This window comes from Meleagris gallopavo, chromosome 8, assembly GCF_905368555.1.
Source record: "Meleagris gallopavo chromosome 8, MGAL_WU_HG_1.1, whole genome shotgun sequence".
Taxonomy (NCBI): Eukaryota; Metazoa; Chordata; class Aves; order Galliformes; family Phasianidae; genus Meleagris; species Meleagris gallopavo.
This window is the reverse complement of record NC_139411.1, coordinates 21,277,724-21,340,642: the sequence shown is the minus strand read 5'-3', so window position 1 is coordinate 21,340,642 and position 62,919 is coordinate 21,277,724. Positions and strand designations below refer to the sequence as shown.

General features: G+C 38.9%; 1 protein-coding gene across 1 annotated transcript; it reads left to right on the top strand.

Annotated features, from left to right (window-relative positions):
• Positions 1-24,916: 24,916 nt before the first annotated feature.
• LOC100544139 (gamma-aminobutyric acid receptor subunit pi-like) lies at positions 24,917-62,692 on the top strand. Its single transcript, XM_010714585.4, has 9 exons — positions 24,917-25,001; positions 31,565-31,668; positions 41,294-41,361; positions 43,161-43,378; positions 43,736-43,818; positions 47,443-47,580; positions 55,313-55,465; positions 56,551-56,744; positions 62,053-62,692. Exons 1-9 carry the CDS (start codon positions 24,946-24,948, stop codon positions 62,362-62,364), a joined length of 1,326 nt encoding a protein of 441 aa, XP_010712887.1. The 5' UTR covers positions 24,917-24,945; the 3' UTR covers positions 62,365-62,692.
• Positions 62,693-62,919: the final 227 nt, after the last annotated feature.

Genomic DNA, 62,919 nt, shown 5'->3' with positions numbered 1-62,919 from the left:
TAATAAAGGAAGTGATGTTCATTGAAACTGGTGTTTAAAAAAAAAAAAAAAAGAATTCCCACATTTATATGTAGAGCTCAGTCACTTTACTAATTAATTTGTTCATTATGTTTCTCTAAACAGCAAAGCTGTTTAATGCAAATTGTATTTACACCAAACAAACAAAACAAGTTATCATCCTTATAGTTAAAAATCCATGAAGCTTCAGTGAAACATACAAAGAAATTTTTGCATGCAGCCTCTGAATAACAGAAGCGATATGATTGATGAGCACTGAAATATTTTGAAGGCGCAGTACCAAAGGTCTGCTCTCTAACTGCCAACCTGGTTTACACATTCATTAGCAAATGATCTAACTCCATGACAGGCCTGCAATACTATACACTATAGGCTCATCATACTTTCAGTGCTGTTATATCATATGATTAAAAATCCAATTGCCACCTTCATTTCACTTTACAAATCTACATAAACATAGTAAAAGTAAAAATAATTCACTTCCATAAATTCTACAGCCTAATTAAAAAAAAAAAAAAAAAGTGTTTGAAAACGTTAACATGACACAGGATTCATTAAAACCCTGTTAATGAACAGGGTCATTAGATAACAAAACAGTTGCTCTTTCTGCTCAGGTTATTTAATATACCTGATTTTACCCATGTCAGCTGTAAATGTTCTGAACTGAACTACAGAGCAATTTGCTTTCAATTTAATAAAAACTATCACAGTCCCAAACAACACTGGCAGCATCCTGGCCTATAAGTCTGCTTCTCAAACCATTAACCATCATATTAATATAAGGTATCAGAATTCCCCTATTGGCAACTGAGCTATTGCTTTCTCTTTCAGGTAATGAAGCATGAAGTAATATCACTGATTTTGAGCAAATATGCTAGTGTTGGGGCATACCTGAATAGTTAGATCTTTTATTCTCATCATTTGCATCTTTTACTATCTTCCTATTGATTTATCTGGCAGAAGTAGCGGACAATCTGATAAAATGAAGGCAAAAACCTTCTAATGTTCCCACAGGAGGGAGCTCTCCTTGGCCACGTGTGACACTGCTCTCAGGAACCATCACCAACTACCTTAATTTCCTAAGTCTCTCTTTTGATAGCATTAGGCCAGTAACACCTTGAAGAAAGGATGTATGTGAAGCAAAATCAGTAAAACTTAAATGGAGTAAGAAATTAACAACAACAACAAAAATTCTCAAAGGCCCAAGAAAAAAAAAAAGAGAAGAAAAATATCAGGAGTCAGTAGTAAATACATCATGAGTAGATATAGGAAGACAGTGAACATTAGTTGCCCTGTTTAGCACGGAGAATTTCACAATACCTCCAAAACATCAATTGCAGAGTGAAACTAAGGAAAATAAACTAGCAGTGGCATTCATGTGTTGAATAATTACTATCTTAAGATAGAAGAAAAGATAGTCTTGTTATCTGCTCCTTTGTGCAGTTTCATGACCAAACTTCAATTAAGATTTAATAAAACAAAAATTATCACTCTACACATTGGTAGCTAAGACAAAGATTAATATTAAAGTAACCCAAAGCAACTATTTTCAAAAAAGAACCATGTGTATTTAGATCAGATTAAGTCACTCAATGCCGGTATTTTTTTTCCAGATAAAAGTACGCAGAATGCAGAAAACGTGCATAAAATGAAAAAGGAATAACTTTAAGTTATTTTTTTTTAATGTCTGAATTCAGCCTGACTACCCACTCACCCTCTGTTAAGTGATTTGTTTTTTATTAAGTGAGCATCTGCAGTGGAAGACCAGTTGTAGCACAGACACATTGTCCATCAGATGTCACCCAGTCAAGAGCCAAAGCAAAGTTGACTGCATGCATCCAGAAGGATTATCTGAAGTGTCAAAAAGGGAGATATCATAAAAATCCTGACCATCTTTAATTTGCATATGTTCGTTAGCCATAAATATAACCATGATATATCAGCCCACCTGCTTTGCTATGTTCTAGAGGCAGAAAATATTCTTTCCAGCAGAGCTACAGAAAGTAGGCTTTGCAATGTGAAATCAGTAGGCATCAGTTTATGTTGGATCATTTACTACCTTTTTCCAAAAGGGAATCCACTAGATCTTTACAACTGTAAAACCTGCTGCCTTCTGTACACCTCACCTGATGGCAGTACATCTGTTCTGAGTTACTGCATGATAGAACCACAGAGAAACTGTCTCTAGAAATGCGAGTTCTCAGATATTTTTAGTCTTGCTTTCAGATTTGCACTGCACTTTTTCTCCGTGTGAATTTATATGTGCCTTGGATACAAACGTTTCAGTGTGGTCACCTTACTTAGTCTCTGGGAGGTTTCATGTCCTGTTTTCTTTAGTTTTGCACTTCAGCAGAACAATAAAAATAGGAAGGAAACAGACAGACTGAATTTTAGAAAATGCTACATCTTCTTTCACTGATGATGGGCATTTATTACCTCTACAGGTACAAGTACTTCTTGTTTACATAATTTCTTCATCCCATTTCAATCCTTTTTGAATTTGCAGAAAGAATTAATTAGCTATTATGTTTAAAACAAACAACTTTCTATGTACTTGCCTTTATTTACAACTTCGGCAGAAAAAGGTTAAGGCTAGATGATTTCCAGCTGAAGCCTCAGCTTTAATCCTAAATTTGCAGCCTAATTTGTAATTTTATGAACTACAGAATTTGAGCATATATACAAAGCAGAATTAGTTCAGGGTCCAAAGACGAATGATATAAATACATAAATAGCTTTCTAGCCTTTCTATTACTTGTATTGGTTGACTTCCTTTTTATTCCCTATCACCATCTCCAAGTGATATCTGTTCCGTATCTAATTTATACCCACAATGAATGACCAGACCTGCCTCCTTACTAAATACACCTGTGTCATTTCAAATCACACTCACCTTTCTCTCCTTAAGCTGTCCTATACACCTAAGCACAGCTTTTCTCATCCAGCATGCAGGATGCGTCACTCATCTCGTTTCTTCTATTAATACGCCCCCCGCTGGGTATCCAGTTCAAATGGCCACGTGTATTGTCAGTGCTTTCCTGTACAAGCACAACCCTGCCTGTCACCTTTCAAAACCTCCTGCACAACTCGCTTTTAGGTGCAGGGATTTTGCCTCACAAGTTTGGTACATTAACATGATCAGTTAGAAATTACATTATATGTAAGCACGACCTTATTTATACAGTGCTGTTCTTTCCCACGTGTGCTTTCTATGCTTGGTTGAAGAAACTAACCACCTGTGCAAATTCTGCTGGTGGTATTTCCAGCCAGTATTCCATCCTAAAACAGCAATTGCATTCAGCAAGTAAAAAGTTCATGCTGTCGGGGTGACAGGACAGGTAGGTGGGTGGTGGCATTGCTGGAGCGGGGTCAGGGCAGCACTGGTCAGGAAGGGATGTGGCACCACAGGCAAGGCAGCAGCTGCCACCTCCTGGCTCAGCTCTTGGTAGTGCTGCTGGATGCAGCAGCTGGGCGGCTGCTAGCATTCAAAAGCAGTCACTTGCAAGCAAACAGGAATTTATGGGGTTTAGTCCATTTCTTAAGAGACTTATTAGTGAGAAAAACAATGTAAAAACAAAAAATAGTCCTAGCTTCAAGCCCATTAGGGAATGTCAAATTTCACAACCTGAAATCTAGGTTTAAGTTTTAAGCTTCCTTCACTAACTAAATGGATAACTGGTCTTTAAAGACCATTAGGTCATCATGCAAAATTTCTCTCCCACAGCTTTCAACATGGAGAGAGTGTTGTTCTGGGAGTCCAGAACAACTGCCTACTGAAGTTAGTGGACTTCTTCCCTCCTCTTCTCTCTTACTTAGCACAGACTTCCCTGAACTCAGCTACGTCTGCTAGAATAACATTGCACCACACACAAAAATCAAGCATGCTAAAAATACATCCTGTAGGTATAATCCTAATTATGCTTAGGTTAGAAAGATTTAGTAACCTTGGAGATAGAAAACAGAGTAGAAATGATATTTTTAGCATCAAGGAACTTCTCCAAGCAACAATACCACACAGTACAAAAATATACCAGGTCAGTATGCTTCAGAGATTTCAGATGTTTCATCCTCTTATGGGCTAAACCATAGTACTCTTCAACTATATTACTCTGAAATGTTTTGTTTTCTTCTTTTCAGACTTATGTTCCTCATGAACAAATAAGCTACATAGATGTGCAAGGATGTAAAAGAATTTAAGCATTTCATCATTACAAACTGAACCTAACTCCACAAAAACTGAGTTCTCCACTTCACTTCCACTGTTTTCATACTGAATTTGCAATTTGAGAGTTGAAAAGTGCCAGTCTGAGTCTGGGTGAAGAGCAGAAATTTCTCAGGGGTTCCACATTTGTTGGTGTATACCTTATAACCGAAAGCTGTCAGGCTTCAGTCACAGGCAGCAGCAGTCTCAGTTAAAGAGTGCTGCTAGAAGAAAACCCCACGTTAATTCTCCCCTCAGAATCATATTTGTGTGCTGACAGTACTCCCCATGCTCTCCTTGGTTTCTTCTATTATGAATGTGCCAAACTGGCCTGCTGGAGCAAGCACAGCAGCATGCCAGCCCTTCCCATCTCCTCACTGGATAATGAGTGCAAGTGTGTCCGTGTGTTTACATGGGACTGTAGAAAGAAATGACTAAAAACACTGTGTGAATACTTATCTGTTAATAACAGCTTTATTATATTAATAGCAGTTTAATTTCTGCTAAAGAAAGTAGAACTCTCCTCGTATTGCTTGAGATCTTTGCCCCTCCCTGATTTGATGTCATGCTGGGGAAATAGGCAAGCGTCATGATGCAGAGTAACTTCTCTACATGTGCTTAGCAAATGAAATTGAGCTCGAACACTTAGTGACAAAGGCTATATATGAAAGCAGGTGCACTGAAGATCCATTAATAAGATTTACCAGACCAGCTTTATTTGTTATTGATATCCAATGCATATCCCTGAAGCTGTGCCACTGTACACCGCCCCAGTAACTGGCACATGCTTTACCATAGGAAGGAAACAGAGTTTTAGACAGCCTGATTTAAATGCAGGCAAATTTAAGTATTTAACATAGGAACAATAGGGTTCTTTGTGGCAGGGAAAAATGTTTTTTCCTCCAAGTGCTGGCAGATCAACCACAGCCTATTTGGCTTCACTGTTGCTCTCAGTGCTTTTCATTTTTTTATACTCTGTTTCAAAGAACAGTATGGAATTCAGGGAAAAGTATTACCTACCACTGTGACAGAGGCTTGCCTAGCATTATGAAATTGGAAAATGCATTTTCCCAAAGACAACTTCCATTTAAACTTACAAAGCTCTTACAAAGCTCCCAGAATACCTGACGAAGGCTACAATGGAGCATACAAACACATGTACTGCCAGCCTCAATGCGTTGGTCTTTTCTCACATAGCTTTCCTTCACCACGCTCCCTTAGCATTCACTTCTCCTTCCTATTTTTTAAATTTTCCTTTGCTCCTGTTCCTTTCCTGTTTCTTGTTCTTTCTCCTATAACTACTCACTTCCTATTATACCTCATTTTCTTTAGTAAAAATATTTGTTCTTACTTTTACATTAGGCTTTTTCATCCACATTTTTCAGATCTCTTTTATCTCTGGAGAGGAATTAGGGCAGCTGTCACGGTACAACTGGTATGTTTTTATCTTTCAAAAATTCTAAATAATATTCTGCTAAACTATGTTTAAGTATGAAGGCTGGCTTTCAGAATGGCGGTAATAACAACAACATTGTGTGAAATTGTTCCCAGATGTAGCCTATAAGACTAAGTTAAAGATGACAGAATTTACAGTACTCTAATCAAAGCACTGCATGATTTATGTAGTAGCCTATCATCACTGCTCTAAATGACTGCCTATAACTGAGATTTGGCAATCATTTTACATATATTAAACATACTTATCTTTTAAAACATAGTAATGATAGCAGTAAAGGACAGCAGTGACAAGCTGAAGATCTACTGCAGAATGTACTCATTTGTAAGGACTGTTGTTGCTGTTTCTCATGCAGCAACATTTACATATAAAAATACATTTAAAAGCTACTTGGATGAAAAGATGGTCACCAGCAGAAAGCTAACATTTAGAGTCTTTATTTAGTTTTTAGAGTATTTGCCTGTGTTCTAATAACTGAACTTGTTCAAACTACAGAATATACTCTTCTGATCCTCATTAGTAAGTAATTCTTTTGTTGAAAGAGACAGAATTGCAGCTGCTGATTTATTTTCATTTTTTTTCCCTCCTCCTTTTTCACTCCAAGGCATGACTCCTAAAATTCTGCAGATTTACCCTATTCCCAGCTGACTGCTCTGGGCTTAGGAAAGGCAAAATGCAGGAATGTGGTATTTATTCTAAAGATCTATTTTTTCCTTTTATGTATTTTTAAACACGCATCTGTACCAGTCTCCTGATAAAAAATTTTTGCTGGAATTCTTCCAGGGAATTTTCATCACTTCTTTCTAATGGAAGTTGGATATTTGTGATCCACTCCTCAACATCAATCTAATAAGGAGAGCTGACCACTACTATTAATTTACAGGAGGGAAGGAAAAGTCCCTTCGCTAGTAGTATCTCCTCTCCAGACTCACCCTGTTTTGTTCACCAATCTTTTACTTACCTTCTTACTCCCATTTCATTATTTCTTTCCACGTGGTCTTCTGTTTTTTTCTCATCCTCACAAACTTAGAAACCAAGCTATTCTTGATGAAACTTTCTTCCTTGAACCCTTCTTTCAGTCGCCCTTTTAATAATGAAATCTACAAAACTACTTTACACTCCAGTGAGCTGTTAACATGGTTTTTTAAAAAAACAAAATGAAACAAAACAAAACAGAAGACAATCAATGAAATAAACTGTCCAATACAAAATCTCAATGTCAGCAGCCTCAGGCACTACACTGAATCCTGGTCTTACTCCCTCAACTGCAATTCAAAAGTCTGAGTTCAAGAGCAATTTGGGACTCTAGCCAGAATCCAACAAAAGAGTGAAAGAAGATCCAGTCACTCAGGCTAGAGCTGGAAACTTGAAACAAACAGCAGCCAAATCACCTCCAACTTATAGGACACCAACTGTGCTAATGTGCTTCTGTATGGCCACTGGAGAGCAAGCAGACTGAATGCAGGTAAGTATTCAAACATTTAGAAGCTGTAAGGTTCATTACAGTTCAGATACAGACTATATAAAAATATTCCTGCTATAACATTTGAGATTCTTGGCAAAAACTAAAAGTCTGAGCTCAAACTATGTTTTGATCGCCTGCTTTGTTAATCTCTTAGTTCAGGCCATTTATTGACTTCAATTTCTCAACACGTTGAAATGATGCAGTGGAATACTGGGATCTGCTGCTACAAGACGAAGATCTCTACTCACAGCTTTCTTAGAATGAGGAAGAGATGAGATTATATTCAGTGACTGTGCACCCAGTGCACTGCTTTCCATGCTTGCCTGTACCTCCCTTGATTGTCTACAGCTATTTCATGCCTCAGCACCACCAAAACACTCTGCTTTTATCAGAGCTGGATTTATCCCGCTTCTTCGGCACAAATATCCCTTCAGGACCTAAATCATTCCCCAGGGAAACACAAATAGGGACTTGCTCAAGGCAGAGCATGTAAGCACTGAAGAGTTAGCAGGCAGACACAAGTCATGGTTCCTACTCTGTGGGGCTAATCCCAGGTTCGGCACAGCACAAAGCAGCCCAGGAGCAGTTTTGTCAGCATCTTGGGGCAGCTCCATGCTAAAAAAAAAAGCTCCTGGCCTGAGGGCTGCCCCAAGGGCTCTTGGTTGGCCAAGAAGTCAGTGCACGGATCAGAAAGACAGGGAATGATTAATCCAGACATATTTCCTGAGTTTGTGCCTGCTTCCAAAAGATGTCCTGTGTGAATAATGTTCTCTGCACGTTTTGATGCACAAATACTGTCTGATATGTTCCTGCTGTAAACGCCATGCAAGTCCCGCGAGCAAGCAGCAAGAGCTTCTTCCATGCTCGTCACCAGCCAGCACCAACAGAAGCATCGAGTAGTACACAGCACTCTTCTCCATTTACACAGTTTTGAGTTATATTTGGCCCTATGGGGTGGGCCAATGTCTCAAAAAACCAGACAGCTTCAGTGGTGAGATTGGGCTGGGGGTTTTTCTGAGGAAGTTAAGGAGCAACCAAAACCATGGAAGCAGTAGTAGATGCTTCCCTCACCCCCTAGCAAATGAATGGAAAGTAATTTAAGAAGCATCTTCAAGAGTTTTACTGCAAATACGACTATTATTTCTTTAAGGAGTTGATGTAAAAATAAAATAAAACAGCTGCCACAGTTGAAATAACTTCCTATCCTGTCCAAATTTAAGCTGGCATTAGCAGAAAACTTCCAAATAAAGCATTTATAAGAAGGGTAAAATGCAGTATTTTCAGATATTAAAAAAAAAATACGATGGTAATTGAATGCTAACTTAACCACTGAGTGTGCTGCAAGATTTGCTTATTGTATGGTAACCATTGAGTCATGGCCTGAACCACTGATTGAGCACCTGGGGAAAGGACCCAGTCAGCCCTGGGAACACAGGTGAGGGCAATTCTACTGGAAGGGGTGGATCTTGACTACACCTCTCTTACACCTCGTTGAATGGCTGACCCCCACTGGGGAAGGATTTCTGGTTGGAGATACCTTTCCTGTGGAGTCTTTCCTATGAGTCTGCATTTTTGGAGATAGGTGAGCGTGTTTTTTTTTTTTGTAACACCATTCTATCTGTGCTGTTATGCTCCTGTATTGCCCTTCCACTGTGTTAATCTTTCCAATTGTAATACTTACATATTAATCTATTCAAAGCTACTTTGAATACAACAAATATTCTTTTGTCTTGATAAAGCAGTAAAATGGAATTATGATGCATTTACCCGGTGTTCACACTGCAGAAACAGAAACCTCAGAGTTCATTATGAGGGTCACTTAACCAATTCAGGCACCTTTAATAGCGTGATTTTTTTTTTTTTTTTCCCTATTATGAAGGCTAGAATAAGAATACTACAGATCAAATACAATGAAACAGTTTTATCTCCAGAGATGTTCATATGGGCTTATTACAAAGATGCTCATTTAAAATGTTAAGGTGATTTTAGGCACATCAACTAAAATCAAAACCACTCTAAACACTAAATTTTTGGATTAAAATATTAAATTATTTCACTAACATATTAGTTAAAATGACATAAGGTGTTATCAAAGCATTTTCTCCAGCAGAACTTAAGCCCCAACAAATGAAGTTGATCTTGCTCTGAGGCATCTGCGATCCTCCAGCAGAGACCTCTCCCAGTGCAGTGACACCAGGTACAGTGCTGTCAGCACCACAGAGCAAAGGAGTTGGGGTCTTTACTGAGAGAGGGGTGAGGCCCTGGCATTGCTGCCGAGAGCAGTGGGTGCCCCATCCCTGCAGGTGCCCAAGGCTGGGTTGGATGGCCCCTGGTCTGGTGGGGAGCACCCAGCCCATGGCAGAGAATTGGAACTAGATACCTTTAAAGTCCCTTCCAGCCTACCCCTTCTGTGATTCTATAGCGTGTAAATGTAATAGTATTGCTAAGGGCATTGTTTAATGCTAAACAAATATTGACTATGCACGAATACTTTTGACAGCTACCTGAACACTGATCAATATTTGAACACAGCAGAACTGTTCAAGTAATACAGAGAGCTGATTAGCTAAGGAGATAGGTAAATAACTACCAGGAAGTCCTTAATTATATAAATCTGCTGGCTGAAATAAGTTATTGACATGGAAATAAAATATTAACAATAAACATAACTTAGTCAATACTGTAGATGCGTTACTCCACATATTTTCACTATCAGCTCAGAGTTAAATGGTCATCGCCACCCTGTCACTGCATGTAGTTGTGCCATTTTCAACAGGGGTGTGCAGTGTTGTCTGTAATCACTGTGAGCCAGCACCCCAGGCCAGCATGAACTCACACCTTCACCCCACAGCAAGGAGAGCTGCTGAAGCAGAGCAGTTTCTCTGTTTCTGAGGATGATACCACACTGCCACCCTCAGCAGGAATAGCAAATCAACATTAATATGAGCATTTTCCTCTGTTCAAAAAAGAAAGGCTAAAATGATCTTCATTTTTGTTACAAGTGAGCATTAAACACACTTCCCATCCCTATGTACTTCTGGCATGAGCAGCATTTCGTTGTCATGAAATAAAAAGATTAAGCACCTGCACCATTGAAGTTTGCCATGTTCTGCTAAGGCTCCTTGAATATAGGAATAGCAGGGAAAGACAGGCTGAAGAGCAATGGTACAATGGTAATTATTCTTATTTACTTATTAAACTGGTTTGACGTGTCTTTTTCATAGGTATACAGTGGTTGAAAGAAAGTCAGAAGCAAGTAACTTGTCTTCTGTTCCCCCTATAAGCATACAGAAGTTTACATCTACAAGAACCAATATCATCTAGCACATATGATTTAAAACATAACACTGAATGTTCTGTTGGCATACTTAATGTATGCTTTAGCTATCATGCCCTCTGTACTTATATATAACCTTACTTTTAAGGTAAGTCTTGTATCAGTTCAGCAGAATACATTCACCTTGGAATCTCTTGTGATTTCTTATTTGCTCAAGTCTGTACCAACAGATGAAGAGCTACAAAACAGCAATTTCAGAAATATTAAGGAGTAGCCTTTGCTTATTTCAATCCCAGATCCTTTTCTCTATATAGCCTGTGTTCTCTAATGCATTACTTTCAGGGCCAAAACCGTATTTGTACAGATTCCACTCCTCTCCATGCTTATGCCTGCTTTTGTTCTGTTATGAATATCATAATTCATCATAAGACAGTCAGACACGTAGCAAAGAGGTAATACAGGGAAAAAAAGGCAACAACTTTTTTATCTGAACCCACGTTTTATCTTCTTTTCATATTTATCAAACTGATCAGAAAAGTGTGCCAGAGTGTGCATCCTTGGGCAAACACAGGAGCTGGACTTCCATAATCTTGCTCCTCATAATTTAGGTACAGACAGCTCCTATCTTCTAGCTGTTTGCTGTCAGCCCAAACCTAACGGTAGAACACTTGGCCAAAAGATATTGGTTTTCCAGGTTCCTCCATTGATGGAGTACTGTAGTCTTATTCTTATGGTCTGGAAACTCAGTTGTAAAATCAGCATTGTTACGTTATAGTGTGATGTGAATTCAGACAGAAGATTAATGCCTCAATTTGAACAACTACTAACAGGCAATTTCAATCTAAATTGCAAGCCTGTAATAGAATACATGTGAAAAACAGAAGGAAATTTAAGGACAGAAAAAGAACCATAGAATAATAATAAGAAAACCCCAGGAGCCGTTAGGCTAAAAAATGGCATTTAGAATAAGCAGTCTTATGTTAAAATACACATTAAAAAAAAGTGCTATTTTGAGGCTCTGACAACTGCAGTTCAATTTTTTAGTTGGTATTTTTTATTCTTTGCTGGTTTTAAGAGTACATATGCAGCTAAAGCTGTACTTTTCAACAGCATGAGTGATGAGGAGGAGCATAACAATTCTTGCAATGTGCAGTGCTTAACTTAGTAGACTTGAGCTAAATTATTTCCTTAGTAATTCAAAAGAGACCCTGAAGATAATTCTCTCCAATTTCATCAATTACTGTGTGATTTTGAATCAATATGTCATCCAGGACCACTGTAGATGTTGACTCACGTTAACTTCCACAGGGAGATCCTTATGTCATGTATATCTATAACTCCTTTTGAACTGCCTTTGGCATTTTCTGTTCTCAGAATTACTTTATTCATGTTTGATAGATCAGGCAGATCTGTATGTTGCTCTGAAAGTAATTCCCTGTATTTCCATGAAAACTACAGCAGATGCAAAGAGCACAATAACACTATTCTCAGCTACAAAACACTGTTTTTTTCAACATAGTCACCACCATCAGTTATGCATTTTCACCAGTGATGAAATCTTGCTATAATCTGACAGCTTTACAAAGAGATATTCCCAAACAAATAATGATGTAGCTGTCATCTACTTGAAATGAGCTTGTAGAAAATTTAACCTCAGCAGTTATTGGCCTAAACATCGTTTGTATTTCTACATAACGGGGGCTTATACACACTGTATTTATAACACTGTAAAAAGGAAACCTTACATTTTGATAAATGTAAGGTTAGTAACTTAAGTAATACTTAGGATACTATTGTCTTGCTATTTTTCTCCTTGCATAAGCTTATATTAAGCAAAAGTCCTGCAAGCAGTTGTTACAATCTGCATGTTCATGGGTAAACATTAAAGTAAATATCACTTAATTCTTCTTCTGTTTATACATAGATATTAGTCCTTAATAGCATATTAATGTCTACATTGAAGGAGATAAATAGGAGGAAGATTATAGAGTAGTGCACAACCAACTTTAGTTTGGTCAGTTTCTCCAGCATGCTTTTCCATGCTTTTCAAACTTAAGAGATTAACAATAAGAACTTGTAAAAAATACACTTTTAATAACAATGGAAGCAAAACTAAATTCCACTTCTTTGTAAAAGAAAGCAACTTCTATATGGTCTCCCTAAAACTTCAGGTTTCTAATGTTGTCACATGCATTGATACAGAGTACAGCAGCATAAATTAAACTGCAAACAGGTAAGGCACATGGTCACATCACAGTGCAACCCTATTTGGGCTGGAAACAATTCTTTTCTCTGAAAGCAGCATTTCAATTCTATATCATCAACTCTTGCTCAGATCACATAGCAGGTGGGGCTTAGGAAATGAATCTTTGATATATTAGTTCTTGTGGTTTTTTTTTTTTGCATATCTTATGCATACTGATGATAAAAAAATTATGACATTGACATTCATGAATACTGGTGGCTGCTTTAGGTAGACTGAGCATGGACCAGGTGAGAGCAGAAAGTGGCACTTTTTAGCCAACTACTTTCATGAAGAGAAGGAAAGGGTCAGCCGTCACTCCAGCTTCCCTTTGGGGAAGACAAGTCAATAATTTTACAGTGATTTGGCATTAGCACTAGGGCTGCACAGCAGCAATGCGGCGAGCTTCTCTGGCTGGACACTCACTGCATGCCTGGTGCCTCTTAGCCCTTCCTATTCCTGCTTACAACTGCAGCTTCCTAACCAAGCCAAGTGAATTTATCATGGCCCATGTAACAGCGATGCTAGAAAGGTCATGATGCATGGCATCGTTAATAAGCTATACAGCTCCCTGAAGTAATGGAGAAGGTGAAAATGGCACCTTGATGCACTTGCTTGAGGCTTTTTATTGATAGCTGAACAGGTACCTTCTGCTCACGATGAAAAGTGAGCATTTCAGGCTAGTGAGACAACCCATCAAGCCATGTCTTCTAAAACAGCAAGATACATCACAGCTGGAGGCTTACAAATTTCCGCTGTCCTACCAATAAAGTGGGAAATTGTACGTGATGCAAGGCTAGCACAAGCCTGCCTGTTCTTGGCAGAATCAGTTAATCTACCTAGCCTTTCAAGCACTGACAGCATTATACAAAGAAAATCAATCACCTGAGATAACCAAATCCACTGTCTTCATCTTAGCTTTTTCACTCATTTCATATAATTCTGGAGTATTAACATTACTATGGGCATAATGGAAACATAAATACTTCATTAAAGCCAGCACCTGGACATATTTAATGGCGTAGCAAGAGCTAACAAAGACAAATGCATCCTTACTGCTATGAATCAACTGACAAGTGATACAAACAAAAATATGTGCTTTTCAAAACAGCCTTTAAGGAAACAATGGCTACAGGTGGAGGTGCCTTCCCCTTCTAGAGTGGCTTCACCCTGGAGTGCTTTGACACTATGTGGGAAGACCTGAGCTTAACATCACACCAGAAAGCATGACCTGATCTGAAGGTGTTCACATGCAGCATGCATCCCGACTGCACACAGCAGCATTTGCGCTGTTCCAGATGAAAGGCAGGGTAGCAGAGCCCCAGCATCAACACGCTTTCATTTCAGCTTATGAGTAATCCTGCAAGAGGTCAGACCAACATTAAAGCAAGCCATTAAGCCTCACTGACTTCAGTGAAAGAGAGAGGTGAGAAGCTTGCTTGACAAGTCTTGACAAGCAAGAACTTATCAAGAGGAGAGAAATTTAAATCCTACATGGGTCTAAAAATGAGGAAAACATCCAATACTTAACAAAAAACTATTTATTTTGTGACTCTTGCTACAGGCAAGCAAGAACTTATTTTATGTGACTGGGCTGCAAGATTCAAAAGGTGACATGCATTCCTAAGTTTGATCTACTTGTGTTTTACTACCCGTATTTTCACTGCAATAATCTGGGACAGTTGCAGAATATATTGCCCTGAGGTCAGTAATCATAATCATTTCAGCACAACTATTCACAGTCTGTATTAAGTATAAGAATTTGTATTTCCATAGGCAAACATTCCCATTTGAGTGCAGATTGTATCAAGTATTAGAACACTGACTCATCCTCTACTACCCATAAAATATATAATAATCGGAAGGCTTTTTTTTTTCCTGCAGAATTCTGAAGCTGGAGAATGTTTTATGGTATTATTTGCATGTCTTCCATACATTAGCTGGGACACTGTACAGTGAAATATAGTTACTCATAGTAGTTTCAAATAGATACTTCCCCAAAAAAGCAGATTTTGGGAATCCTCAACATCGGCATTACCTATTTCAATTTTTAATCAAGCAGTATTTAAATTCTATATGCCAGCAGGTATTTTTCTGACTTTTTGCTCTGCATTTAGCTTAGGTGCAAGATTGAATTATTTGATCTCACTTTCAGGTCCTCACCAAAACTGCTTTTATTCAGGACTGGCTTAGTAAGAATTCCAAGCATGTTGCATTAACATCTCCAGAATACTACCCACAAAATGTTACTGTAATAAGTAAAAACGGGAATATATTTTTCTTTATATTTTGTTGATATATTTATTGATATTTTATTCATCAATATGATACTTAAATAGAAATTATATAGGCTTATTTATAAAGTTATATGTTACTGGGAAAGCATTTCAAACAATTAAAATTTGATAGCTGATCAGAATTAATACATCTCAGGAATCCCAGGGATACAAGGGTTCACTGGATTTTCCATTATTCTTACGGTGCCAGCCGTTGGAAGTCATTACAGATTACAGTGCTTTTTTAATCAGCGCTGCCGATTACAAGAGCTCTCCAAGACAGCAGTTTGAAAATCTCCCAAAAAACAACTTACCCAATGTAGATGCGGAGGGCTAAATGCATGGAATTTAAAATGATTTCTCACTGGGGACGTCCAAATTTTGTGTGTTCTGTGAGTCTTTTCTGCAAGTCGTTCTCTGAAACCATTTCATTACTCTTTACCAGCCTGAGGATGGAGTCAGCTGATTTTTCCCAGCTGATGAATGGCTCTATTCAAGGACTTGAGCTTGGGGTTAATAATTGAGCCGTCCCGCTCCAGGGCCAGCCCCAAGGGCAGGTGACAGATTCCATGCCTCAGAGGTCCCATTGCTGCAAAGAGAAGGGACAGAAAACGGGAGCCAGAGGCACTCGGTAGAACCCTCATAATCCAGAGCTAGATTAAGCAACATAAGCTTTAGTTTTACATTTAGACTTTCCTGACAAACTAATATCTCAAGCCAGGGGAACCAAATTCATTTTTAGCACTGTCATTTAGCTGCTTCTCTGCAACAGAGAGTACCACAATTGCTCATGGCCCAGCTGCTGTCCCAGGTGACCTGAAGTCCCAGTGACAGCCACCTATGTTCTTCTGTGGAGAGAAGAATGCACCCTGCACAGGGCTTTTTAATGCTTCTCAACTACCTTAATGGCAATCCAGGTGCTCTTTTCTGGCTTTCTTAAAAGTGGATTACTTTTCAGATTTTTCCATTTGAGGACTGTGAATGGTAATAGGCAACACCACACTGCTGCTTTGAGTTTTCAGATAGATTATTTCCCATCCATTTTAAATTATGACCTGCAGTTAGTGGGAACTTGAAATAGATGTTAAGAAATAAGTAGGAAAATTCAAAGAATTTTCAGAATCTGATACTTTCCCTTAGATATAATCTGTGCTCAGGGTACTAATGGGAATAATAAACAAACATCAGCATTGTTTCTATGCCAGTTGGTAATAGAACCGTCTTTAAAGCTGTTTTCTCAGTTCTAATGGTATGAAATGCCACATGGGACCAAACCTGCTGATTCTACTTGCAGCTGTTCCGCAAAAGAAGAAATCAGGGATTTTTTTCCACTGGGTTTCAAGCTTTATGCCTGACTGATCAATCAAGGATAAGTGCTATACGTGTTACAGTTCGACTGTGTTCAAACAAGAGATGTGAGGGGAAGCACCCCAGAGCGAGGACACTCAGCACGTATTCCTGACTTATTATCAGATCAGCATTTAGCATTTGGAGGGAATGTGGGATTTCACGTTTCTAATTTCTCCTGCCCACAGATGCAGTAATAAATAAAGGCTTTAGGCAATAACAGCAACAGAAAGGCGCAAGACAGCAAGGAAATATGCTCCACTTTTTCAGAGATGTGCTTTTCTTTCTGGACCTCAGCCCTTTCTATAGCTTGGGGCGAGATTCCAGTGCTGCAGCAGTAGTGTGTCAGAGCAGCCTCCTATAAGAAGACATAGGTAGTCATTTTATAGATAGAGACAAAACAAAGGACACATGCCTACTTCTGCCATAAGGCTAGCACGTGCTGGAAGAAGGAAACAAAACCTTGGATCCTTACTGCTAGAAACTGCTGGACTGGACCTCTCAGAATTTGCCTTTCTCAACTGTCAACATCAAAAAGAAAAGCAGTGCCAGTGGTTGAAACCAAACTTCATAGAATTTGAGTTGGAAGGGATCCTTATAGGCCATCTAGCCCAACTCCCCTGCAATAAACAGGGATATCTACAGCTCCATCATGGTACTCAGAGCATGCTCCAGTCTGATCTTGAATATCTCCAGGGGAAGGAGCATTCCTCTTGTCATCTCTCTCCTCCACAGCTTGGACCAGCAGTTCCGTATCTTGATATCGGTAATACTGACCCTGTCAGGAAGGATTTCTTTTGTTTTTCCTTGTATCCTAACTGCAGGGAGTGCCTTCTGACAGTAGATATTAACCTGTCAGACTTTACTTCCCCCAACACAGCCTGGTGTAGGAATTGCATTTCCCCAGATGGTTTCTTTCATCTTGTGTTGTATGGAACAGCATTACTGCAAAGAAAGTGATACTTTTGCACACCTCCAATACAGAGACAGTTCTTGAGGAAAAAGGTCAGAAAGAAAAATAGTGCTAAAGCTAACATTTTCCTTCCAATCTCTGCAGAGCAACTGTTACCCAGGAACATCCAGAGCACCTGGATAGCATGGGAGTTTCTGGCCAAGGTGGCTGGGATGCAACTATTGCAAGCAGGAAGACAAGGCAATCAGTTTTATGAGAGCTTTGCTTCAGGGACATGACAAAAGAAGTGCAGTGGGAAGTGCCACCACTGATTTTTTTTCGGCAGACATCCTTCACCGCTTCTCTCTACCGCACAGTCAACTCAAAGCCCATTGAAAAAAAAAAATCATAGCTTACCCAAAGAAACTAAAAAAGGCAAGAATAAGCAAAGAAATGACAGCAGCTGCTCAGTAGCACCCACGGGGCTTAGCCATCACGAGCAGGGGGGCCCCTCACTGCCCACCCACACCCCCCCCCCCCCCGGTCGGGGGCGGGCTCGAACCCGCGGTCCCGCACTCGCCGGCCGGCTGCCAGGCTGCACGGAGGGAGGCGGCCCCGCGCTCTGACCCCCGCCGCGGCTGCAGGTAGGTACGGCACCGCGCCTCGGGACATTGCCCAGAGCCGCTCCTTTCCTGGCGTGCTGTCCTTCCCCCGTCGTTCCTCCCCTCTCTGCTCCGTTGCTTTTTTTTTTTTTTTTTTTTTTAAAATAAAAATTACAGTTCTCCCGTTTGAGGTATTAAGATGCATTCCCTTAGGATTAAAATATCAACAGCCAGAATAACTCAAATGACCATTAGCAAAATAAAGGTAAGATCTGAGGAGTGATTTCTATTTCTCCCCACCTCCCCCTGTCCAAAAAAACAAACAAACAAAAAAAAAAACACCCCAAACCAAAAAGCCTGCAAAAACTTATTTTTATATATGCTGGTTGGCATATGGTGAAGCTTCTATAGGAAGGATAGTTAAGAACCGGCTTCCGTATTTTCCCTCAGTGCACTGCCAGATCTGTGCTTCAGCTCAACATGAAGGTCAACACTGCCTGTGCTTTAAGAGAAGCGTGCAGTACTTGAAGAAGAAATGCATTGGTTAAGCCTGTTATTGAGTATTGGGTCATAATGAAGGGAAATATTTGAATTAAATGAAAGCATTTTGTTTTTCTAGCATGCTATTTTCAAAATAAAAAAACACCCAGCTAGCAACAATTTCAATGTCTATTCAAACGTTATAAATAGGATACTTAAAGGCTACTTTACAACATGATACAACTCCAGGTGATTCTAATGACTGTCACAGAATAATGCTAAAGCAATATGTACTCACAGAATGGGAAAAATCCTGAAGCAGTCACACACTTATCCCTGTGGGAAGATTAGTTAAATCGGCATTAGTGAAGAAAAAAAACCAAAAATACATGTTTTAACGAAAAAAATACCATACACTTTCAAAGCCCTTTTTGTGATTTCCCCTTGAAGCTCTTGCTGACTTTGAGCTCAGTTCCACATCTGATAGAGAAGCACCCTTCTTCTGATTTGCACTTCGATGAGTATGAGCACACAGCTGAGCCCAGGACACTGAACTTATTTGAGACTATTCACGTTTTTGTGTGGTTGGGTGGTAAGAAGCATTTCATCTGTGAACATCATTTGCTAATAAGTTTGTCTCTACTGAGTAATTTTAATTAATTTGGGCCAGCTTGTCTCAAATGCAACAGCTTCCTTGACTGAAAAAGACAGAGATGCTTTAAAATGTGATTATCTCCTTTCTTGTCTGTCATCCTTTTGCACTGCTTGAAATGTTCGGTTTGGGAACCTTCCACCTACTGGACACTTAGTTCAGCAAAGAATTAAAACTTGAGACCCGAGCTGATGGGAGGTGCTTGGAGGCTGTGTCCTCAGAAAAGTAATACCTTCTGCGCAGGTTTTGACTGTTCTTATGCCAGTCTGTCAACAGGAAAAGTCTATTATGCAGATTCATAGTTTGCATGGACAACAAGGCATCATTAGAGTATATTCCCCAAGCAAAAAGCCTTGCAGTTGTAAACAAAATCAACAGCAAACTGAGGGTCTGATGCTGTTGTGAATCTTAGGGGCATACTGAGAAATACTCAGCCAGAAGGAGAGAAGATGGGGATGGCTTTAAGCCTGATCTGCTACTGCAGGGCTCGAGCCTCAAGCATGTGTTCAGTGACATGCATAGAAGTCTCTAATTCTCCTATCCCAGAGGCTGCATGGAAGCAACCTGAGGGGAGATGAGCTCAGTTCTGGGCAGTTTCCACCTCACAAGAATGCTATATTAAGGCTCAGTCATCAGGATGTGTGTGGGGAGACTCCTCCAGTTTATAAGCCAGAAGATTCTAATTCTTAACTTTCATAAGGAATGATAATTGAAGCTGGCATCAGAAAGACATAGTTTCACTTGTCTTTTCAAATCAAGTTATTATTTTCAGAATCTGAAGCAGCGTATTCTGTCCAATGTGATGAATTTTCAGCTATTTATATTAATCATATCTACTTTGATAGTGCCCAATCAAAACAGTGACTTCACTTTAATACAGGCTGCAGAAACAAGTTAGGCTGATTTGTATAGCTATCAAGTATGGTTACATACCTGCTTTCAGCTTTCACTTATGGGCCCTTTAGAAACCTGATGACCCAAAGTTCTCTCCCAGGTAGCTGCCAGGTCTCAGGTGACGAGGAACCTACTGCTCAAGAGATGGGTGTTCACTGTGTTGAAGCTGCCTGTACCTTTCTTGCCAAGTCAAAAGTGCCTTTGAGGTTAGATTCATCAACTTCAGCCTCTCTAGAGGCCGTCTAGATCTTCAACATTCATCCTTCAAATAGTATGAGAACTGAGCACCTCCCTGCTCTTTGCTGCTGTGTGGTAGGAGAGCATCCTAGGGAATTGAGCACAGGCATCTTGCAGTATTTACATACACCTTTAAAGCCAGCAAAGGTCTGAGAGACATTATTTGGTCCAAGACAAGTGTATGGCAAAGAAAGTGATGGAAGTGTGTTTGAACGGGATACAGGCACTACAGAGCAATAATAGGCAATGAAGGAAAATTGGCTCACCTATATCCTATAACCACTAACAGCTCAAGAGGAGCACCATCTCTATCCAGAGAGATACTGCCTCCTCAGCTGCTAACCTTTACATGAGGGTGAGGAGGTGTGCATTGCTTACACCTGCATTAGCCATGCCTTCTCATCTGGTGCTCAACCATTGATTCAGACTGGCAATTCTACTGCAACAAGCAACCCTTGAACATCTTCAGATGTTTGTAGAGGGCCAATGACACAGATAGAAGAACTGGGATGTACCAAGCAAAGAAAGTATAAAAACTATATACACGCATGTATAAGCAAACACTTATAATCTCACAAACTTTTGATTGAATTGCTGTGTGGCACACTGTATGGGGCTGCTGAATCACGGCCTGAACCTCTGATTGATCACTTGAGGCGAGCAATGAGTCAGCCACGGGAGCACAGGTGAAGGCAATTCACCTGTGCTGCAGGAAGGGGTGGAGCCTGGCTCCACCTCTCCTAGACCCATTTAAGAGCTGACTGCCAGTGGGGAAGGATCTCTCTGAAGATCTGCTCCATTGGAGTTCATCTTGTGAGTCTAGGACAGGGTGAGTGATTTTTCTCTCATCTTTCTCTTGTTACTCCAGATTTACTCCAGTTTTATGTTACACATAAAAGGAACATACAAGAAAGCAACAATTTTGGCTCTTACTTCTATTCTCTGGCGCTTGTGGCAACTCTGTTGATTAGAACATCGAAGCAGAACTGAAATCCAGCATTTTATTTGTGAGCTATTGCTGGGTACGTCAGCACCAGGAGCTCAATATCCCTCCAGTTCCTAAGATAGCACTGGATGGCCCTGTACCCAACATCTGTCTCTGCAAAGGAAACATGACAAGACAGCTACTTTCTGTGGACCATGTAAATCTAACTTTGCTTATTTGCCCATGGAGATTTTACATGCTTTATGCCCCTGCCAGGCTAGAGATATGCCTAGGGTTTAGAAATAAGCTAGCTGGTGTGCCAGAAGCCAGTTGTCAGCCAAATTAGTGGGGGCCTATTGTAATAGGATGCAGACATATGCATTGGTCCACTCACATCCATCAGTTCCCAGTGAGACCTGCTGCTGCTCAGTTTTATTCCTTCTAATTTGATCCATTAAAAACAAAGAAACCACGCTGTCAGTGACTACAGCTCAGTTGTGTGCAGTTGACTTCACCTAGCAATGTGCAAGACTTAACCTTCTTTTTCACTTGCTGCTTGTGCACAAGTGAAGGAGGACAGAGGATTATTGCCCGTACAGCTTGGAGTCAATAAAAAATTCTGCATAAGAACTGCAGAAGCCAGTTCCAGGTAGCAATACATAAAAATAAAGGCAGGAATGAAGAATGAATAGAGAGCTTGGAAGTGATGGTGTCATTCTGGAGCCACATCCTCTGCAATTTTCTACATCTCCCCCTGTACTTCTGAATGATGATTGCCCCCATGCATTTAACTCCCTTCCTCCCACTGCACCTTTATCATTTTCAGCTTTCCATTGTTTTCCCTACAATTAATTCATTCTGCTCTAACAACCAGAAGACAGAATAGAAAGCGTTCAGATGCACTGGCTGTGATGCAGTTGTGGTGGGCAGAAGGCAGACCAGGGCAAGGAGCTGGCTGCCTTTGGCACTGGGGTTGAATCCCTCAGCCAAGTGCTTCCAAGAGGCTGTCATTCGAATGTTTGGGTGCAGCAAAGCAACAGGAACGATAATTCAGTTTATGCTATCTATAAAAACACTACTAACACTTTTAGGTACTTCTATGATTTTAGATGCCTGCAACAGCAACCATGGGAATTCAGGCATATGGCCCTTACCATATGACAAAGTGCCTTTAGTAATTTTTAGTCTCTTCCACACTTCAGCTTGTGGATAAGATACTGCAGTATAAAAGACATTTCATGCTTTGATTCATCTTCACAAAATTAACTTCCAGTGAAATTTTAAGATACTGCCACTTCCTCTGCCACCTCACTGCCTCAGCTTGTTTCATTCTCAGGTTTGTGAAACTCAAGTAATCCACTTTCATGTTGAGATAAACACCCAATTCTCAGGAGAAATGCCAAAAACATTGGATACTATTTTACAGTCTTAATCTGATCTGAGTCGAAGCAGAAATCACTGTTGCTTCATTATATAGGAACTGAGAGCAGCTACTTACTACCTTCACCTCAATTACTTCCTGGAATCTTCAGTACACAAAGGTGTGTCAGTATGTGCACAATAACCTGGATTGTGTGTGATGTCTGGTAAAACCAAATGGCTTGATAGTCCATACAAATAACAGGTTATGTATATTTTTCCAGTCTATAGGAAAGAGGAAAACAAGGCTCCTGCTGAAGTAGCTTTAAATACCAATAATTAATAAGGCTCACATACACAGGAAAAAATCCTGCTGAAAGTATAAATGTATGACAGAAGAAATCCAGATGCACAAGCTTGCAATAAGACAAGTACAAGTGGAACAAAACAGCTCAGTAAGACCTTTAAAAACTAGACTGTGTGCACGCATAAATGTGTGCAACTGCAGCAGTGATGCATACACTGAGCTTAATTGTTGTATGTGAAGGTGCTTAAGAGCTCAGTACTGCCCAGTTGTATTCCTTGGCTTGCTGGCAGTGTCCCTTGGTAGTGCTGGGTGCCAGTCAACGTGCTAATTAGATCTCTCTGTTAGTATGTCTTATGCAGCAGTGAGACCCTACCCTCTTCTTCCTCCTAGTTCTCCGTTCTCCCTTCTCCAGCACACAGAACTAATCCTCCTACTGCAAAATGAGTTTGACCTTCCATGTGTTAGAGACTGAATAAAATGCACCTCCCTCAATACAATTGCTAAGTTGGAATGGATCTGAAGGCAAGCTAGTTGCTTTAGAAACATGAGTAATTAACTCAGTCGTTTGATCTGCAGCACTGTAAAAACTAAAATGAGTACAGAAATATCCATAGGTTTTCTTAATCTGCTTTTAAAGGATCTTAACCATATTAGGGGCTCGTAGTAGCAATTCAAAAGCTAAATATAAAAGAGGCTTTATGAAGTCATTAAGAGCTTTTCTGGGAAACTAGAAAGATCATTCTTATTTTTGGTATATTGTCCTGTGAGATAAAGATAGCAAATCTAGAAAGTAACCATCCAGAATGAGCTCCACAGCAGAGATACTGCGACACGAAGCAGGGCTGTTAGAGAATCAGCGTTTGGAGAGCAGTGTTCTGACAACACCATCTGCTCAGCTGGGCTATTACAGGCTCACATAATGCCCCATGCATGATTTTCTGTGGAAGTCAGTGTAAGAGCTGACGATTTATTTTGACATTAATATTTACCAGGCTGGTGTATGCTTCAATATCCAAGATGTTGAATATTTTTGTGTATTTAAAAAGCCATTCAAGTGGCTTTCCTCTGCTCTTGCAGACAGTAGCAACTTATTTTGCCACTTACCACTGTTGCAAGTCAGATGCTATTCAAATGGTGTTAATTCTAGCAAATACCAGTAGTGCTGCTTTTGCTTGAACTATGAGCTAAGCCAAAGGTTTCTTAAGGGCAAAAGAAGGGAGGTAGCATTTTGTGTTGGCCAGCTGAAGGAGAGTAAAACAAAGCTTCAACAAAATCTTAGTGGTATTATTAGCAAAACTCATTCTTGACACTGAAAATAGTGTAATTTGATTTTCCCTTCTTAAAATCTAAGAGATATTTCATTCGTATTTAACATTTAACAATTCTCTTGCTGATTCTGTCTGATGTTTGTGTTTTTTTTCATTTAGTTTTCAGGCAAATCTTTCAAATAACGTTTCTGTGCTTCGATGAAATATAGTAAAACTTTGCACAGCCAGTGAATTTCAGATCTGTGGAATGACTGCATTAAAGCATTTTGATTGATACTATTTTCATCCAGAAATGGATTATAGAGCTGACAGATTACTTTCAAATAACCATTATGGTTGTGAATCATACTGACAAGAGCAAAGAAATTCCATTCAGAAGAAAGCATCTTGCCTCTGCCATACATTTTGATGAATGTGGATATTTATGTACAGTTAACAGATTTTTTTTTTATGTAGCTAGAGATAAAAATGTATCATTTTAATTTATCTGCTGCAACAATGTTTCCTCATTAACTACAAGTTACCATAATGTGCATCATAAGTATTGTACTGTACATGGACCAGAGTTGTTGCTCCAAAACAGCTCTGAGTTCCAAAATGGATGGTTTGGTATTTCATGTTGAAGAGTACACTGATGTGCCAGGGATGCACTCACTCACAATTGGAAACAGCACTGGCAAAACTCAAGGTGCTTATGATTTTCCTGCATATGTCTGCAGCTGTTTTTCAAAACAATTACTCTTCCAAATATTGAAAGGATAAATGTAAAAATGAAAGAATTCTTATACATTGGAATGCGATTTCTGCTGGCAAATTAATAAAACAACATGATGTTCAGCTTAGATTTAACTTTGAGTTTTAGTTCTTGTAGACATTTACTAATATGTTTCTAACAGCAGCTGCTCAAGGTACAACTCATCCTGTTTGTGTTGAAAACCTTGTGAAATTTGGATATTTAGAATGCAAATATGAACTGTAAAACATTAACACTGCATCTTTTCCCTTCCCTTCTAGGAGCTGCAAGAACTTTTGAAGCTGGATCTGACAATGTGCAGTCTGAAATGCTGCAGCTTAAGAGCATTTTTTCTTTTGGTGCTGTGTAGGTAAGAAATATTTACTGAAAATTATTATTTCCTCAACCTATAACATCAGTCAGCTTAGAGCTAAAAAGCTAACCAATCAAGATGAAGCCAAATCTACTTGATAGCTGAACCTTCCCTCTTTCAAACATTAACTAGCCTGGACATTAATAACAAAAATGCAGGACTGAGTTCCCCCATGAATCCTCTTCACCCCGATTTAGATCTTTTTCGCTGAGAACACCAATGGGGGGGAAAAAAAATGAACTTAAGCAAACGGTCCTACAAATGAAAGACTACTGTGTAGAGAGTGTGAATATCATATTAGACACTGGCAAATTCAGAGGGGTGCATGGTCCTCTCCTGAAGCACTGTACCCTGCCCGAGGGCAGAGGCATAGAGCGCACCTCCCTGTGCTATAAGCTTGAGGTAGCAAAGTCATCTTTGTGCACTCATTGCTAAAGAAAAGTGCCTTAAAAATTGCCTGGTTGAAATGTGTACTATGCTTTGTAGATGAAATTGTGAATTCTTAAGGAAAGCTGAATTGTGTTAGGCTGGAAGGTGCAACTGATCCCTTTCTCGTACAAATAATCCTGCTAACAGTGCAGTTGCCATGGCAAAAAAAAAAAAAAAAAACCCATAAGACAGAAATGGAGCACTTTAAAAAATGAAAAAAATGTCGTCTTTTGGAAGAAACATATTTTATAAGCAACTTTAAGACAATGCAAGCATGGGCAGGTTAAACAACATTGCAACCACCATCTTTAACTACCTGAAATATATTTAAAACCTGCTTAGCCAATTCTCTTTGTAGAAATGCCTTGCCTGTTTATCCTCCTAGTAAATACCTCATGATAAGGTTCTGCCTGAGCTTTACTTTCAAGTTGGTGTGCAAACACATTTTTAGATAAAGCCTCACTTAGTGAGGGCAAGTAGCACTCTCCTAAGGGGAGTGTAAGTCCTCTCCCTCGTTTGCCTTCTGCAGGGCTATGCAGACATTGTTGCCCAGAAAAATGCAATTTTACCTTGTCAGCTGTGACTTGCTACACACTATAGGTAATAATCATGGCTTTGCACTAGTAAAGTTGCAAAGAGATCAACATTTATGCAGTCTAACAGTGATAGGACAAGGGGGAATGGCTTTAAATTAAAAGAGGGGAATTTTGGGTTAGATGTCAGGAAGAAATTCTTTACTCAGAGTTCAGTGAGGCACTGGTACAAATTGTTGAGAGAAGTTGTGCCCCATCCCTGGAGGTTCTCAAGGCCGGGTTGGATGGGGTGCTGGACCCTGATCTGGTGGGTGGCAAGCAGCCTATGGCAGGGGTTGGAACTGGGGAAATTTTGAGGTCCCTTCTAACTACAAATATTTCTGAAGTGTCTTGAGTAACAACTCGCTGAATAATGCTTCTTATTTTCACTTTCAATATGAAGTTATGTTGTAGATGTGCATACAGAAAATCTGTAGCCAGTGGATTGTGTGGGTTGTCATTTTTCCAGACATATTTTTATTAATAAATTAGAGATGAATAAATGTATGGCAAATTTATCAAAGTAATCAATAGAGCTCACAATTTTAATCACTATCAAGAAACAGCTTAAAGACAGGATTTGATCCCAAGAGCAGCTCCCATTCATTTCAAGAGAGATGTTTCAAAATAAGGATGCTAGCCCAAGATTATAGGGTTGCATTCTGAAGACTTTCTGGGGTGTTGATGTTCTGTCTAACTTAAAGACCACTTGCATTATTTAAGTATTTGTTCCTATACCTGGGAAGTGGTAATACAATGCCACTGTTTCAACGCTGCCAATTAACCAAGAGCCATGGAATGCACAGAATGCTATGAAGTGGAGAAATTAGCAGTGATGTCTGTGATCCTGCTGCTGTTTATCTGTGAAGACAACGCAAAAGCCAATATCCCTGAATATGTCAAGTGTGAAACAAAAAGCAACACCTTTGTTTGCGTCTGCAAACCCTTCGCCTGTCAGTGGATTGCCTCAAAGAAGTTTTTGGCCCAGCTTTTCCTGAGGGGTGCGTTTCAAAGGCTTGCTCAGACTGTATTTGGCATTTTGCTTTTCCCTTCTCTCAGTTCTGAGGTGTTTCTGCCTCTTTCATGATACATAAATCTTGATGAGAAATAGCCAGGAAGAACATTCCTGCACATGTGTCTAGAATGTACTTTTGTTTTAAGCAGTGATATGTACTGCTGATTAGGGCAGATGCTCCCTTTCGCCTCCCTCCCCTTTAGTTACCCAGTTCCAGTAAGTCACTAGGTTGACTGTCTCTTAAGTAACAAGCAATTGTACCTTCCAGGCGTAGCCCAGTTTGTAAAATATTACATTTTCTGAGCCATAAGAATAGTAAAGGAAATTAAATCATTATAGTTCAACTTTTATAGATGCCGTCATGGGCCCCTGAGCCCAGAGAGTTTAATATATTTGTTATACCTTGATAACAGGACCCTGAGAACAGAAAGCTTGGAATGTTTGTCAAATTATGTGTATATGTTTAAGTTTTTTTTCTATAAAAGCATATTCTCCTCTGTGGCTGGAATAGCCATTTCAAGGCAATTAAATGTGTGCCAGTGTATTTTAAATACATTAAGAAAACAGAAAAAATAAAACACATAGTAAGATTTAAAAAAAAAAAAAATACTGGATAAAAGGGAAGCTCGGATGCACTGATGAGAAGATGTATAGGTATAAGAAGAAACAGCCTCAGATTTTACTGTTATCCTTTGCAATCCCTGCACAAGGGCACAAGACCATGTAATAGATATTTTTTTTTTTCTTACAGACAGGTGTAAACTCGCTTGCTTAGTGATGACTAAGGGCATGGGCTCTGAAGAGCACTTGAGAGGAATCAGGACATCCTGTGCTGAAATGTAGATAAGCTAAAGCACTTAACACATGTAACATCTATAGGTTCTTTGCCTTTCAATACTGACAGTTTGCTTCTGAGTGTGCTGGTAGTTACCCGAGCGGGATCTAGCAATGCACTGTGCTCAAGTTGGAGAGACAGCAGGTTTCTCTTGCATAGGATTTCTAAATGATTGTATGGCAAAATATTGTGCAATAAATTAAGCTCTGTTCGTTCAGTGCATCAGTTACTTCCCAACAGCCTTTCTTTGGCTAAAAGTTAATTCTTAACCATAAAATCAGCAGAAGAGAAAAACATGAGGCTACACATCATATGTTGATAAAGGAAATAAAGAATTGTCTTGGGAGATAAAACAAGTGGTCTAAGGAAAGTACTTGCCAGCCTAAATAATGTCAAATATTCAAGATCTATTTCTGCAGATAGGTGTTCATGAGGGCAACACACCAGACCACTCTATGACCACATGCTGATCTGCAGAACAAAATTATACACTTGAGGTGAAAAAGGGCAAGTTTTTCTTTATGGTTTCACAATATGTGAGAATTATGCAGGAGCAATCCAGTAAAATTGTGAAATTAAACTCATGCAGCTCATTGAGCACTTCACTGAAATTAAATGTAAATTGCAAAAGCAGGAAAGTCTGTTACAAGTAGAGTATTTAAGAAATGAATTAAATTCAAATGCATTTCTAATTCCCATAATTCTGTACAATATAAAACTGACATTCTTATTTATATGCACACTTGAACTCAATGTGACTTTCTTTAAGACAAAAAAGAGCTTAAGAAGAAGCAGTCCTTATTACTTAACTCTACCCTTAAGTAAACCCTGAGAAATTACCAGTCTTTTATCAATAAAGAAATAAAAGCCTGGTCCAAAAGAAGAGAAGTAAAAAATAGATGAGCTCCCTAAGTCAAACTAGTTTCATATGTGGCAGTTGGGTCTGGTAAACAGAAAAAAAATTAGATAGTAATAACAGCACTAAAGGGTTAACAGTAGACACTGTGTCTCAAACCATGATTTCGGTCACGTGCATTCAATGATACCATCTTAGTGTTTAGAAAACTATTTTAATATGGTGTCATAGGCCTTTTATGTGGTCCTATACCACATACTTAACTCTAAATCAGAGAGATATGGGTTCAAAGGCTGGACTATTTGGTGGATAATGAATTGGTTGGGTGATCACAGCCAGAGGGTTGTGGTAAATGGCTCTGCGTTGGTGGAGGCTGGGGAATAGTGGACCCCAGGGATCTGTTTTGGGCCTAGTATGCTTTGACATCTTTATCAATTACATAGATTGTGGGATTGAGTACACCCTTAGTAAGTTTGCTGATGACACTGAGCTGAGCGGTGCAGTTGATATGGCATAAGGAAGAGGGGATACCATCCAAAGGGACCTTGGCAAACTTGAAGAGCGGACTCATGTAAAGAGCGGACTAATGATGTTCAACAATGCAAAGTGCAAGGTGTGGTATTTCAGTTGAAGCAATCCCAGATATGTGTGCAGACAGGGAGGAGAAGAACTTGAGAGCAACTCTGCCGAGAATGACTTGGGGGTCCTAGTGGACGAAAAGCTGGATGTGAGCCAGCAGTGTGCTCTTGCATCCTGGAAGGCCAGTGGTATCCTGAGCTGCAACAATAGAGTGGCAGCAGGGGGAGGGAGGAGGTTGTCCCTCTCTGATTTGCCCTCCTGAGGCTCCATCTGGAATACTGTGAATAGGCCTGTGACCGTCAGCATTGGAGCTGTTGAAACGGGTCCAAAGGAAGGCCACGAAGATTATCAGAGGGTTGGAGCACCTCTGCTATGGAGACAGGCTGAGGGAGCTGAGCTTGTTCAGCCTGAAAAAGAGAAGGATCCAGGGAGACCTCATTATGGCCTTCCAATATTTAAAGGGAGATTATAAACAGGAAGGAAATAAAGTTTTTACATGGGTAGATAGCTATTGGACAAGGGGAAATGGTTTTGAACTGAAGAAGGGGAGATTTAGATGTCATGGGGAATTTTTTTCTCAGAGAAGATAGCGAAGTACTGGTGCAGGCTGCTCATAAAGATTGTGGGTGAACATCCTTCGGAGTGTTAAAGGCCAGATTGGATAGGGGCTCTGAGCCCTGATCTAGTGCCTGATGTAGTGGCTGGCACCTCTGCATGTGGTTTGGAAGTTTGAATTGGACAGTCTTTGAGGTCCCTTTCAACCCAAACATTCTGTGATTCTGTAACTTTATAATGTTATTGTGAAAGACTGGATTACTGCTTGTAGTGGAAAAACTAAGTGATGGCTTGAAGCAGTTATTGAGCACCTGGTGGGAAGGCAGGGCCAACCTATGGGAGCTCAGGTGCATGCAATGAATCTGAGTGACCAGAAGGGGTGGAGCCATGATCCATTCTTCCCAGACCTTATTTAAGGGTTGGCAGTGGAGACAAGGATGTTTTGCTGGAGATCTATATGTACCTTAGGCCTTCTGAAGATAAGTAGCTTCTTTATTTCTGTGTCCGGGGCTGTTGCAGTTGAGCTTGCTGCAGCCTTGGACTTCACTGCTCTGTTGTCTTTGCTGTGCTTTCTGTTGTGTTATGTTGCAGTTGGATGAAATCCACTCTTTTCTGACAGAATTGCTTAAACTTGCTGGAAAACATAGTAATATTGCAGTCAAAGGAATGCATTGTGAAAGGCTATGGGTGGTCCAGAAATATAGCTAAACAGAGCAAGTAGAGATTCTAAGAGCAGTTCTGAGGGGATTAGGAAGAGGAAACTGAGCAATAACAAGGCAGAAGCAAAAAAGCTCACAAGTGGGTGCTCACCCAGCCATGGCTTTGCACTTACACTCTTTTCCGTAAAGCCTAGCTCTTTCTTCACAGGGCTGGGTTACTTGTGCTCCTATATTGCTAAGAAGAGTTAAGAGGCAGAGCTAGGCTGGGGGGAGGATGAGCCCCCATCCCTTGTAGAACATTCTTCTGATGAATTTACAGATGGCTGCTCTCTGTCAGAGAGCCTCTGCCCACAGCCAGGTAGGCTTCCCCAGGTGTGTGGCTTCCCACTGCATTTGCTTGTTCTCAGCCTCTGTGTAAAGCTACAGTAGAGGCCTTAATGCAGAGGTGAGTTTTGTATTTACTTCTCTGTGTTAGCTGATGATTGTTTTATTTGTAGCTGCTTTTGAACACAGGAGTGGTGTGTATTCTTATTCCTTACTGATTCTGCCCAACAGGGTTATTTCTGTAACCTATTTAAAAATGTTGCTGTAAAAGCAGGCTTTTAAAAGTGTTTTTATGCACTAATCTCTGAGGCTGGTTTCTGTCTCCCTCCAGGAGCTAAATTGAATGTATTTCATTATGTAAAAAGAAGCTTAATTTTAAGTACTGCAGTAGACAATCAACACCCCACCCACATTCCTAGATTAGTGCCCTATTTACAGAGAAAGCATTAAGGAAGACTGAGCCATTTTCTCAGGTGAGATACAAAGAAGTGCTAGGTTTTAAGATAGAAAAGCAGTGTCTTTTGCAAATAAGGGATTAACACAGTTTGTCAAATCTGGTATTTTCTAGAATGGCTTTTTCTGCAGTGCTGTGAAATGCAGACATTTTATGAGTGTTATGATCTGCAGTAATCATCAGTAACCTTGACCCTAATACAGTATTGGTCTGGAACATAATCTTTTTTATAACTGATGATAGTTTTTAAAAACATCCTCACTTCCTTTCTTTTTCTTTTAGGTCAGTGCAGATTTCTGACGCTGAAGGAAAAGGTGAAATTCTTCCCCCAACCATACAAAATATAATAAAAGGATACAACAAATATCTACGTCCATTTTTTGACAGTAAGTACAAAGCTCTGACTGTCATGAAACTCATGCCTGAAAATCAGTGATGAGAGCAAATGTTTTCCTCTGTGCTGCTGCTTGATAGTGACTCATCAGATTATATTTGATGCCCGTATCTAGAGTAGAATATAGTGTAATAGTTTTTGTGGCCCAAAGTGTATGTATTCCAGGCATTCACAGACAAAACTTCCAGCTCTGTAGGAATCTTAGTTATTGATGTTTGTGTTTCCTCAGTGAGGCATCTATAGAACCTCACTTATTTAAAAATGTAATTTATCATAATTTCCTAAATATCTTTAAAATTTTCTACTGTTAATAAGTGCTACATATCATGTTGCTCACAAAAGCACAGGTAAATCTTATTCCACACTACGTACCACATGCATTTATTATGTGCACAAGAGAATTGTCTTGGGTCTTAAAGATCATTTAATGGGTTCATTCCAGAACTGCAGGGGTAAATTAATTGAAAATGTGAGTTCCTTGTGTTGGAAAGCCATAGTCACCAGGTTGGAAGACCTGTGTTATCTCCAGCACAAAGTCTGATATTATTGATATCCAGTACAATTGTCTTTGCACACCTGAAGTCTTAGTGAACCTTCCTTGCCTGATTCTGGCTATTGAATGCATCAGAAATACTGATGAAGAGTTGCAGGCTTTGTGGTCATAGGTTTCTGCCTGGACTAACTGCAGAACTCTGAAACAGAAAGTAGTTTGCACATTAGAAAGATGCTCAGCTTCACGTCTGTCAGAAAATAAACGTACACAATGAATGCTGGGCAGTTATTAAATTAGAAATTCAGAAATGTTAAGGGCTTCAAGTTAAGGCTTTTTATATGCCTTTATATTCCATTTAAAAGTGATTTTCAGACCATGCTGTTACCTCTTGCCACCCAAACACCTGGTTAGACTATCAGCCTGTGCACTAAGGGCAATTGTCAAGGATAGTTTTTGAATCAACTCCATAAAATATTAAGAGGAAACCCATATTTTGGATTTGGGAGAGATTTTGTTTATTTTATCGTAATTGCCTCAACTGCTGATACAGCTGCTTTTAGATATTTCATAATCATGAAATTATTAACAAGATAAAAGTAATAATGACAACTAAATGAATACCTTCTCATTTGAGGTGTTGCACAGTGAGAAATATATTAGTGATCACTGAACTTAGTTATTACATTCATTACTTCAGGGTGGTAATATAGATGCATTGGCACTGCTGTTATGGATATGCTTTAGCAGAATGCAAACAGAATTGCAATACAAAACCCTGTTATCCTAGTTAACCACCACTATAGCACATTTGAGATATGATTTTTTAACACTAACAGAATTCTTTCTCAGCTGTTGTAAGGCAGTAAATCTGTAGCTCTTTTTCTGCCTGGGTTTTTTTTCAGAGGGATGCCAGGAACTTTCTCAGTTCCCTTGGAACTCCCACAGGAGCTCAAACACAGCCCAAGCCTGGCATATGCAGAGCCAGTCAAGCTCTCGCAGAAGTTGTCAGAACTGCTTCTGGCCACAGCTCAGGCATGCAAACTCTTGTGTCACAAAATCTGATGGTTGTACAATCGCTCTACTACTGAAAGAATGGGTTCACATGCTGAGAAATACATTTTACTGTTGGCAGATGTAAATGCAGAGTTTGTGGTTTCACAAAAAATGATGATTTCATAAAAATAATTTAGGTTAGGATGACCCAGATTGATCCCAATTTTGTGCAGCTTTTTTCAAGATTGTTTGGCAGTAACTGTTGAAACAGCCTGTCCAATTGCATCAGTATATCAGTACTGATTTACTATGGGGAGGGAAGTCGTATTTCTAGGAAAATGAACAGAGTGTATATGAACATTAACCCTAAAGTCTGCATTTGTTGTCTAAAGTGCATGAAAGTATTCCCGTGGAATGGGAAGATATATATGCGGGTGACAGCTTGAAGACAGTCTTCTCAAGATGCTTGTCTCTCTTTTTGTGTCCAAGATTCCTTCCCTTTCAGAAATGTGCAGAAATATGGTCTATTTATTTGCGTGACAAATACACACTCATAAATATGCGTGAAGAGACATGAAACTGGATCGTGGTATTTGTTTGCATCTACAGCATTTTCAGCTTAATGCTAGCTGGTTGTAATCATGGAGTTGTGTAATCCATAATGTTGGAAAAAATCCTGAAGACTGTGTAGGGCAGCCATTGACCCATTACCACAATGCACACTAAACCATGTCCCTAAGTACCACAGTCACCCTTTTCTTGAAGACCTTCAGGGATGATGATGATTCTACTTCCCTGGGCAGTCTGTTCCTATACTTGACCATTCTTCTGGAGATGTTTTTCTTAATATCCAACTTCGACCCTCCACTGGTGCATCTTGAGGCCATCACCTATTTTCTTATTGCTCTTGCCCAGGAGAAGAGGCACCCCATCTCAACATGCTCCTTTGAAGGGAGTTGTAGAGAGCAGTAAGGTCTCCCTGAGCCTCCTTTTTTTCCATACAAAATAGTCCCAGTTCCCTCAACTGCTCCTCATAAGATTTGGGCTCCAGATCTTCACCAGCTTTGTTCTTCTTTTAAACATGCTCCAGTGCCTTAATGTCTTGTAGAGAGGGGCTCAAAACTGAATGCAGCACTTGAGGTGTGGCCTCACCCATGCCAAGTACAAAAAATAACTTCCCTGATCCTACTGGTCACACTTTCTGATAGCCAGTGTGCCATTGGCTTTCCTGGCCACTTGGGAAAAATTCTATCTCATGTTCAGCTGCCTCTCAACCATGAACTGCCAAATGGAACACTGAAATGTGATTTTTATCAAGGGTAAGAGAGTGAGAGGTTGGCTTGATTTTCAATGTAATGTACTTCATAGTAATTTCAAAGATACTTATCCTTGAAATTTTTCTTCAGGCAGGGAATGGGAGAATTCTGATGTGATGCTGCCAAAATATAATCATATTCTTACAAAATGAGTGCTACTGAACTCCTTAATATCTAGTAAGATGAGTTTTTAGTTAATAAAATGTCCATTAAGCATAAACAAATGATAAAAAATGAAGATTTTAAATTTCTGTTTCTTTTGGCTTTAGGGAAAAGGAATCTTTACTTGTCAAGGAAGTATTACTGCAGCTTATAGTTCTTATGTTTATGCTCATGCTTAGTTCTCGTGCTGGTATTTGCATATTCCTGAAAATTTACCCAAGTTAATGAGGAGATGAAGATATTTTTCCTTAGAATTTGATGACTATGCATGACATTAAATTGTCTCCTCTTGCATGGATTAGAATGAATAGGTTTTCTAGATTTTTCTAGATTTCTGGATTAATCTTGCTGTTTCCTCCCACGCATGTCACCCCTGCAGAACCTTGCTACCAAAGCACTGCCAATTATGCCAACCAGACACTGCTGTTCCCATCTCTAGCATCTTACTAGGGTACCTAACATTAGATTAGATAAAGCCAGGCTTAGTACCTCAAGGATGCGTAGACATGCAAAATTGACTGAATAGTTACATTTGTCTGTGCAGGGTGGCACGTTCCAGTTGCCAAATTACAGTGGTACTCTCACATAGTGTGAGAGTAACTGGGCTTGTTACCTATCTTTTCTGTCATTTGAATATTACTGTTTCATTTTCTTAACTATAGCATTTTAATGCTCCAATTTGAGCTGTTTCATCAAGCAAGTCCTAGAGAATCTAAGCAAATAGGCTTGGGAAGTTCTATTAATAGGTTAGAAACACTACCTAATGAAGAATGATTTTAGCTGTTCTTTGGGCTGCAATATGGAATATTTTTATACTAGTATTAGTAGATAGTGCCTCTCAGTGTAATATCCATCACAGTCTTCTAGATAGATATGGAGATCTTCCTTAGAAAAGCTAACATAAGGGATTTAAAAATGCGCAGTTATTTTCCTTAAATGTGCTACATAACCCCAGTGATTAATCGCACCCAGACAAGCAGATTTTAAAATTTCTGCTGAAACTGTGTAGAATGATCTTTTAACTTAGGTGCTGTGCCAAACCTCTCTGAATTAATGAGGAATTCCTGCTGACTTCAGTGAGCCTTGGATCAGGTTCATGGAGTTGTTAAGGGATGCATAAAATCTTGTAAATAACTTTATACAAATAGATTTTGTTCTGTGATTGAAAGTGATAATTTAAGTATTCTAATTAAAAAGAGAGAGACTAGGAAAAGGTCACAGCTAAGTGTGTTTGAATATGGAAGCTACTTTCAAGTGGTACAGAGAAGTGCCATCCTTAAATCAGTTACTCTAAACCACATTTATAAGATCATTTTCCATTGCTTTTTAATGAGCAATACTTTTCCGGATCTCAAGGTTTAAATTCAAGAAAGCCAATTAAGTCTTCTGGTCCAACCTTACGTGTAAGTCTGGGCACCATATCTTTCCTAAACGTTGTTTATATTAAGTTCTAGTTTAATTAGATGAGGGCAATTTGGTCCTCAGAAGTTTGCTGTTTACCCCTGAAGATATCAGGAGATGTTGGGATGTTAAGCATGTCTGAGAAGTTCTGATTTGGTGAGACAAGCTCACAGGGCACATAAGAAATTAATACCAGATAATTGTCAAGTAAATATTATTTTATGTACCAATTAGCTTTTCCCCGCTGGAGCCTGTTTACAGATGTAGCCATGTCTAATCCTTCAGTGAAAGGCAAAAAGCCCAGAGTATACATGTGGCTACTTGTATAATGGGGGAAAAAAAACCCAACTCCTGCTGAATCCTTAAGCCTTCAGCATATGGACAGTAATGTAGATTTTCCTTCCTTTCCCATAGAAATAAGACTGTGAGACTACCCCTGTCAAGCCCAGCTTGCTGCAGGACAGATTTCACCCCCATTCCCAACTAAAATGCTGAATTCTAGAGACTTTGAATGATGAGCATTGCTTAATTTCAATTAGAGAAAAATCAGCTAATATGAAGTTTCAGGTTGTTTTCATCGTACACAAACTGGGAACTTTATTAGCAAACATAATACTGTGTCACTGGGTACCTTCTCTGTGTGCTTACTGTCTCCTCTTGGAGGAGCTCAGTAAATGCTATTCCTTAATATTCATATTATAAACTCTTATATTACAGTTCCAGAGTTTTTCTTCTCCTGGAATATTTCTGTCTCTCTCTATTGAACTCTTTATACTGTTTACACATTTTTTTTTTAAATGTGGGAAACAAATCTCATCCCAGCAATCTAATAACAGCCTTGCCAGTACGGTCTGGATTGTAAGGTAACTTATGTCTATGTATTGCTCCCTGTTGGAATGGTACTTTTCCCAAAGTATAATACTGAATGCTCATGTTGAAATGATTATCTGTGACGGCCAATAAATCCTTCTCAAAGGCGCTGCTTGCCAAGAGAGTTTCCTGTCCTATCCATACTGCCTGCATTATTTGTCCTCATATTAATTGCTTACACTTGGCTGTATTTAATACTTTTTTTTTTTACAAACAACTTAAGCTGCTAATGTTACTATTCCCATTAATTTTTATGATGTCCATAAACTGTACTTGCAAAGATGCATCACTGTCTAAAGATCATTGATGCAAACAAATAGAATTGAACCTTATTCCTGCTAGAAATGGGTCTATCTTCTGATGTCTTCATATTAACTATCACAATTGAAATCTGTCAGAAGGCCTGTTTTCATCTGCCCAGTCATTTCATATAACATACATTTGTCAAGAAAGATGTCTTGTGGTAGGAAGTTAAATACACTGACAAAATCCAAGTGTAATGTATTGCTTTATCTAGAAGTCCCATAATATTTTTAACTCAGTATTACTGCAGCTTTGAGGTATTCTTTCAAATAGCCATTCCTGTTAAGAAATTTCTGAATACCAACATTGTTTTAAGTTTTCTTGAACTGAATTTATGCACTAGTGGCTCAGCACTAGCTATTCTTTATGTTGTTGACTGATTTCAGTAGTAGGTCCTTGGAGTTGCAAAACATAAATGACTTGGTGGTTTGCTTTGTTGTTACAAACTTTTAACAGATCGTGATCACTGCAGTGGAACAAAAATAAATTCAAAGTAAGCTGCTGACTCTTCATTGTGCATCTGCCACTCTTCTGTCTGCTTTCCCATGTGGGATTACTGTTAATATCTGTAAAGTGCATTAAGTAATGGTCTCAGTGCATAACATACATTTTTAACTTCTACTGAAATTTAGATTTTGAAATTTGATTCTATAACAAGACTGACCATTTTGCATATGTTTGCCAGATTACTCTTAATCTTTCAGACTCAATTTGCTAATGACAAAATATGACTTCAGATTTCCTCTGATCTGTAGTTTTCTTCTGAAGTTGTTGTTACACATACAATTCTGCCAAACATATGGAAGTGTAGGAACTGACTACCTCATCTAGTTTACTGCCCTGTTTTTGAAGTTGTCAACAGGAGAGCTTTCAGTGGAAGTTCAGAGGAAACCCTGATAGATAATTATGAGGAGAGTCATTCTAACTGTTGTTATTGCTTTACTTATTTAGTAAGGTGCCGTAAATTATATTATCCTCACAAAAAAACCCAACCAACCATAAAAATCCAGTAAAAACAAACCAGCCCCCCCCCCCCAAATAGACCAAACCAATATCTTTTTAACTATAAATATTGTTCCAATTTAATTAACTTTTAAAGCACAACTGTTCTCAGCATCTAATGTTGATAGAGGTCCCTTCCATAGTTTCCTTGAAGCACAGCTCATCCTTCACATGTTGCTAGCATCCTACTATCCTCCCAGTCTGGAAGATGTTTGAAGAAGTTTTCCTTTGCTTTATGAAACCTTTTCTGGGTTATACTCAATCATGATGCTTTAGTTGTTTTTCTCTATTGATCATTTGGTTCAGACTCTACTCCTGAAATTGGAATTAGTGATTGAGCTTTCATTCAGTGTCTGGTTGTTAGTTCCTTCACTGCTGATGTGCTACATAGGGAAGCACACATGCTTTAGCATCTCAATCTATGAAGGAGTGTGAAGCTCATTGGCCTTGTTTCCACAAATTATTGCTTTATATGCCTTAACTGTGACATGACAAAGTTATAGCTCACCTTCATGGGAATTTTTGTCCTTTACCTTATGGTATCACCTCTTAAGAGATTTTTTTTTGATAATTCCCAGGATCAGAAATACAAATGGGGGAGCCCACAACCACATCTAGCCAAAAGCAATCCCGCTACCATATTTCTTCCTCCCACCCTACAGTCTGTTGAAGAGACTTTAAAAACTAGGAAGAGGATTACGATGCTCATGGCCTTCTAGTATATCCCTCATTCCCTACTGACCCAGAAAAATAGAATCTCCTGAGGGAATTGCTTACGGCTCTTCTGGAACCGATGCTAGTTGTCTTCCATCAAATGAATTATATTGAAAGCTATACTACTGTTGGCTATGCAGTTGTATTAGTTTGACTTGTGGCAAATATCTCCTTAAAATATTAAAATATCTGAGGGGATGTCATTTTCTGATGAGTCTTCGTGAAATCTTGGCTCTAGGCAGGCTGAATGCACAGCATTTGGACAGTGGAGACTGGCAGGGCTAGGAGAGCAGGTCAGTTTTGTTCTTACTTAGCACTTGAACTGCAAGGCAATTTGTTGCTAGAACGATCAGTCTGAGCTTAAGTGCATTCTGTCCTAAGCTACAGATCTGCTTATGGGAGTCACCCAACACTTCCGCAATGTGAAAGAAAGGAGAGAGAGATGAATTCCTGTTTCAGTGAAACTGGAAATAGAAAAAAGAATTTATTTTCAGTAATCTTTCTCAGAAGTCAGCTTTCTTCTCAGACATTTCACAGTAGCATTGATACTGAAATGTTGCTAATGAACATTTTCACTAATCTGCATTGCCTTAAACAAGGCAAGAATAAATTAGTGTTCTTACCATTAACATAAAGTGTGATAACAGGACAGTCTTCTTATTTCTAGTCACATCTCACAGATAGCTTTATGCTATACTGTTCTCAGAGAGGACTGTCATTTAGCATAACCTTGCATGATGAGCTCCCTGTCCCAACTGTTTGTGACAATTGGCAATATTATGCTTTGATGTGGTCATATGGGAATCTGTAAGGTAATAAGCAAACAAAAAAGGTAGGAAAAAGTTTACAAATCACACTTATTTTTTAAACCCCACCACTTCTGACGGTCTGACACAGTGTATCTGTAATAACTGTACTATTTTAAATGCTGTATTAAAAATATTTTACCTCTGATGGTAGAGTACAATGGTAAGCATAAATATCAATTGACTCAATTGCTGTTGTACTCTGTTAAGAGGAGGAATGGAGTGTAAAGGTATTCTTAAAGTGTCAGAAACAGAAGACAATGGAAGAAAACAGAACAGCAATCTGTCAGTGATCTGGGAACTTCTCAGTCAACTAATTTTGTTCTGAAGTTAACCTCCGTAATCTTTCAGTTGATGAATAGCTTCTTCTCATCTCTAACTACAGTTTGTGCTATATAATAAATAGAGAGATTACCATCAGGGGCTGCTGCAAGCCTGCAATCGTTTATTAAGCTTGATCTTTATATTTTAACTTTCAGCTGAGTCCAGAGCGAAGCATTTATGGATTCTTCCAGGAGTGCCAGATTTCTGTGATTCGGAAGCTGTCCCAGAGATTTATACTTCAACACTTGCTTTACAAGTGGAAATAATTCTGAAAGAAATTATAAGCACGCAGATGTGTCGCTCGATGGGATAGTGTGTCTGTCTCATCTTCCTGATCTCTATGTTATCTGGGGTCATGCAAGAGTTAATTACATAATGCATTGCATGTGGCCTGCAGGCGGTTTCGGCAGCATGCCTGTGATGTATGGGCACTATCAGCTCCATAGATTGTATCTAAACTGTTCCTTCATGTCTATGTGTTGCTTTCTCTTCTTTTCAAATTACTTGGAAAAATGCACGTATTTATTAGGGATTTCTTTTTGTATCTACTCTGTTAGTTCTGCACGTATTCAGCCAGGTCTGATGCCATGTTTCCATGAAAGTTCTGCACAACTGCATTTTAAAATGCACAACTGGTAATCTTCTGGCACTCTGAAGTACCTTCGTAAGGAAATGAGAGCCTGAGTGTACTAACATCATAATAACATCACGGCTGCTACCTGGTGTTTAATCACACTGAATCAACATTTGGCTGACTTGCTTTCCTCATAAATGCAAGTATGTGTCACAAGCTAACTGCCAGTGGTCAAAAGCAAGATGTTGAAATTCAGAGAAACAATATAGACGATGTGTTCTTAAGCAGGCAGTAAATAAAGTCACTCAGATACCCCATCTGCGTATTAAGCATGTGACATTGCCAGGAGCATCTCCTTTGTTTGCCAACATCTGGCGGACCAGATGTTGCAACTGGAGGAATTCTTTCCACTGTTCTGCACCTTGGAGCAGCAGGGTGTGATGTACCGTGGGGATTGTGCCTTCCACACCTTGCTCTGCAGCACTTTCCCCTCTACTTTTCTTTCTGAGGAGAAAAAAATCATACAAATCCACCCTAAGAAATATAACATATTTGTTAAAACCATGGTAATGTTAGCCTAGTAATACTATATTTTGGCAGTGCGATCAATGAAATTCTTTTCTAGTCTAAATTTGAGTAATACTTTCTTTTTCTTGCAGATGGTCCTGTGTCTGTTGGAATGAGTCTGGATATTGCAAGCATTGATACCATATCAGAAATAAATATGGTATTGTAGCTTTTGTAATCTTTCTGTCTGTTGGTAAGCTAATGTCTTGTGTTTACGTTTACTGGCAATGTGACTGAGGTTTTTCCTCTTGATTGGTAGGAGAAATAATTTAATTCTTCACTGTAGATGTGAGATTATAGCACTATAGTCAGTACTGAATTGCAAAGGACAAGATTTCTAGACTAAAATCTGTACAGATGGAAATCACATCACTTGTAGATATAAACAGAAATGTGCTACTGAGTATTAATCTTAATTAAAGGCATATAGAGCAGTATTTGTTTTCCAAATGAAAAGTCTAAATCCCTACACACTGCAGAGTGGTAAGGCCAGATTGTTTTCAGCAGCGTGTGGAGACAGGACAAGGGGGAATGGCCAGAAACTGCAGCATAGGAAGTTCTGCACAAATGTGTGCAAGAACTTCTTTACGGTGAGGGTGACGGAGCACTGGAATGGGCTGCCCAGGGAGGTTGTGGAGTCTCCTTCTCTGGAGATATTCAAGATGCCCCGTTGGGACACCTACCTGTGCGACCTGGGATAGGGAACCTGCTTTGGCAGGGAGTTGGACTCGATGATCTCTGGAGGTCCCTTCCAACCTCTACGATTCTGTGATTCAGAGAATTAGATATATTTGCATGTGACTCTGAAGCCACTCCTTTTCTTTTTGTTTAGAAACAATCATAATATTTTTTCTTTTACTGTCGCACGTTAATTTATTCCAGCTGTTTTGTTAGATTTGTATCAGTTCTTTTTGAACAAACTATAAAATGGAGTATACTTTTCTAATTAAAGATCTGCTCTTGCTACATAGAAACAAAAGACAAAACTCGTTATTCAGATATTCAATATTGGAAAATAGGGATATGTGGATAGTAATACCTCTTACCATTAAATTACTCAGACTTCTAGATAGTTGGAATCTGAGAATTCCTTTTGTACTTGGCAAGTATTCCCAGGTATTTAGAAAAGGAGATGTAAGGTCTGAACTAAAGATTGACTTATCATGGTGATTAAAATACACCATAACATCAAAAGTTGATTAAAAACATGTTAAGAAATAGTGTGGTTTTGATGTTAGACTACAAGGCATACTCAGATTGCAGGTGAGTTGTCCTGAGAGCAATCTTCAAGGTCACTATAGATTTGGCTCTGCTGTTTCACTGCTCTTGTTAAAAAGATATATTCAGCTAAGAGGTGATGATATCTTTAATATATTTCCATAACTTCCTATTACACTTCATTCTTTTGCCATTATGAATGTGAACTGATACAACTTTTTCCCACAGTTTTCTTAAAAATGCATTATTTAATGGTTTATGTGAACAAAATGCTGTTTGCAACCACTTAGTTAAATAAATCATTGTAAGATTTAAAGATTTACGGAGACAGATTATCTGCTGTCAAAACTCTGATGACTTCAGCTGATTTATGGCCCTACGCTGAGGTCCTCAACATTAACTGTGAAATTTCAATGACCTTAAGAACAAAATCTACTCGAGATAATATTTCTTAATGACAACAACATCACTTCAGGTGCTGGAAAATGTGGCCGTATGAGGGCCCGTACTACTGCTATCCAAGTGCCAGCATTTAGGATTGGGATACAGAGAGTCTCAGAATATCTATTATACATATATATGAGAGTCTCAGCAGCTGGTTCTGTGCACTTTAGTAAAATGGAATAATGTGATTTGTTCTAAGTGATATATATATATATATATATATATACACACTGATATATGCATATATACACACTGATATAATAATTTTTTAATACATTTTTATATATTGTATTTCAGGATTACACAGCAACCATATTTCTGAGGCAGCGGTGGACTGATGAGAGGCTTTGCTTTGATGGCAACAAGAGTTTAAGTTTAGATGGTCGGCTTGTGGAAATGCTCTGGGTCCCAGATACTTTCATAGTTGATTCAAAAAAGTCTTTTCTTCATGATATCACTGTTGAGAATCGTCTGATAAGAATATACCCTAACGGAACAGTCTTGTATGCTATACGGTATGTATATACCATGTACCTGCCTTTGTGTTTGGCTTCTGGTTACACTTCAAGCTTTTCAGGTTAGCATGGTTTTATGCTTTAAAAGCTTTTCTATTTGTAGAAGTAGAATATGCATGGTTTTATAGTTTTACAAGTACATGATATGGTTGATTGATATAATTAAATTCTTAAATTTAATACCAGGTCTCATTTTCATACCTAGATAGATCCTTTTGCTTTTGTGCAGACCAAACACAGGAATTGCCCCTCTGCCATTGCAGTTGTTTTGTTGTTGAATGATCAGAGAGGAAAGGAAGCTACAATGACTAATGAAGTTTTATCCCCATAATAATCAGTGCTACTCTGTTTTTCAAGGATTACCACAACTGTTGCATGCAGCATGGACCTGACCAAATACCCAATGGATAAGCAGACGTGTACCTTGCAACTGGAAAGCTGTAAGATGAGTTGTTCTTAGTATTTGTATGTCACTAGAGAAATATTTGTGAGTGATCATTTCCGTAGACTGCTGGCTGTTAAGTATTACTGAAGAGGCTGAGGCTGGAGTATTCATAAAAGCCAAGTGACAACACATGTGAAATAATTAAAATAGAATTAAAATAGTATTTTCACACCCAGATAAACTTGTGAAGCTTCACTGAAAATAGCGTGGGAGTACTGAAATAGTAACGTTAAATAAAACCATGGGAAATGCCCCAAGGTCTGTTCTGCAGGACTTGCTGCAGTTATTCTGTCGGTCTCTAGGGGGGGTTCTTTGAGCAGGTATTTTTCAGCACTGCCGAGAAAATATGTTTTTAAATCATTTTTGCCTCTTTTCTCACTTTCAGATATTGCGATATTTCTTTTTTTACCTGAAAGAAAGAAATTAGGATAAGACTTATTTTTAAGGCATAGGGTTCATATTTCATTAATTTACTATCTTCGTATTGAAAAAGAGTAATTGCATAGAGAGTTCTGTTCTGAGAGGGGAAATATAGAGATCCTTCTGTGACTTATTTTAATTCTCTCTGTGACAGTGCTGTGGGGAAAAAAATGTCATAAGTGGAAGGACCAATACTAAAAAAACACTGAATGTCCACCTATTTTTTTCATTGAAATGCTTTCTAGTCATGGTTGGTTTGCAGATACCCATTGTGTATGTTTAAAGTTGATTCAGTTGTTAAGACAGTATCAAAATGTTGTTTGTTTGTTTGTTTGCATGGGATAATGCAGAGTGACACCTAAAAGGTGTTCTACAAGATGGGAAAAAAAAGTCAAATATTTATTAATACATATTCAAAATGTTCTTTTGGAAAGTTTTTAAGTACTTGTTGAGTTTTATTGTTTAGCATTTCAGAACTGTGTGAGTGTTCATCATTTGTGTTGGTAATGACCAATTATAAGATGGCTTACGAATCAAAGGGAATCAGCCCCCAAACTTTCCTCACACAGCAGTCCCTTTGGAATCAGCAGTTTTATGGGGATAAGATCTGTTTAACAGTGATTCCAGTAAGAATTTGTTTTCATCTCCAATTTGTTTTCCTTTGGAAGAACATATTGGTAAGTCACAATATATGGCTTTATATTAAACACGTTGCTTAATGAGTCATATAATATTCAGTTCCAGAATGAAATATATGTCACACCAGAACATAGAGCTTTAAAAGAGATATGATTTATAAAAAATAAAAAATAAAAAAAAGAAGGATTCCCCATATAATTAAAAATAAACATCGTTCTGAATGATTCCATCTGCTTTTTCAAAGCTCACAAGCATCTGCTGTCCAAAGGGGAAACTTGGCAATGTCATCACAAAAGCTCCCATGACATTTGTATTTAGTTTTGAGGAGAGTGAGTGCAGAAAGAGTATATCTTTAGTCAACCTTTTTCTTCAGTACACTGTAATGTTTTCTTACAGATACACTGGAAATGGTGCTTACTTCCTCATGAGATAAGCTACATCAATTAATAGGCAAATTATGACATCGTCACTACTTGCAAATACCATTATATGAAGTTAAGAATAGTGAATGCAAGTGTAAATACACATCTATACAAACACTAATAAATAAAATATAAAATATGTAGCAAGTATTTCAGCTGAAACGAGGTGTGTTAGATGTTAAACACTGATGTAAAGGTAAACGTGCCATGATATTGTGGTTTTACACAATAAAATGCCTCTAGTGGTCTTTACAACATACTCTTTCATTATTAATAGGTAATAGCACACATTATGTTATACTTTCTACACAGTGAGGCACTTAAGAGCCCAAAATTTCTATAGCTTTTTCCCATTTTTGCAGTGCTTCAGAATGTTGTGGAGCACCAGTTAGTGCTTCGGGAGTGTTTGTGTTCACGGCCTGTGGGAGGTAACACCAGCAGTCATTCATTCTGGGCTGGGGGCTTTTTTCCTCCCTTTATCCACCTGCACAGGCCAATTCGTATACATATTCATTTGTGGGCCCATCTCTGAAATTTTATTTCCTTTTTCATCTCATCCTTTAGCATTTATGCAGTGAAGAGCCATGTGAAGGCACTCAGCTTGTGCTTGACAATCAAGAGAAATTAAAATTAGCAACAGAATGGTAAAGAAACTCATTTGTATTAGGCATTATGAATATTTAATCCCAAATTTACTATTTCTGTGGTTAACCCTGTTGAAGGTAGCTGTTCACACCATGTCAACAAAGCACAGGAATGAGACATTTTGGGCTTGAGGAATTAGTGAGAAAGAAAACTCAATGTAGTGTTAAAAAAAGAGATTATTTGTAAAATAACATAGTTTAAGGTTCTTGTCTATATACACCTCTTAAAAATTTTATAGTTGGTCAAGTATTAATTGCCTGAATAAAGTATAACATTGCACTGTGGAGCACTGTGCTGTTTAATTTTACTGACTTTTGGGAAGACTCAGGAATCTCTTCACGAATAGAGTTTTGGAATCGAAGGTATTATCACGTGTAGGATGACAAAAACCTCCTAATTATTCAATTGATGAAGATAGTTTGGAACGAGCAAAAGAACGTCCATCTGGAGATACACTTGTTATCACTTACTTGTTTAACTGGTAACCAGCATAGTGTTTCCTTGAAGTGAAGTTTCTCAACTCCCTGTTTTTCCCACATAAAATGGCTATAAGAAGCCAGTACTTTCTTGACATTGCAAGAGCCAACGCCATTATATTAAAAGTATAAAAATGCTCTTTTTTATTTCTGTGATTCTAGAGCTTTGTTCTTTTAGCAGTACGTACCCTTGTGCAACGTATTGCATTGTCTCTGAGTGTAATTTACTTACAATTGACTGGAGCCTAAAAATAATCATCTGCTTGTGGTTCTGTCCCATAAGCTTAGCTGATCTAAGAAAGCTAAAGGAAAAGTTGTTCAAATGCTCCCTGTTAACATGTAAATTACATTAACATAATCTTGAATTAATCATATACACTAGTCTGAAAATTGCCTGCCTTTTAATATAATGGGAAAAAGCTACAGAGGTATTTTAGCAATAATTGTGATGCATATTGACAACTTCAGCACCTAGGCTGGTGTCCTTGGAAAGGGGCTGAGCTCCCGAGCCAAGATCCATCCCAAGTAATGACCCAAGCCCAGATTGGACTGCAGCTCTGGAATGTGGGTCTTCAGCCCTTCATTTCTACTGATGGGAAGACTGAATACACTGTAGTGACCAAGAAAGCATCCTGGGATGCCTCAAAGGGCATGCTCAACTTTTTGTCAAATGCTGGCATTGTTGTGGTTCCTAAAATCCTTAAAGCTTCATAGCTTTTGCTTTTTAAATGCCACGTGGTACTAATCTCTTTTGTTAGTTTATGTCATCTATGCTACAATAAAAGATATAAAAAGGATTGTCTCGAAAAAAGACAGCTTTTAAATGGTAAGAATTTGTCCATGTTCAGTCTATGGGACTTTTATTGCAAACAAGCATTAACATTCTGCTGAAAGTCGTGTTGTTTATGTCTCATTGTACTTTCAGGCAGATGAATAAGAAACAGCTGAGCCGTAACTGCTCTGCATAAATTAATTATTGTGTAAAATAAAAAAACGTTGCCTTCTATACCATTACAGGGGGGTACAATATCAACGATGTCATGTTTTACTGGACGAGAGGAAATGATTCTGTTCGTGGACTGGACACGCTCCAGCTGGCACAATATACAGTGGAAGACCACTTTACTTCGGTATCTGAAGCAGTATATGAAACAGGTAAAAACACCCTTATATATAATATATATATGTGGTTTGGAATATGGCTCTGGAAGCAGTACAACACGGAGGAGCTTACTTGATGCTTACTTTTTGAATGATGTTTTTTGTTTTCTGTTGGATTACATTCTTGAAACTGCCAGCAGAGACCTGCTACTGTAAAGGCTGAGACCTTGAGAACATTTTCTTGGAGAACAATCTTTTGGAGATCATGCATTACCTATAGAATAATGAGCAACACATACATTATTTATTTTGCTTGATGCTGGGTAGAGTTCTTACGAGGGAATAAGAGCCTGTAGGTTGGGCATTTAAATTTGAGACTTTTGAGTCTGGGTGCTCAGTTGAGGACAGTTTCCAGCCTTTCTGGAAATAGCCACTCTGGTTTTGTTAGAAAAAACAAAAGCAGCTTTTCAGCCATGGAAATTTCTGTGAATATGCTGGGTGCTCTTATAGCTGCAAGAAGTTGGGCTTCATTGCTAGTGCATGTTGGAATAGCTTCTTATCTTGGGTGGCTTCTGTCCAGCATGTGGGCAGCAGAGTGCAGATCATGCGTTCTGTAGTTAGTGTGCCCAAGAAAGGGTCGGAAGCATTTCCATGGACTTGCAGAATTTGGTCTCTTTTCCCTCCTTTAGAAAGATTTCTGAGGTTTCTAGGTGTGCAAAAACTACTTTCTGCTCCTTGAGTTGCTGTTAAGTTCCTCATTGCTGTTATTCATTGTGTAATTCAGTTTCTCTTCTGCCCACGCCAACAAGCCAACTGCTGATCTCCATGTGAGGGCACATGCATCCTTCAAACCTGCAGTTTCACCAGAGTGTGTTACTAATTCTGAATTACGGGGATATTGTTTCAGTATTCCATGGTTGGATATTTTTACTTTAACAATATATTACAGAGAAACTTCAGGATCTGATTTCAGGCATTAGTTGGACTGAAAGCCCAAGTTCTCTAAATGAATATGAATGTAGAAATGAAATACATAATAGCAGGCTCCAGGCTCGCAAAGTATCTTGCTACTTACATAACTGACATCTGCTTGCCTTCCTCCTCTCTACAGTTTCAGGCTGAACAGCATCAATTCCATCAGAGGAGAATGATTATCTACTGTTCTTTTGCCCAGAAGGGTATTAGGACCTGTTCACTACACAGGAAAAAGGGAGAAGAAACCTGCTTAATTCTTATAAACTTCTTTTATTTATCAACCTGCCTATCTGTTTATTTATTTATGACAAATTTTAGACTCTGGCATAATGTTACTTTTTACAAGCTAGAATAAGAATGATCTCCAGTGACTAGGGGCATGGTCTGATAAGGCATGCTCTTCAGTAAATGATGTTGTCTTCTTCCCCTCACATTGGCAGTAGTAATATGCATAAAGTAAAAATCCACTCCGATTTAATATGTTGTAATGCTTGCAGCTTAATTTGATTAAGATTTCCCACCTCTACTTGTTTCAGTTCTCCTGTTTAAGAAAGCCACATTCTCAAGTGCTCTACAAGTATTTTTAAATGAAATCCCATAATCCTCTTCATTTTCTACTGTGTCCATGATGGAGGAGTTATTTTCTGTGTATTTCTTAGGAAAGCAGTGCCTACTTTAACCCACGTTAAAAGAAAAGCCCCCACAAGTTAAGAAACTGTGTAATCCATTTGGAAGGAAAACTTTATGCTTTGCATTTTCAGACATTATTAATCAGACATTAAGAAAGTATTTTATAAATAACTTGTGATTCACAAAGCTGATGCAAAAGATATCAGAGAAGAGCAGTGTTGTTGTATTTCCTAACATAGCAAAAAAAGCAATCAAAATTTGATACTCTGTGAACTTGAACAGTACAGCTGTTATGTAAGTGAAATGTTGTACAATGATGGAGAGCCCAAGTTCACGTACAGCTGTGGACAAAGCCAAAATTAGAATATGGTCAGCAAAATGCCTGCATAAGCAACTTCAGTACACTTAAGAAAAGGACTACATGGATTAATCTTGTTTATAGAACACCGTGTATCACGTAATAGTAATCATGTTATAATAATCACATAATACGAAGTTGCTTTGTATAATATTAACTAGAGGGCTGGCTGGGGTTTTGTGCTGTTTTTGTCTTGGTACAAAATAATTTAATTTTGGACATAAGTAAATTCATTGCTAGAATCACTTCCTGCATGTCTTTTACTGTAATCCTTATTCTGCAAACACTGATACATATGCTTTTGGACCCCAAAACCAAGTAAGTGCATCAGTGGTGGCTGGCTTTTTATTTTAGTTGTCTAGCCAACACCACCTGCATCCTCAGAGTAACAAATAGTGATGTAAAAAGCTTGCATTTATTATTGGAAAAACATGAAAGCAATTAAAGACTGTTACAGTCTAGCTTTTTGTGTAAATAATGATAGAAATAAGGTTGGAATAGACTTTAACAATTCACTTAATCTGTTCTCATGTCCCAAGACAAGCTCATCTATATCAACAATGCACTTCCTGACAGATGTTCTTAGCAGTAAATTAGACAAACCTCCAACATGTCTACTCCCCAGCTTCTCTAGATTATTTTTTTTCTGGTGATTATGCAAACGTATTTTCCTTGTGTATAATCTTGATCTCCCTTGCTACGTTTCAGACCCATTATGCACTGCATTGTCTACTGTGGATAAGCAAGATAAATTTCCTGCTGTTTTTTAGCAACCTTTCCCCATTTCTTAGACTAATATTTTCCTTCTCTTTAATTCATGTAAACAGTTTTTCTAGATTTCTTGTCTCCTATTGTCCTTCCATAGACTTTCTTCTATCTTTGCTGATGTGCAGCACTCAAAATTCAGTGCCCTGAAGTCCTCTGTAGAACTAGGGGATTACTTCATGCATTTCATGAACTCTGTTCCTCTTTATCTACTTCAGGTAGACTTTTGCTTTTCTTGCAGAAAATTCCTGTGCACTGCTGACCTCGTTTTTCAGTTTCTCAGCTAGTAATTCCTGTCTGAGGGCAGGACTTTGTACTTCTGTTGAACTGCATCTGCTTTTGCTGAGGCTGTTTCTGATATTTGTTGTTATAATTATGAACACAGGTCCTGTTCTCCAGTGTGCTGACTGTCCTCTCTGCTTGGTATTTTTAGATATGCCACGGTGTGCTGTCCTGTTTGCCAGTGAGCAATTCTGGGTGCAGGACAGACCCGCATGGATTATATTTTCACAGCAAGCCATAGCTAATCAATCTCTGTTAACACTTCTAATCAATGAAAGAAGCAAAAAGGGGTTTGATTCCTCAGGATTGTTGGTTGCTGCTAACTCTCCCTCTGTGCTGACTGACAACTTCCCCTAGCTCTCACTGCTGCACTATTGCCAAGCCCTCAGAAGCAGCAAGGGTGATAAGCTCAGTGTACTCAGCCTAACATGGAGTCCTCAACCCCTGTCCAGAAGCCAGGGAGAGTTTTTTTACGCAGACCTCTCCACTTAGGAACTGTGAAGTCAGCAAGGTCGCTCATCCAAGTGGTACTACTTCGGCAGAACAAAGGGATGGACAGAAACATAAAGTCAGCCTCCTGTCCTTGATTCACACAGATAATAAGGCATTTGCCTTTCTGAAAAAGCTTGCAAAGGGAACTGGCTGCTGCTGCTTGTCTGCAGTCTGTCTGCAGCGTCTTTCACAGTCTTTCTCACAAAACAGAGGCATTACCTTGCTCAATCTTTCTCACTGCTCTGCAGTTTCTTATTAGTTAGCAATCAAACTTTTCAAGGATTTTCAATTCTCCTTTTTCATGATGCAGTACACTGTGTAATTTCTGTCATTCCCTTTGTCTGTTCTTTTATAATCTGCAATTGCTTTCCAATTGTTACTTCTGATATTGTCATCTTTGCCATGCAGGCCTTAAAAACAATCTCAGAACTGTAGTCAGTACAATCTTATCTGAGGACTATCTGGTCAGACTCACTTAAGATTCAAGCAGTTGCATATTCATGTATCTATTGCCAAGTATGTGCAACTTGCCTAGCTGAGCTCATTGCTCAGATAATCATTCTTTTTTAAGTGGAGTTTTCCACTTGAAGGATACAAAACTTTCCATCATTTGCTCTTTTTCTGATAGTTCTGCGGTGCTTCACAGCATGTATCAAAGCTGCAAAATAGTTTAGAAGGAAAACAGTTATGGAAAATGCATTGAAAATATTACAGCAACATAAAAACATATGGAAAGGCAATGAATTGAATGAACAAGGATGCTAGGAAGAGGGGATTTTTTGCTAACTTCTGGAAAAGTTGTTTGTACTGCAAACAGAAATACAAACACAGGGAAAACTTCCTGTAGCATAATTGTTTTTGTTGCCGCGGATAGCGTCCTAATCAGATTGTTCTCAAGCGGGGAAGCACGACAGTACTCAATATGAGTGATCAAGCTTCATTTTATTGTTGCACACACAGAGTTTATATATGATTCTACTACACATGTGTTCACCTACTACTGGAGCACAAGGTGGGCGTCTAGGTGGGCTGCCTAGCTTTAACCAATGCTCAGCCAGCATTCACCCCTGCCACTGAGCTCATCCGCTTATCAGCCCCCACATATCCACAGAGCATAGCTGCGGATGTAGGCCTGCTGTTTAAGGCCTGCTGTTTACAGGCTGCCCAAGGATGTTGTACCTCCTATCTTAACTCCTAATGCTTTCTCATGAGAATGCACCCTGTGCTGCCGCACTAGTTATGCTCGTACACAGCCTCATGTCTGCCCTGCTCTCGCAGCCATTTCCCAACATTTTGTAAGGGTTTTTTATAGGTAAGCTAAACAGACAGGCATATCTGCACACAAATACTATATGAAAGTGTTTGTTTCTTAGGAAATTTGAATTTTCAAACTCTATTTCTGTAAAGCATTTTTGTGAAGATGAAACACATGTTGAGAAGCTTGTCCTGATCTTTCATTTCCTTTAGTTGACCACTGAAGGACAAGTAGGAAAAGAGGTAGTTTCTAAGATCCTGACTGTGAGGAGCGGAAGGCTGTGTTGAAAAATAGTGTTTCATAGCTGAGAATTTACTCTATCAAATAATGTTGTGCTATTTGACTCTGTTGTAGTTTACATGGAAATAAATAGGAAGCATTACTTTTGGAGTGACCTTAGCATCCTAATTTCCAATTCTCAGTCAGAGAAGTTGCATTACAGTGGCACAATGTATTTCTTGGGTGAAACTGAAGACACTGCTATTTTGTAATGTATTTGTTATAATCAAGCAAAAAACCTGCATACTGATAATTACTATTTTGGCAAATAGTTAGACAGTAAAGTTACATCCTGTACTGTTCCCTTAAAAGATGCAAGCAGAGAAGAAAGTGATACATCGGTAGGGTTGTACTGATGAATATGTGGGAGATGTACATCACACGTTTTAGCTGGCACCCAAGGGGTGATCATACATATTTAATGATAGGGAAGAATGTGCTCTTTGTGCCTGACTGCACACTCTGTGCAGGATACCAAAGTGCTTCTTACATAAGGAGTGATGTAGAGCTTCTTTTGCGGGTGTAGAATTCATAAAAAAGTCCATAGGAAGCAACTGTGGGAAGATGCTCCCATCCCATAACACCTGAAGTCAGGAAACGAGGACATTATGGATCACGAGTCCTTCCTTCAGGCTCCTCTGCTGTGAGTTTCTGCTGGCAGGGGGAGCAGAAAGAGCAGGGATGCAGCATTCTGCTGTTAGATTTTTGTTTAATTACAATTTAAGCCAAGGCAAATTGGAAGAGAAATAAACTGTCTTTTCTTGCATTCAGAAAGATCTGCCTTAGACCTATTCAACTAATGGGGGAGAAATGCCATGCTGGTATAATTTTTATGACTTGAAAACTGAAGAAGTCAGCTAGAACCACCAGAAATTCCCTGAGGATGGAGAATCCTTCCATTTTTTTTGGGTGCTCTTCTTTAAAGCAGTAGAGAGAGCTGGAAAATGTAGAGAGACGGCAGTCTGCTATCTAGATTTGTATTTCATCTCAGCTAGAGCTACTGTCTAGTTTTTTACTTCTGTTCTTTAGTGAATTCTATAAAGCCTAAGTAACTCAGCTTAATGTTCTTTCCCTGTGAGGTAACATAAGTAAAATCACCTCACCTTCTTGTGAGTTAAGAGGAGGTGCACAGTCAGCCATGCAAGTTCAACACATATTTGACAATGTATTGAACGCAGTAATGTGAGACCTTAGTAAGTGCTAAAACTCTGCCTCTGCTGCAGAATTAGCTGTCTGCACAGAGATTATTTCCAGCAAATTATCAAATCTAAATTGGAGCCATCACACATTGAGGTGAGATCTGTCATGGGCCAGAAACTTAAATTAAAAAGTGTCTTCTCATTTCAATGCAAGCATTTTGTTCTCAGTCAGTCAAGCAGGGGGCAGGCTTGATGCTTTTCCGGAGTTAACCTGTCCCGCACTTGAGTTAACTACAGTAAAGGCAGGATTAGAATTGCAGTGCACCTGTTTCATTTTTGATCTGATTATGGCACCACAGCCTTAGGTATACAAGTCAAAGTAGATGAGATAGGGTTGTTATTCATCATTATTACTTCATATCTAACACACATAATCGCAGTAGTGAATCTGTTTACTTTTAAACGTGATAACTTTTGGTACACGTGGAGAGTGGAGGAATTATTATTTCATCATATTTTAGCATGGTAAGTATGCATTACATACTTTTTCTTGCCTCCTTCTTCCTTCAGTTTATTTCAGAAGGAGCTTACTGAATCCTATATGTAGGTTGCTTCATATTTTCCATTATAAAGGCTCTTCTGAGCTCTTTATAGAAATGCTGACACCATTATTATCATCCCCCTTTGCATTCTGCCAAGCAGAAAGCCTTAAGGTTAAAGAATTGCCTTTTCTTTGTTCCCAGAAAAGCCACTCAGCTGTAAGCTTTTACATCTCTCTTTGCTATTCACATTGCTTCAGAAATTTGTGGCATCACAAAAAATAACATCGAAGAACACATGAACATTCTAAAGGCTTGTCCATACTCTGAAATGATGGCAAAATGGCAAAGCCTGACTTTAAAGTTTGATATTTTAAACTAACTTCCCACATACACAGTTTTATGCTCAGATAAATAGAGTTATTGAGAGATAATGAGGAGAGAATATTGCTGTAGGACCAGTCAGTATTACCTGTTTCAGAGTTTTTCTCTTAGTTTTAAACTCCCTAACTTTTGAGTGCTTTACTTTGATCTACTCTGCACTTTGAATCAATTTTGGTACATTAAGTGGATGACTTGGTAAAAATCACAGTGCTGATAGAGGTATACACTAACTTAACATCCCCCTTTTCACTTTAATATGATGATAATGGTATAAATAATCTTTGCACCTCCTGCCTCATGGACAGAGATAGTCTACTGTCCATTTGTATATCCTTTTTTCCATCAGCCAGAAGCTTGTTGAACTCAACATGCTAAACTTACAAAGAAGAACCCTAAATACAGTATATTTGTATCTTCAGAAGGAGAATGAACTGCCTACCAAAGGACTATTTAATCCAGTAGTGAAATTTAGTGAAATTGCAAAGGCAACATGGCAGAAAGCTGAAGTCAGGTTAAGATTAGAAATTAGAAATAGGTTTTTTTTTTTTTAACATTATTTTAATCCATGTAACAGATTATTTGGTGGATGCTGCATGTCTTGATGCGTATAGAATTCATACAGGTTGATTGATTGAAAGTCTTTCTGAGAGTTGCTCCTTCACAATATTTTTTCTTGCTCTTTTCACAGGACGCTACCCCAAGTTAGTGTTTCACTTTGAGCTCAAGAGAAACATCTTGTATTTCATACTAGAGACATACGTACCATCAATTCTCCTGGTTGTGCTCTCCTGGGTATCATTTTGGATAAGCCAGTCATCCGTTCCAGCCAGAATCTGCATAGGTAAGAAGCTGATGAAGCAAAACTAAGCCTATTGTTGAGAGCATGAGAGATAATGGCTTTAGGTTGTGTCAGGGGATGTTTGAGGTTTGACATTAAGAAAAATTTCTTCTCAGAAAGGGTGGTGAAACAGTAGAACAGGCTGCACAAGGAGGTGGTGGAGTCACTGTCCCTGGAGGCATTCAAGATGCAGTACTGAGGATACTGTTTGGGTACTGATGGGTAGGATCACAGGGTCTTAGAGGTCTTTTCCAACCTTCATGGTTCTAGGAAACAGAAGTCAGAAGATTATGATTTCTTTATTGGAAGTACTTGGCATGGATTTCCAAAAGGTGCAGACACTTCTGAGTCTCAGAACTCAGAACTGTTTTTCCAGTTTGTCATCTGCAGCACATCGTAGAGATTCCCCTGGAAGCCTTGCTATTCTGTAGCAAAACAAATGTCCTTGGGAGCTGCAAGAAACCCAGAGGCAGGGAAGGCTGTTGGAAGCAGAGGAAAACCCCATCATTTTGGAAATAGTTTCAAAATATTCAAATGCATGTCATCCACAGACAGAATTATGAGTAGTTGTTTTTTTTTTTTCCCCGTGAAGGTGAATGATACATACTAATTAACACATGAATAGTAAGAGAATTATGAGATTAAGTATAATTAATTGCAAGTAAAGGAGATTCTGAAAGGGAAAAATGCAGATCAGTTCTGATCAGACTGCAGGTGGGGTAGGGAAAACACTTCCATAGAATGGCAAAGACAAATCTCACTTTAAACGAGGCTGACGGACAGCTAGACTGAACAAATTGATATCTGAAGGTTTTAATGAAAGCATTTGCATAGTATTGCAACGTGCTAATAATAAATATACTTTCCATGACATGAAAATCCCCCCATTCTAATTTCCCATCTTCTCAGCTTTCCAAGCACTTTTCTTCAGTATTTTTAATGTCTTTCCAAAACAGGTCACATGAAATGCTGTGGCATATTAGGAGTTTACGAAGCTCAGGAAAGAGTATCTTGTAGCTTACCAAATGCAATGAAAGGCCTCATTGCTCTCTTTGTTCTATCAGAATTTATATTTCTGTGTCCCACAGGTGTTACCACAGTCCTCACTATGACAACGCTGATGATGGGAGCCAGGACTTCACTCCCAAATGCTAACTGCTTTATTAAAGCAATTGATGTGTACCTTGGCATCTGTTTCAGTTTCATCTTTGGAGCATTGTTGGAGTATGCTGTGGCTCATTTCTGCACCCTGCATCGACCCAGTTCAAAGGAAATTCCGAAGGTATTTTAACTCTCTTATTGTTGGCCTACAAAGCAGACTTCAATTATAACTGCTGAAAAGGATGAATTATCTTACTTAGAACTAATAGTAAATGTACGTAAGGAATTTTATATTTTAATGTAAGGACAGTGATAACTAAATAATCTCAAGAAATAAGAAAAAGTTTTTGTGTTCCTGGATCTTTTTGAAAGAGAAATCGAACAAAGTGAAACAGCAGTGTGATACATGTACTGGCATTCACCTTTTCTCTAGCATACACCTACTCACTGTTCAAAAATTGGACCGAGCAAGGTGGCTTGGTCTTATTGCAATACAGAAAAAAACCCACAAAGATCACAAGCATTAATCATATCCAATTTATGAAACCTTCTGCACATGTATGGAATGTGAGTCAGCTTACTAGGAGAAAGCTTCATGCCTCAGTTCCCTGTAACCTTCCACCTACATCTTCTGTCTCAGCAGCTGCAGACTGTGATTCACTTTCTGTTCTGCGTCATTATTATAGCATACTTTTTATTGCTCTAGTGAGCTTCCCAAACTCTGAAATGTTGTGAAGTATACTTAAAATAATAAAGGATTAAATCAGCATAGGCATTTTTGAGTCTGGTGGTTGTCATCTTGCTGAAATAACTAGGACAGGCTCATGAAAAAGTTTTGTCATATCCTCCATCTTTAGTGTTTGGAAGTGGAAAAGAAATAATTAGAAAGTTAGAAACTGATTGTCTTAAAGCTTTTCATTATAAAACAGAGTTTAATATACATGAAAGAAAATAAAATTTTAAACAGAAAAAGGTGATACATTTCTTGATAAAGCAAAGAAAATGAGAATATGACAAAAAATGCAGGAAGAGGTTTGGTTGGCTGCTGTAAGGTTAAATGGCCAGAAAAAAAAAGAAGACTGTTAACAATTTATGCCAAACTAGAGCATTGCAAATGACTCAACCGAGTTCCTCAGCAGGTTCAAGAAAAAGGACAATGACTTCTAGTACTGAATCTTAAAAACAATGAAGGTAAACTACAATGTACTAATGTAGGATTTTGGCTGTATGAATGTCAGATGAGTTGTGTAAATGCACAGAACTGTGTTTAAAAAAAAAGAGTGCCAAGAGATCTAGGTAAGTGAAGAAGATTTGAAAAAGGGGCACAAAGGCTCCCATTGGGTTTTAAAAGGCATAATCTAACTGGGGAATGTCTGCAAATGAGCAAATGCTGGTTATGATTGAGGTTTTGAGTGGAAAGCCTAAAAGTCATTTTTCTTGGCAAGATGGCATCAGTAACAATTCCCTCTGAGCATATCCATCTTGTGAAGTAAGTGACTGTCATTTGCTCATTGAGTGGAAGAAAAAAGAAAGCTTATTGGAGGTTTGAGTAAGAAAGCCAAGTGTTTCAGTGCTGCTCGGATGATTAAGCATCTTTGGATCTGTGAAGGGCATTAATGACAGCCCTTGCCTTCCTGGCTGCCCACCTGAGTCAGCATCTCTTTCTTATGGGACACAGGTGCCAGTGCTTACAGGTAGAGCAGGCATGAGAACTCACAGATTTGAAATGTGCATGGAATTAGGTGGAGGTACAGCCCTCAAGCAAGGAAGAAAGACTTAAGATGCAATTCTTGATGGACTTAATGACTAAAGGGGATACTGTGTCACCTTACGCATGTTTCCTACTTTCTCTTCATCAGGAGTGAGCAAATGCAACTCACTTCTTGCCCACAGAAACACAAGCCACATAGGGAAGAGGTAGCTGGTGAGTCCTGGCTCAACTCAAAGCCTTAGAGTGAGGAAAATGCCTGTTGTGCCTTTTTTTAATACTGTAGCCAAGGAGATGAGTGCTGCTTACTGAGCAGGGTGCCACTGAGAGCACACCTGGGTTTGTATTTCTCATTTCTCACTGTGAAAACAAAATATCACAAGGATGAAAATAATAGCTAAAATGTCATGTCACTGTCTAGCAGGTACTTAATGAATCTCTTTGTGGTTATCGTCACCACAGATGTGTTTTCCTCATTATCACATGCTCCTGTGGACATAGGGTAATTAGAAATCTCACTTCCCAGTTTGCTGTTCTCATACAAGCCAATAACACATTTGCACTCAGAATTATATAAATATCTTTTAGAGATAAATTGAAAATATAACCGTCTGCCTTGCATGGGAATTAGTTGTGCTACTTTCTGCTTTGTTCTTTAAAACACTGGGGCACTGGCATATTAAGTTCTTTTGAGGCTGTGAGAACCTGTAGTTTGAAGTAAAAACTGGAGAAACAGCTCATCATATCTGTGCTATTGCAATGTTTATGTTGTGTGGACTGGTCCATGCAGAAAGCTAATGGCAAAAGATCCACCTGCTGTGAGGATGGTCAGACTGACTGCCATTCACATCAACTGTGTGGCAGACTGCCTGAATGGAGAGGCTGCCTCTTCAAAATGCTCAGTTTCTCCTTTTTCATACAACAGTGTGCCCTCCTATAAAACTGAGAAATCCTACTTGGACTTCATCCATCTTTCACCTTTGTGTTTTCCTTTGGGGCAGAAAGAGAAAAGGGCTGAAAACTGAAGATTGCATGGGCAGTGTTGTGAATTCATGGCATTTCTGTGTCAGGATCTTGTGATCTGTACAGACACAGAAGAAGCTGCAGGTGTGCAATACTCTTGGTTGAGATATTATTAATCTTGAGCACCTATTTACTGCACCTATAGTAGCAGTAACAACTTTCCTCAATTTTGCTGGCTGTTAGATGTCAACAGAAACGTCAGCACACCCCAGATGGTGGCAGATGATGTACTATACTTTTTCAGGATGCTCTCAATTTTGTATCCCAACAGAGCCCTTCCTAGTGCCAGCTGCCATTTTCTTATTGACATGCAGGGAAGTAGGGGAAGTAACATTAAAAATTAGAGCCACTGTTTTTAATGTGGAACATCTTAATCTATCTTTGCATTCAGTTCTCCATAGCAACCTGGAAAAAGTCCCTTGCTAGTCCAGGTTATAAGACTGTAGTTCTTATAAGCTAGTGGTTGTGACTGTCCTTTCGATTAGCTGTCCCCTTTTTAAGCAATGTGATACAGAACTTTTGCTGTAAATACATCTGAGAGAGCCCTGGCTTGGCACACGGTGAGGGGAGTTGAGTACATATGCACCACTTTTATAAATGTCTCCTGGAGAGTAGAAGAGAGTTCAGAACAGCCTAATAAAGCACCAGCCTCCTGTGAATTGTTCACATGCAGTTGTGCGAAAAGAAAAATGGCACGTACGCAATGTCCTTTTATGCTCTGCAGTACAACTAATTCTGTACCGACTTTTAGTCAGCCCTACCTGAGAGATGAAGAGACTCAGACTGAAGAATGCCCTACATGCTGTCATTTTTGAAGTCTAGACGTTTTTTCTCTTTTTCCCTTTCTAAAATGTGAGTGCGCTGGGGGAAAAAAAAAATCAGGATCTTTCTGACAGGTTTCTGTATTTTGCTCACTGCTGGAGCACTGGGTGCCCCGGATCAGCAGCAGCGTGCGGTTCGAGGTGCCCAGCAGTGCTCCCCACTGCTCTGCTGGTCTGGTGGGGCTCTCTGAAGCAGAACAGGGTATTTCTAACAGCCAGGTCACACAAAAAACTCCAGATTTGAGGTGTTGTTTGGTTTAGGCCTCAGGCTGGAAGTTTGTGGATTGATGTCTTTGTGCTTTTCGTCCTGTCCTTTGGTTTCCAAATTCTTACATAGCTGCAGCAGGCTAGTTGTGGGGTGAACAAGTTTTTGTAGTCAGAGTATTTTTAGGATGACGCATTGTGATGAGCTACATTTATTTCTTCCTAATAAAGTATACTAGGCTTTTTTGGCAAATGGGAAATGAGTAGCAGTAATAATCCCATTTTTTAGCTCCATCTGTTCTGTTTCACTGATTCACGAGACGCTGTCCAGACTCCACTTCAATTTTAAAGGACATTACTAATTTTTAGATGGAAAAAGACCCAAAAACCACGCCACTTGCAAGTACCCTGGACAGAAGAACAATTCTGCACTGGCATGGAGGTCTGTCAGGTGTCGCTTAATGAGCTCTCTGTGTCTTTAAAAGCTGTATTTTTTTCTAAATGAGCTTTTTGTGTGACTGTACCTGTGAACTTCTGTAGAGTTTGTCCTTATCTGAGGTAGTTTTTCTTATGCAAATAGAAAAAGTGGATTACTCAGAGGAAAGTGATTCTGTGTTCTACATTTCACAAATAAATTTTTGGCCTTCTCTTGCTTCTGTGCTACTCCTTGGTCTGGAAGGTGAAAAAAGTATCAGAAAAAACATAAAGTTGTGTAGGACTGCTCAAATAAAGACAATTCCCCTTCTAAACTGGTTCAGAGTTAGGAGTAGTCTAGATACACATTTGCAGCCAAACTCTGGGGCTTAGATCTGCTGGTATCTGCAATATCTCAAACCAGAGTAAGACTCCAGAACTTTCATGGAAGTTTGTTTACAGCTGAAGCTGCAGCTGATGTCTAATCCCATGTCCTCTGAGTCAGTGGCAGAAAACACACTGACTTCAAAGGGTGAAGATTTCATACATGAACTTCATGGCTCTGAGCCATTTCTAATCAAAGAAACAAAACCCACCAGAACACCAGACAGCTTATACAACATTCTCCAAAGAGCTGTCTTGATGCAGTGAAGCACATGAAAATGTGCTTAACCTTAGTATAACTTTGAACTTAAAATGTAAGTTTCAGGACTCGAAACGAAGTATGAACTGTTTGGTACTGAAATAGTTGTGGGGCTTTTCCCTCTTTATGATCTTTTTATTTTTATTTCTTGCATTTTGATTTGTTAGTTTAACTAATTCAGTTTTTATTATGAAGCACAAGGAATGGAGCCCCAAGCTTAGAAGGCATTTTGTATTGCTAAGTGCTTGGTTTGGGGTGCAGCCAGCTTGACCAGTATCTGCCATCTCAGCCACCTTCTCTGTTCCCCCAACTGGGGCTCTGCTTAACTTGCTTTGTAGAAGTTATGTTGCAGAAGATGACTTGTTATTGTGGATTTGCTGCTGTGTTAAGTAAAGTTTAATGGGCAAATGGGCCATATTCGAACGCAACTAGCTTTGCACTGTGGTCCTGTGAAAGTTTTGTGGTGGGCTGTCATGTAAGTTCTGTTTGTCCTGTATATGGAGGCTTTGGAAGCTGAAAGATGCTGTCTGTACCTGTGGTTTCTCATCCTTGGAATCAATGAGTAAGCCAAAGGAAGAGCTGTTGGAAAAATCCTATTATTTGTTTCCGCTCAAAAGTAAATAGGGCAATGAAACATGAACTTATGTTCCTGCTGTGCTGTTTTGTTTCCTGTCAGGATGAAGATGAAGGGACTGAAGAAGAAAGGAATGGAGTTCTGGCAGCAGTTGCTAACAGTTGCAGTGCTTCTGACAACACGAAAAAAATTGATTCAGACAAGGGCAGCAAAACCAGCATCAATGGCAAAAAGGAGAGAAATAAGCACAGTGGGTGTAGCTCGCCAATGTCCATAATGAAAAGTCTTTTCTGTATCTTTGATTGTTTCCATGTTAAAAATCCTTACCACATAGACAACTACGCCAGATTTTCTTTCCCGTTATCATTCATCATAATTAATGTATTTTATTGGGTATATTATTTGTATTTCTAAATCTTTTTGAGGTGTAAAACTGTCATGGCTCAGCATCTAGAAAGGAGATATGGTTGGTGAGGTTACAGAAGAAGGAGAAAGCTGCCTTAGGAAAAAGGGGTGTTGGTGGACATGCTCTTTTCAAGCTTTTATGCCAAGTCTTGTTAACTATCTTTTTTGCTGTTAAATGACTGTCATCTGAAATTGACTCTCCTTTTAGCATGCCTATCCCATATTATACTATTTGTCAATGGCCACAAAGTCCTTTTTTAATATTTTAATGGCCAACTTTGTAAAATAAAAATTATACAACATTTGTTTCTGAACTGTATTGAATATATTTAAAAATAAAGATGGTGAAGTGTAGTTTTCCTGCTGTACTTTCAATTAGTATTCAACTATTCAATTTCCTCTTACTCTCTCAATAATCCATAATTTTTCCAGATTACGTAAGAGAATGTATAATTGCAGATTAAAGTATTTTTGCTCCCTTGTAAGAAAGTTTTGAAGATGTGGGCTACCACCACCACCCTAGTAACATGTGCAGCTTTGTAAGGTCACAAATACGTACCAAGA

Excerpts from the sequence above, each read along its gene's own strand:
- LOC100544139 (XM_010714585.4), top strand. The coding sequence starts at position 24,946 with ATGTGCAGTCTGAAATGCTGCAGCTTAAGAGCATTTTTTCTTTTGGTG. Across the intron at positions 25,002-31,564 it reads TTTCTTTTGGTGCTGTGTAG|GTCAGTGCAGATTTCTGACG; the intron begins GTAAGAAATATT and ends TTTTTCTTTTAG. Across the intron at positions 41,362-43,160 it reads CCATATCAGAAATAAATATG|GATTACACAGCAACCATATT; the intron begins GTATTGTAGCTT and ends ATTGTATTTCAG.